Source organism: Dasypus novemcinctus, chromosome 13 (genome assembly GCF_030445035.2).
Source record: "Dasypus novemcinctus isolate mDasNov1 chromosome 13, mDasNov1.1.hap2, whole genome shotgun sequence".
NCBI lineage: Eukaryota > Metazoa > Chordata > Mammalia > Cingulata > Dasypodidae > Dasypus > Dasypus novemcinctus.
In genome coordinates this window covers 35,273,993-35,346,081 of record NC_080685.1, presented here as the reverse complement: position 1 = coordinate 35,346,081, position 72,089 = coordinate 35,273,993, and the positions used below count along the sequence as shown (strand labels likewise).

Here is a 72,089-nt window from a genome sequence, read left to right as displayed (position 1 = left end):
GCGTGGTATATTCATTGCAATTGATGAGTGCATTTTGGAGCAGTGCTACATAGTATGGATTATAGTTTACATTGAAGTTTACACTCTCTTCCAGTCCATTCAGTGGGTTACAGAAGGATATAAAATGTCCTGCATCTGTCTCTGTGATATCATTCAGGACAACTCCAAGTCCCAGAAATGCCCCCATACACACCTCCTTTACCCTCTCCCTGACTTCAGCAACTCCCATGGACACTGTCTCTACATCAATGATATAATTTCTTCCATTGCTAGAGTCATAATAATTCTATAGTAGAATACCAGTAAGTCCACTCTAATCCATATTTTATTCCTCCATCCTGAGGACCCTGGGATAGCGATGTCTACTCCACCTCTAAATTGAGAGGGGCTTCAATCCCACATTGCTGGTGGATGCGACTCTCAAGCCTGCAGCTGTAGACTCTCAGTTCTTTGGTGTGGTGATTGTCCATCCTTACTTCCCTGTTAGCTGACCTGGGTAAGTCCAGCAAGCTGGAGAGTAGAAGCTGCAACTCCACTAAGGCTCAGGGCCCAGCTGGCACATGGACAGCCCAGAGATTCAAGTCTCCTGGGCATGCACCTGAGACCTCCCATGTGGGAAACAGGCACTCAACCACTTGAGCCACATCCACTGCCTTTCATTACTTTAAAAAAAAAATTAAAGATTTATTTTACTTATTGCCCCCACCCCCTTGTTTTTTTGCAATTGCTTTCTGTGTCTGTTCATTGTATACTTGTCTTCTTTTTAGGAGGCACCAGGAACTGAACCTGGAACCTCCCATGTGGGAGGGAGGCACCTAATTGCTTGAGACACCTCCACTCCCTGCTTGTTGTTTCTCTCATTTTTTCCTTCTTGTGTCTCTTCATTGCATCATCTTATTGCATCAGGCTACCATGCCAGCCCATCATGTGAGATTGCAGTCCTGCTCGTCTTCTTTAGGATGCACTAGGAACCAAACCTGGGACCTCCCATGTAGTAGTCAGGTGCAATTGCTTGAGCCACATCTGCTTCCCCTATCATTACTTTTAATGCATTTGAATGTTAGCACTTGTAAGAAATAAGTGAAGTTATATATCCAAAGATATAATGCAACTAGTACTGGTATTGATAATTGCCCACATGGCTACTTTTATAGGTCTTCATTTCTTTATGCCACTTTGACTCACTATCTAGTGTCCTTTCCTTTCTGTCTGAAGAACTCCTTTTAGCATTGCTTGAAAGGTGGGTCTAGTGGTAATGAGCTCCCTGAGTTTTTATTTATTTGGAAATGTCAATATCTCCCTCTTTTTTTTTTTTTTAAGAAAGTTTCACTGGATATAAAATTCTTGGTAGACAATTGTTTACTCTCACTATTTTAATACTTCATCACATTTCCTTTTTGCCTCCATGGCTTCTGATGAGAAATTGGCACTTAATCTAACTGGGACTTCTTTGTACATAACATGTCGCTTTTCTTTTGCAGTTTTCAGAACTCTCCCCTTGTCTTTTACACTTGACAGTTTGACTACTATGTATCTGGGTCTCTTCAAGTTTACCCTTTTTTGGTATTGTTGGGTTTCCAGGATGTACAACTTGATGTCTTTTGCTAAGTATGGGAAGTTTTCTCCATTATTTCTTTCTGGGACTAGAGCCAGGGTTAAGGACTTCACTACTGCTTGTCATGAGGCAGGGGTATGGCAACAGTAGCTACTATATGGAGAGCAAAATTCACCAGTGTATACTGCAGTTTGCCAGATTCTTCCTACCACTCTTCCATGAATGCTGTACAGTGTCCTACTGGACTCTAGAGATTCAAAATAATCAATGCAGACAGTTCCTACTTGTTTAACAGTTGTACTGGTGGAGGAACTGATTTCTGGAGCCTCCTGTTCTGCATTCTTTCCACAGTCCTTTGACAACTGCTGACTAATTGGCCTACAGTTAGGAAAGTCTCCTCAGGTAGAGAACTGAGACAATTGTGGAGCTGATCTTATAAATTTGCCTTCTATCAGGGATTCTAGCATTGCTACCTATTGTTCAGTGCTTAGGAAATGTTACCTCATATATTTTTGTTTTAGTTATAATATTACTTATGCTGGGTAAGCTAGACTCATCCTAGTTATGCTGACATAGCTAGAAGCAGAAGTCAATATTTATTTTTAAATATTGATTTTAGATATTTAATTTCCTTAGGGGACATATACTATCATTTATTGGAGATTAAATGTATTATTCTTTATTTTTTGCCCTGTGCTTGCCACTACCTATGGCAATTTTGGATTGGAAGACATTTATTAAGAAGATAAAGAGAAAATATACTTGGAGAGCTACTAATGTTCTAGAGCATAAGAATGAGACTAGAACTTCCACATCAGCCAGGGGAGGCCAAAAATGAATCAGAAAGATGGGAGGAGGGTATACAGAGTAAGAATTTTTCTTAAGGCTATTGCTATTGTTTAGAATACAGGGATTGGTATTTTTAGGACCAGGTGAGAAGGTAATTTAAATGCAAATGTTTGCTTGTTTGCCTGGATAAAACGCTATTTGTATTTAAGTTATTTGCCTTCATATTTAGCTCTGTTTAGTGTTATCAAGAGTCCCATGTGGTAGAGTTCTGCATATTTGAGCATATGTTCCTTTGTGTATGGGGTGTGATGCTGTGTAGATACAGCCACATTAATATCCTTTCAACCAGAGTGTTTTACTCACTAAAGGACTTAGTAATATCTTTCCAGCATAAAATGCAGGAATTCCAAGAACCAGGGTCTTCTTCAACATTAGTGTAGGGCATGAGCACTGTTGATCCTCCTCTTTACTAAACTTACTTTTTCTTTTATTTTTTAGATTTATTTATTTATTTCTCTTCCCTCCCCCCACCGTGTTGTCTGCTCTCTGTGCCCATTCGCTGTGTGTTCTTCTGGGTCCTCTTGCATTATCTGGCGGCACTGGGAAACTGTGTCTCTTTTCTGTTGTATCATCTTGCTGTGTCAGCTGTGTGTGTGTGGTGCCACGGCTGGGTGGGCTGAGTTTTTTTCACGTGGGGTGGCTCTCCTTGTGGGGTGCACTCCTTGCACGTGGGGCTCCCCTAAGTGGGGATGCACCTGTGTGGCAGGGCACTCCTTACACACTGCAGCCCAGTGCATGGGTCAGCTTACCACTTGGGTCAGTAAACCTTGGGAATCGAACCCTGGACCCTCCATATGGTAGATGGATGCTCTATCAGTTGAGCCACATTTGCTTCCCTAAACTTACTTTTGATGCTTATTCAACATTGTTTCTGGTTTTGCTCTAACCTCTCAGTCAATTTTTCCCATTCTCAGTTGTATTATCCTCTACCTCAGAGCACATATTTTAGTCCCTGGATAATGTTCTTCTGCATTCTCAATCTCAGTGAGTTATTCTGTCACTTGTCCTGTTTCCTATCCTAGAAACATGGTAATCATCCTTGAATGTTTCCTATTAGGCACCACTAACACTGAATTAGTCACAAAGTCAAGTGGATCTTCCTCCAAATATTATTTTTTTCACCAGTACAAATCCCCTACTCCTTTCCCTATGATCTGAATTTCTGAATTCCATGGTGTGCTGCTGTGCTGGTAAACCAGTTCACCAATTTTTTAAAAGCCCAGATTTATAGTGTTTGCTCTTTTCCCAGTTGCAAATCCTCTATGGTTGATTCCAAGCTGCCAGGAGTTTAGCATCCGTTAATTCCCCTTTCTCTTTGGTAATGGATAGTGTTGATGTTGGCACAATATTGTGAATGTAGTTAACTCCACTGAATTGTATCATTCAAAGTGGATAAAATGGGAAATTTGAGGGGTATATGTGATGCCAGAATTAATAAAACAACAACACATAGACCTGTATAACACAAAGAAAACCCTAATGTAAACAATGGACTGTAGTTAATGTTATAATTTAAAATAAAAGCTTAACACACAGTTTTCAAAATTTCAGAATATTTAATCATCAGCTCTCTTTAGTTGGGAAATGACTAGGTGCCAGCAAACCACTGCTATTAATTACTCTCACTGCCTCCAAACATAGACTCTCTTTAATGCATTCCTCCAGATTATTAACAGAATATATGTATAACAAGGGATTAGATATTTCTCCACATAAACTCTTTCATTTTTATGTGTTTTCACATTGAAGTTTTCATTTTCTCCATTTACAGAAAAAAAGTCTCTTACTATCTACCCCCCCCTTTATATCTCTCTAGCCTCATTTTCCTGCATTTCTGTATCTACCCAGTTCTCAGCTGAATAAAACTCATAATGCTGTTCCACACACTTTTATGTATTTGAATGTGACATTTCTTCTGCTTAAAAGTTTTTCTAATTTCTTTACCTTGCTAAGAACAATACTACCCATTTCATATTGATTTCTTATGATATGCCTGCAGTGCAATAAATAATATAAATACATTATTTCATTTAACTTTCAAAATAAGACTATGAGATTTAACTATTCCCCTTTTAAGCTACTTCCTCAATACCATGCAACTGGTGATTGCTGGAGCCAGGGTTCAAACCTGATCTGCCCTTCCCCAATGCCCTTGCTCTTAACTACTTTGCAAAATTTGTTCCTTGCACTGCTGATTTTCACAAATGTTTTCTCAACCTACAGAAGTTTTATATCTTTTCATAACCTATATAACACCTTTTTAACATATTTTTAAAACATTTTTCTTAATACCTTTAACAAAATTCTCCACTTAAAATATGTATGTATACACTTAAAATATGTGTACAAGGACAATGTTTGGATTCTCCTGCATCTTGCATAAAACAAGCATTGACAACATAATTTACCTCCTTGGAAAACTAATGTGATTTATCTCTTACCTAGATGAAACTATGAATTTCAGATGTCAACTTCGACGTCTGGTCTGTTGATCTCAGTCAGAAGCAAAAGAATCAAAGTTTATCTCCTTCCTCACCTGTGATATAGTGCCATTTCCATTATCCACTACATTCACCCTTTATGTATTATACTGAATTTCATATATGCATTCTTGTTATTCACTGTTTTCTAAAACAGAAAATTAAAATGGAGTTTTTGAGACCATAGTAACTGCCACATATATGAGATAGAGTTTATGACAGAATAAATACAAGATGTAAGTACAGATACTGATATCCCTGTAGCTTGTACTAAGTCTTCTCAAAGTTCCTCCCTTTTATTATCCTGCTTTCTAGCCCTAGGTATTCCTCTGTCTGGAAATTCTAGAACAATGAATTATTGTCCTATTTTCTTCTGCTTTCAACTCCAGGGACGTTGAGCTTCCTAAAGCAGTTAGCTGTAGCAGTAACAGATATCCTGGGTGGGTTTCTTAGGCTCTTGTTCCTAAGCAGAAAATAATGGACAACTGCTAGAACTATTTATTTCATGGGTCATGAAAAACCCATATAACATGCAAACTTACAGTAATTCACTAATTCCTTTTTCTAACTTTTCCATTTACTGAGTCCTCTCCAATATTTGTCCCTCCTCCTGGGCTTAGGTCCTTCAGCTCAAACTGTAGCGTTAACTCATGAATTCTAGAGTTTTGTTATAAGCATCATCTCTTTTTAAAATAGTATACAGGGAAGCGGATTTGGCCCAACGGATAGGGTATCCACATGGGAGGTCCAAGGTTCAAACCTAGGGCCTCCTGACCCATGTGGTGAGCAGGCCCACACGCAGTGCTGATGCGCACAAGGAGTGCCATGCCACGCAGGGGTGTCCCCCACATAGGGGAGCCCCACACACAAGGAGTGCACCCCGTAAGGAGAGCTGCCAAGAGTGAAAAAAGTGCAGCCTGCTCAGGCTGCATACACGGAGAGCTGACGCAGCAAGACGACGCAACAAGAGACATAGATTCTGGGTGCTGCTGACAAGAATACAAGCAGACACAAGAACACACAGCAAATGGACACAGAGAGCAGACAACTAGAGGTGGGGAAGGGGAGAGAAATAAATTTTAAAAAAATCTTTAAAAAAAAAGAGTGTACAGAAAGTAATGAAGATAAAACTAAGGAGCTATCCTAGAAGGCAAATATAATGGAGTTATAAAGCTGTAGTCATGTAAGAAGTTATTTGAGTTGATAGCAGCATGTAGAGAGTTTTATGGAATTGAAATTCTTCCTCTAAATAATGAGACAGAGGAGGCAAAGGAGACTGCACTGAGTGCTTAAATCATATGCTTAACTGTTGAATGTATTTTCTCTCCTGGGAAGAGCAGCCGATCCATTTCTTATTCTGATGACATGTCACAACCAGAATCCAAGCTCAGTTGAGAGTGTGTTATTCTAATGAAAACAAAATGATTATTAGTAAATGGGGGTGGGGTGTAAAAGATTACACTACCATTATACACATGTGTATATTGCTCATTGACCTTTGTGGCTAAAAATAGATAATCATAATGGATTAAATGTCAAAGTTGCTTAATGAATCTTTTTCCACATAACTTCCAGGGAGATATGTTGGTAAGATACATGTTGATAGGACACCTAAATCCCATATTGTGTCTTGTGGGTATATTTCATTCAGTCATGACTAGTCAAGACAGGCCTGACTTCTGGTATTTGATAGCTAGTAAAATCTCAGTTTAACAAATCAAGACTTTTACTTGCATGTCGTTGGCAGAGAAAATTGAACAAAATAATTTTAAGTGCTTATTTTAGGTAACATAACAAATTCACAAATTGCTCCTGAAACTTGCTTGTGAAAAGTATTTATCTTAGGAATTTTGTTTCCTGTTTAGATAATACTGTTTGGTACCTGTTAGAGGTTTGCAATAATTAACAAGCTGTATCTCAGTTTCTCCTGATAAGCATTGGGAAAAAGGTACACGCCCCCCCACCCCCCCGTTGTCTGAGGGCACGGCTCTTTTCCACAGGCTAAACAAAGGAACCCCATAGAAACAGAAGTAAAGGGAGATAGAAATCTTCACCATGTGCATATCAGAGGGAGATGGAGATCTTTCCTACCTCTACCTGCATATCAGAGGGAAAGGGAAAACTTCATATTTATATATTGGAAGAAATGAAGAAACCCTTTTAAGCCATACAGGTGAAAAGAAACATTTGCTCCTGCAGCATTCCAAGAGAACATAAACCCCCTAATCATTATCAGGAAAATTTTCTCACCTCTAAACCTTCCTATTGGTCCTGCACCTTACTCGGATCCTCAACTCCATCCCACTAACTATCATTCCCCCACCTAAGAATGTACTGTATAAATTCAAATCCCCCCTTTCTAGGAGTGGGCTGAAATCTGCTCTTCAGAACCCCTCCTTTGGGAGACCTTCTCAATAAACTCTTTGCTTATGGTCACTCAGTCTCCATGTCCCAGCAAGCACCATATTTTTTCCCAAAGTACCCCTATCTTTTGATCAGGAGCAGCTTCAGGTGCACAAGAACCTTTGTTAATCTCCAGGAATCTTTTGGAGTCAAAATAATCTCATAGTGTAATGATTTGCTTGGGGTGGATATCTCTTTCAAGCTTCTGTTAAAACCTTTACATTCTAGAATTGACTTTCATTAGCCTCTATGGCATGAGACATTGTATTTTTCCCCTTTTCTGGGAATTCATGTTCAGGTGGCTGTTGCTTTCAGTGCCATCACTATTACTGGATTCTTTCAGAGAATAATTCTTTTCGCAGTTGCCTCACATTTTTAGAGCTAGGGATAAACTAGAGAGGGATTGTTAGACAAGGAAGAAGAGAGTATTATGAACAGGTATAATTTAATTAGAGGACACAAGGTAGGAGACAACAGGGTGGAAGTCATGTTTTAAGCAAGATAATCTCTCAGCAGGAGCTGATAATCCTGATAAGAGCAACATAAAGTCAGTGAATGATAAGAACTTTGTCATGAAGTACATTAAAAGAGAGGTTAGAATAAAATAATAAATTCAATATGCCCTTAACCGCTTAAAAACAAGTAAAAATTTAAAAAATAAGTGAAAAAAATGAATGACATTGAAAATAGAGAATAGTGTCCATTCAGATCACCAACATCAGGAGTTTTCAGTTTAAACTAGTATATACTAGGCTTTTTAGAATCAGCAAATCACAGTAACCCTTCCCAAGCAATAGTGCTCTGTTACAAGAAGTGAGACAGTTATGTTCTGGTAGAACCCTCCAAAACCCCTTAATGTAAATAGTTCAGGTCATTCTTGTTAAAGTCATGCCCTTGACCACACTTCTCACTGGCAGGACTCTGGAAACCAGCAGTTTTGGTTTATCTCCAATCTCCCTTCTCCACAGTGGCCTGGCTCATTTAAGTTGCAGCAGGCACTTTCACAGAGAGAAATTTACCTCATATGTAAAGTGTGGGAGGTAAGGACGGGCCATGGACTTCAGAGGAACCAGTTTGCCTGGTGGAGATTACACATGACATTCACCTGTAGGTGACTGGACATTACCTGGATATGACATCATCAATATGACCAATTCATCCTAACACAGGAAAGTATTTTTCCTCAATGAAAGTTAATCAATAACAGTAGACACATACATGAGTGTAACAATAGTAATAGTGACATATAACCTGATAAGAAATGTACAGAAATCAAATGAAAGAAATTGCACAACTACTCAGAAGGTCTTACTAGGACAACCAGGGACATAATTACAAATACATTCATTGCAGAGACAATTGTAATAGGGAATAGAGGAAACTCAATCTATAGGGAATTTAAAAAAAAACACTTTGGTACATTCATGTAATTGAACATTTGAAATCCATTAAATAATTATGTCCATCCCTATTTATGGACTTGAAAGCAAGGTCATAATGTATTAAATCATTAAAATAAGTTATGGAATATTAATTATTATATGACCCATTTTAAGAAAAAAAGTACATTTATATGGAGGAGAAAATTCAAGAAGGTATGCAGGAATATAAAGTATAATCTGGATTTTGGAATTTTAGGCAATTTAAAGTTAATTATTTTTTGTATGAATTGTTTTTTTGTCTGCATTAATAACTAAGCATTAATTGCACAGAAAGAAAGCAAGAAACATGTTATCTATGTTATTAATACTTGACTGCACCCCATGGATAGAAGTCAGTCTGCTGTGAAGTTGTTTTTTACCCCATTGACATGAAACATTCACTCAGTTATTAATAGGTGACAAACCTGGGTTTGACAGAGGCAAAGTTCATATGAATAAATAAATCTTTGCTATAACATATCAAAAAGTGTTCTGCACTACTTACCCTCTTGATTATCTAGGCTGCATTACCTTGCTGATTAAATTCATGATTAGTCTGGCCTTTTTGGATTATACACAGATAAATTAATGGTGCGCTCATATTACAACATTGCAAAGCATTACAACAACGAAGCCTTGTAAGAAGGGTTGGGGGACTGATAAAACAACCCTCTGTTATCATGTATTTTTTTGGTTAATGGATGCACTCCAGAGAACTGTAAGCCTCTGTAAGCACCAGCCAGCTGATGGCATGTGACAACCCTCCCACTGATCTGCAGGCAGGATTAGGCCATGGTTGAAAAAGTTTCCCGAAAGATGAGCTAAATTTTGTAGATGATCTGAGAGTGTCTAAAGAGAAAGTGGATTGTCTTCATCCAAACTGGGTCATGGAAGGGAGAGCTGAAGTATGGATTTGAAAACCATCTGAATAATTTCACCAAATAAGTGGGTAATAAGTGGGGAGAAAGCAAGGAGGATCTACTGTGACTTCTACAAACACTTGTTTGTGTTCATGGTTCTCTTACAGGCTTTAGATCACGTCTCAAGTTGATGCTTTGAGTTGGCCTTAAAGCACAGAGTAGGGAGTGACATTAGGAAAGGTCAGAGAAGGCCCCATTCAGAGGTCAGTGCATAAAGGATATATGGCAAGAAGAACCATGGCTCAGGTATTCTCCTGTCTCCTTTTTTTGTAACCAATTCATGTGAACTAATGTTGTAGAAGTTGAGAGTCAATTATTTGCACATAGAAAGGCCAGGACTCAGGAATAATTTTGGGGAAAGAAAAATGATTTATTTATGACTGGCCGGGCCTCAGAGCTTCTCATTTCAAAATCTGAGCCCCGAACAAGATTTTTGAGTTCCTTTTATACAAAGAGGAAGGGTCAAATGGTCCTTTTGTTTCAGTGCTCAATAGGCTTGATTTAGCATATATCTTCCACATCCTAGGTAAGCTTTTAGCATGGACTTCATACATTCTAGAAAAGCTTTTAGCACAATTGGTTTGCATTTTCTCTGAATATTTAAAGTTTATAGAGTTTGCATTGATAAACTGTTTCCTGGGAGTTAATTAAGCTACAAGAATTTTATTAGTAACAATCCTGTGAATTTCTGCCTTTACCTAGTAATGGAATGAGTTACACATTCAATTCACTAGCAAGAGTGTATTGGCATTTAAATATTCATTTTCAAACTACCTTTCTACCGTGAATTCTTAGGCACCAGCAACTGACAAAAGCCAAATAGATTTTTTTCCCTCTGTAGTTTTACAACACTCATGTTCCCAGTCAGACCATTAAAAAGGCTATCAAGTAATTAGAGGTCTACTGTCTCAAGCGATAACCTCCTTTCTTCAGACAAATTAACAGTTTTAAAACATTTCAAAGCATTTTTACATAGTCTCACAGAGAGAGAGAGATTCAGAAAAGCAGAAGAACCTGGGCAGAACGCAAATTTATTTTGGCTTTTGACACCCTAAGGAGGGAACTTTATTGCATTATTTTGATCCTGCTTTTCATCCCCTTCACCTCTGCCTTTCTAGGTGGCTGGGTGCACAGCGATCAAATAGGAATGCAGCTTATGAATAGAAGGTGTGGACTTACTGGAAAGGGGCAAACCACTCCCCCCTTTCCAGCTTTCTGCCAAAATGGGTGGAAAGACCTACTCAAATTCAGTGCCCCTCCTGGGAACCCAGGCTGACTGGGCCAGCCCCAACAAACTTGGGTGTGTGGCATGGACAAGGATGGCCCCTAAGCCCCAGCAAAGGGACGGACCAGAGATGAGACAGCAGAGCATGTGCAAACATCCAGGCTCCACAGTTTTGCCCCATAATCAATTCACCCCTTGCCAATGGCAAGGGAGGGTTCCAGCTCAATCAAATTCCACCACTTTACATAACCACACAACTCCAGCACTAGCAATGAGCTGACACAGACAGAAGCACAAAACTTATTAATCTGACCCACAAGTTCTATATTCTTCAGCACGGCTGCCCCCACAGCCATTACAATCTTTGGAAAGAGAGAACTCTTAACATTAACATCTGATATGAAGGGAATTCATTTGCAATTCAGCACCATGACAAAAGATTTCAGCTAGACCTTTTTCACTGTTTAACTCTACACCCAGACCAAGCTTCACTAGAAAAGCTGATTCATTTTCCCGTAACCAAGTTTTTCAAAATCCAGACCAATTTCCAGGATGTTAGGACTCGAACTTGTAAACATCCTTTCCCATCATAATCAATCCTCCACTCTTTCAGCAGGGATAAGATTAGTACTAGATTCTAACTTGCAGTTAGACAAACCCAAAACACCAGGCTTTTCCCCTTTTTTTCTCCTTTTTTCCAGACCTAAAGAGAACAGCTTCCCCCCAAATTTCTGTAGGTACTAGGGCCCTGTCTTGGGAGGTGATTGGCCTCCCTCCCCAGCAATTAAAGCTAGGGTTTTTCCCAACTATGCTCCCCTGGGGAGCCTTACCTTTCTCTGCATCCAGACTCTTTTTCATTCCCAGAATTTTTCTCTTCAGACCTTCCATTGCCCTTGATTTTCATTGGGAAGATTCTGGTGGAGCCCACATCTTTCCTGGATTAAATTTAATCCAGGGGCACCCAGATTGGGGTTCACCCAAGTCCTCCCAGCTTCCTCGGGGATCTGGAAAGAGTAGCAAAATGCTATCATCTCTGGCCTTCACTTGCAATCACAGACGAGCCCCCATTAATGTTGTAGAAGTCAAGAGGTTCAATTATTTGCATATAGAAAGGCCAGGACTCAGGAATAATTTTTGGGAAGGAAATATGATTTATTTATGACTGGCCAGGCTTGGAGCTTCTCATTTCAAAATCTGATAACTGAACAAGATTTTTGAGTTCCTTTTATACAGAGAGGAAGGGCCAAATGATCCTTTTGTTTCAGTGCTCAATAGGCTTGATTTAGCATATATCTTCCACATCCTAGGTAAGCTTTTAGCATGGACTTCATACATTCTAGAAAAGCTTTTAGCACAATTGGTTTGCATTTTCTCTGAATATTTAAAGTTTATAGAGTTTGCATTGATAAACTGTTTCCCAGGAGTGGAGTCATTGCCGTGCTCACCAAGGCTCGTGACCCTCACTGTTCCACACCAGCAAGTCAGGATAGAGATAGCTTAGGTTATCTATGAAGAGACAAACAGCCTCCCACCCATAGCCCACATCACTAATACCCGCTGCTTTGGGATTTCAGCATAGGGTACACAAATTACTGTCACCGATAAAGTCAACTTAGAACAGTGCTCAGCAATGCAAACTGCACAGATTGAAGTTTAATAAACCATGTAAAGAAATGCTAAAAGGGAGTGGATTGTGGGAACATGGCCAACAGGTTAGGCAGATAAAGCTTAGCTCTTACTAAAATAACTGAGAGGGAGCCTAGGGCTGCCTTGGCAACCTGCTTAGGGGTACAGCAGACCAGGACACTGCTTCAAAACTAACAGGAGAGTTGCTGAAATAGCAAACTATGAGTTATTGATCCTCCTGATAAGGGCTCCCCTCCCCCATCCCTGAGATATCAGGCAAGAGTAAAACTCCTGTCAAAAGGTATCTAAGAGGAGAATGGACTTCTCCCTCCCTGCCATCTCCGTTGTTAGATATATAGAGAGCAGGGAGGTGCTCTGGGTCATCTAGGAGGGTGCTAGAAAGAAACGGAAGCTGGTGAAAATCTTGAGTTTCTCCCACCTGTGGCTGGAAGTGGAGCTTATATCTCTCCCTTGGGACAAACAGCCTAGTGGAGCCGCAGGCTTCCTCCCCAAAAAGGAGTGTGGCGGCAACTTCCCTGGGAAAAGGAGGGGTCTGAGAGGGTGGGGAGTGGTCTCTGCCCTTATTTTAGCCAGCTGAGCTCGGCTTTGGTGTCAGAAGGGATGCATATACAACAGAGATAGGTAAGGGAGAATCTCCTCAGGCAGGCTGCAATGTTCAGTGGTAAATGTAAAGAGAAGAATTACATTAGAGAGGAGACTGGGATCCCCTAAGGCAGGCTGCCCCTCCTGGTGACCTAGCTTAAGAGAAAATTTACATCAGAAAGGAGGCAGAGATAACAAGGAGTGAACTAGGGCTGATAGGTTTCTGAAAAGCCCCACTGGCCTAGGAAGGCATGTTAATTCAGTGGAAGGGCTCCTGCTTAGCATATATTGAAGTCCCTGGTTCAATTCCTCATTCCTCTCTGGGAAATGATAAAGTTATCAAGCATCTATTGAAGCATTATTATGGGGAATATATTCTTTGTATTAGTTTTTATTGGATCTCTTAGTTAAAAAAACATTTTTTTAAGTTCTTTTTTTACTCTCCTTATTTTACTCACTAAAATCTGACTTAAAACCTGCAGGTGATTGATTGTTGAATAGCAACAGCCTGAGAAGACCGCTAAGGGTTAAATAGAAAAGTCTGTTTATCCATGTTTATCTTGACTTTTTGATCCTTTTCTGCTTTCTTCCTCTTCTTTAAAAACAAACAGCTGCTGTTTTGATTTCTTGTTGTATTCCCTGTTCATTTGTTTCTCTGTCAGTTTTTTCTCTCTTTTGTTTGACAATTTTTTCTACCTACACTATATCTTTTCCCTCTTTCATCCTTACATTTTGTTTTCTGTTGTTCTTTCATTCACCTCTTTGGGCTTAGTCTTCAATTTTTCTTGTACTCATTTCTCTCCATCTCTTACTTTCTCCATGTTTTATTTTCTCTTTTAAAATTTTTTTTCTCTCCTCTCTTCTACTTTTTCTTTCCCCTCTGCTCATCATTCTGGACTTTCAATTCATTCTATATTTTTCTCTTTTCTGTTTCATGTTTCATTATTTCTATTCTACTTTTCTAATCTTATTCTTCTGTACTTCTTACTTGGTTAATTATTCAATTGCCTATGTCTTGTACAGTCGCTCTCCTTTTACTATTATCACTACTATTAATTATTTTCTCTCCCCATCTCTTCTGATTTCTCCAGTACTAACATTTTTTCCCAAGGAAACAGACAAAGGCAAGGAAATAGATAAGAGAAATGAATTGTCAAAGTGAAACCTTACCACTCTCAAAAACAACAAAATAACATCATAAAGCAGAAAGAGAGGCCATTCAACTGAATAAACACACCAAGAAAACAGATGATTAGATACCAACAAAAAAATACAAGCTATACTAAGAAACAGGAAGACGGGGCCCAGTCCAATGAACAAAGAAAAAACAACAACAACAAGAGAAGATGCAGAACATGGAACAACTAATCAGAGCCATCCAAACAAATATCATGAATCAACTAAATGAAGTGAAGGAAGAGTTTAAGGATATTAGGAAGAGAGTGGGAGAACATACTGAAGAAATTGTAAACATACATAAAAAGGTAATGGAAAATACAATGGAAGCACACAACAGCAGATTTGAATAGGCAGAGGAAAGAATTAGTGATGTGGAAGACAAGACATTTGAAATCAACAAAAAAATAGAAGAGGTAGATAAAAAGATAGGAAAAAACCTGCAGGGATTCAGGGACTTGAACAGCAACACAAAATGCACAAATGTGTGCATTATAGGCATCCCAGAGGGAGAAGAGAAGAGAAAGGGGACAACAGGGGTGTTGGAATAAATAATAGCTGAAAAGTTTCCAGCCCTATTGAAGAAGATGAATGTACATATTCAAGAAACATAACACACCCCAAACAGTATAAACTCAACTGGCCTAATTCAAGACATGTCATATTGTACAATGCTGAAGACAAAGAGAGAATACTGAAAACAGCAAGAGAAAAGAGAACCATCACATTCAAGGGGAGCTCAATGAGATTAAGTGCTGATTTCTCATCTGAAACAATGGAGGCAGAAAGGCAGTTGTATGACATAGATAAGGTGCTAAAAGAAAAAAAGTTCCAGCTAAGAATTCTCTATCCAGCAAAACTGACATTCAAAAATGAGGGAGAATTCAAAATATTCACAGACAAACAGAATCTAAGAGAGTATGTCAATCAGAAACATGCCCTTCAAGAAATACTAAAGGGAGATCTGCAGGTTGAAAGGAAAAAACCGAAGAGAGTTGGAGGAAAGTGTAAGAGCAACTGAAAAGACAAAAAGAGTAATAAAAACAATATTTGTTTACACAAACCAAAAGAAACTATGGCTAATCTAAGTAATTTCATGACAATAATAACAATGAATGTAAATAGACTAAACTCACAGGTCAAGAGACACAGACTAACAGAATGGATAAGGAAATATGACCCACTTATATATCATCTACAAGAAACCCACTAGGTCCAGAGATTCAAGAAGGCTGAAAGTGAATGGTTGGAAAACAATTTTACAAGCAGATAATAACCAAAAAAAGGCAGGAGTAGCTATAATAATGTTGTACAAAATAGACTTTAAATGCAAAACTATTGTAAAAGACCAAGTTGGGCACTATATATTAATAAAAGGGATAATCTTCCAAAAATAAAGAACAAGCATAAACATTTATCCACCTAACCAGAGCGCCTCAACCTACATGAGGTGAACATTGGGAAAACTGAGTGGAAAAAATAGATGCCCCTGCAATTATAGTGGGGGACTTTAATACACCATTATCACCATTAGATAGAACATCTCATCAGAGAATCAATAAAGAAACAAAGACTTTGAATAATACACTAGGGGATCTGGACCTAATAGATGTATACAGAACCCAAATACAGAGGGATATACATTCTTCTCAAGTGCACATGGATCATTCTCCAAGATAGACCACATGCTAGGCCACAGAACAACTCTCAATCAATTCAGAAATATTGAAATTATACAACATAATTTCTCTGACTACAATAGAATGAAACTGGAAATAAAGTAAGGGCCAGAGAACTAGATTAGGCACAAAGATATAGAAGGTAAACAACACACTCTTAGACAAACAGTGGGTCAAGAAGGAAATTTCAAAAGAAATTCAGTAAGTACCTTGCAAATGACACCACAACATCAAAACCTATGGGATGTAGCAAAAGCTGTACTGAAAGAGAAATTCATAGTGATAAAAGCATATATCAAAAAAGAAGAAAAAGCTAAAATCAAAGACCTAACTGTACATTGGAGGAATTAGAAAAAGAACAACAAACTAACCCCAAAGCAAATAGAAAGAAGGAAATAATAAAGCTTAGAAAAGAACTAAGTGAAATAGAAAATAAGATAGCACTAGAAAAAATAAACAAAACCAAAAGCTGGTTCTTCAAGAAGATCAATAAAATAGATAAACTTTTAGCTACACTAACGAAGGAACAAAAGAAAGAAGATACAAATACATTTTTTTTAAGATTTATTTATTTATTTATTTAAATCCCCCCCCTCCCGTGGTTGTCTGTTCTCTGTGTCTATTCACTGCCTCTTGTTTCTTTGTCTGCTTCTGTTGTCGTCAGCGGCACGGGAAGTGTGGGCGGCGCCATTCTTGGGCAGGCTGCACTTTCTTTCGCGCTGGGCGGCTCTCCTCACGGGTGCACTCCTGGTGCGTGGGGCTCCCCTACGTGGGTGACACCCCTGCGTGGCACAGCACTCCTTGCGCGCATCAGCACTGTGCATGGGCCAGCTCTACACGGGTCAAGGAGGCCCGGGGTTTGAACCGCGGACTTCCCATGTGGTAGACGGACACCCTAACCACTGGGCCAAGTCTGTTTCCCCAAATACAATTTTTAAGAAATGAGGAAGGAGATATCACCACTGACCCCACAGAAATAGAGTATTATAATACTTTGAAAAATTATATGCCAATGAGAAGGATGATTTAGAGGAAATGGACAAATTCCTAGAAACACAGAAGCAGCCTATGTTGATGAAAGAAGAAATTGATGAACTCAACAGACCAGTCAGTAGTAGTGAGATAGAATCAGTCATCAAAACTCTTCCAACTAAGAAGACCTCAGGACCAGAAGACATCACAGGTGAATTCAAACAAACATCCAAGACAGAACTAACACCAATCTTGCTTAAACTCTTCCAAAAATAGAACTGGAAAGAACATTATCTAACTCATTCTATGATGCCAACATCAGCCTAGTCCCAAAGCCAAACAAAGATACCACAAGAATGGGAAAACTATAGACAAATCTCCCTAATGAACCTAAATACTAAAATCCTCAACAAAATACTTGCTAATCATATTCAACAACACATCAAATGAATTATATACCATGACCAAGTGGGCTTCATCCCTGGTATGCAAAGATGGTTCAATATAAGAAAATCAGTCAATGTTATACACCAAATAAACATATTGAAAAAAAAATCACATAATCATCTCTATAGATGCTAGATGCAGAAAAAACTTGCAGTGAAATACAACACTGTTTCCTGATAAAAACACTACAAAAGATAGGGATAGAAGAAAATGTCCTCAACAAGATAAAGGGTATATATGAAATAAACCATAACAAACATCATATACCATGGTGAAATCCTTAAAGCTTTCCCTCTAAGATCAGGAACTAGACAAGGATGCCCACTATCACTCTTCCTATTTAATATTGTGTTAGAAGAACTTGCCTGAGCACTTAGACAAGAAAAAGATATAAAAGGCATCCAAGTTGAAAAGGAAGAAGTAAAAACTTCACTATTTGCAGACAACATGATTCTATACATACAAAGCCCTGAAAAATCTACAATAAATGATTTCAGTAAAGTCACAGGTTATAAGATCAATGCTCAAAAATCAGTAGCATTTCTATACACCAATAATGAACTATTTGAGGAAGAAATCAGAAAAAAAATGCCATTTATAATAGCAACTAAAGGAACCAAATACCTAGGAATTAATTTAACTAAAAATGTAAATGACTAATATGTAGAAAACTATACAACAGTGTTAAAGAAAATCAAAGAAGACTTAAATAAATGGAAGAATATTCCCTGTTCATGGACAGGAAGACTAAGCATATATTAAGATGTCTAACCTACCCAAATGGATATACAGATTTAACAGAATCCCAATAAAAATCAACACAGCACTTTTTATTAAATTGGAAAAACTATGAAATTTATTTGGAAGGCCCTGAATAGCTAAAGACATATTGAAAAAGACAAATAAAATAGGAAGAATCATACCACCTGACTTTAAAACATACTATAAAGCTACAGTGGTCAAAACATGGTACTGGCACAAATGTAGACATACTTACCAATGGAACTGAATTGAGAGTTCTGATACAGACTTCACATATACAACCAACTGATATTTGACAAGGCCACAAAGCCCTCTCAACTGGGAGAGAATGGCCTCTTTAACAAATGGTGCTTGAAGAACTGGATATCCATATTCAAAAGATTGAGAGAGGAATACCATCTCACACCTTATACAAAAACTAACTCAAGATGGATCAAAGATCTAAATATAAAAGCCAAGACCGTAAAGACCTTGGAAGATAATGTAGAGAAATACTACAGGACCATATAATAGTAAATGATTTCATGAACTTCACACCCAAAGCATGAGTAGTGACAAAAAAATAGACAAATGGGACTTCCTCAAAATTAAAAACCTTTGCACCTCAAAGGAGTTTGCCAAGAAAGTGAAAAAGCAGCCTATTCAATAGGAGAAAATATTTGGTAACCATATATCTGGTAGGAGCCTATTATGTATCATATATAAATTCTACTCCTAGAAAATAAAAAGACAAACAACCCATTTAAAGAATGGACAAGCGACTAGAATAGACACTTTTCCAAAGAAGAAATACCAATGGCTAAAAAGCACATGAAAGGATGGTCAACATCATTAGCTATTAGGGAAATGAAAATCAAAACTACAATGAGATACCATCTTACATCCATTAGACTGGTGGCTATTGAAAAAATAAAGGACTACAAGTGTTGGACAGGATACAGAAGAATGGGAACACTCACCCACTGCTGGTGGAAATGTAGAATGGTGCAGACATTGTGAAGGACAGTTTGGTGGTTCCTCAAAAACTAACTATAGATCTGCCATATGATCCAGCAATTTCACTGCTGGGTATATACCCAGCAGAATTGAAAACAAGGAACATGAACAGATGTATGAACACCAATGTTCATAGCGGCATTATTCACTATTGCCAAAAGTTAGAATCTATCCAAATGCCCATTAACAGATAAATGGATAAACAAAATGTGGTACATACATACAATGGAATATTATTCAGCTGTCAGAAGGAGTACAGTACTAACACAGTGAATTAACAGGGATGAAACTTGAGGACTTTATGGTGAGTGAAGCAAGCCAGGTATTAAAGTACAAATATTACATGACCTCACTGATATAAATTAAGCAAACTGAGCAGATGCTCAAAGCTAGAGCCCGGAAGATAGGTTGATAGGAAATAGAAAGGTCAAAGAAGGTTGTAAGCCAACGTCCATAGAGGTGAAATCTATGACAATGTAGAAGTATGTAGTTGTGCAGTGAAGGGACATGGCAGGGGTACAGTGATAATATTAGCTTGGGTGGTGCAGGTTTGACAGGGGTATAGAGTGGGGAGGGTGGCTTGGATGATTCATGGAACTGGGGGAAGGGTTGGGGGAGGGAGCAGGTGAACACTGGGGATTGGCTTGTAGGTGGTTGAAATTACAATGTAGGGAATGCTCGTTTGGCAATATGACAAGGAAGAGTTACTGGTTTAGGGTGTTGCATGGGAGGCATTCAGGCCAGGGCACATCTGGGTCAGGCTTCTAGGGAGCGAGTGAGTGATCATTTTGGCATAGTGTGTTGGATTAGTGGCTAGAGACCTGTATAATGAATGGGAAGTGTTGGACTCCCATTCTAGGGAAGCCCACTATGTTCTCAAGCAGAGGGACGGGAGTCACTTGAGAGCATCAGTGGTGCCTAATAGGGGAGGACAGGCCAGTGTGTCAAGCCCTCAGTGAAGATGCAAATTACTATGAATCTTGTCCATCATGAAGTGAAGCCTGGTGGCCACTGTGGGCCCAAAGGGGAGGGAGAGGGAGGAATAAAATAAATGGAACAGGGGACATTTTGGGGGTGATGGAAGTGTTCTGCATGATTCGCAATGATGGATACAGGTTATGTTAAATTTTATCAGATTTTATAAAAGTATGTGGTCCAAAATGTAAACCATAATGTGAACCATTGATGATGGTTTGTAGCTATGTTTCAATATTTGTGCACCAATTGTAACAAATGTACTATCCATACATAAAATGTTCTTGATGAGGGAAAGGGCAAAGGGAGAGGATGTTGGGTATGTGGAAATCCCCTGTATTCTGTACATGACTCTGCTGTGACCTAAAACTTCTTTGAAGAAAAAATGGAAAACAAAAAAAAAAGTAAGACACTGGGGGAATAAATAGAAGAAAATATCACTGTACATACAGGACAACAGTCTTACAGTAATGAAAGGTAAAATGTTAAAAAAAAGTTTTTTTTCTTTAAATACATTTAAATTATTTTTTGATATCCTAATTTTTAAAAAAAATTATTTTATTTTAACTTTTTATTAATTTTTTTCTTTATTTTACTTCTTATGTATAAAACTGTCACTATTATTTCATTTTCTTATTAATTGTGACAATATTATTGGCTTCATTTTTTTTCCACATGGGTATTTATTATATGTACAGATATATAAAAATGATTCCTTCTAACACACTAAAATATACATTAACCCCAAAAAGTACTTAGTCTAACTGGAAAGAAAATAAGCATGACTGTTTTCAAAATAGCAGTAAACACAAGAAGCTAGCATATATAAATCATGACAAGTATATATCTCACTTTTAACAAAAATAAGTTCTATTTTTACATTGATGCTGTATTAGATCCTCTGACCTTATTTACATTTACTATGAAATTTCTATTAATTAGCCTATGAACTCAAAGGCACTCAATTCAGAGGTTATAAAGTCCTGAAGTTAAGTAGAAAATAAGATTCCCAACTAAAATTTGAACACGAATAATTAGAAAGATTAGAGAATATGAAAATGCTTAAAGTGTAATATCTGGTACATAAATAATTCACAACCTAATAACAAAGTTGTACAGAATGCCAAAAAAGATCAGGTAAGGCAAAAGAAGAGCCCCTTAAAATCAAACTGATTTTCCCCCATTCAAGTTCATTTGAAGTTCTGAAGCTGACTTTTTCTTGTTAAATCCTAGGAAAGCTAAAGAAAAGGCAAAATGAAATAGTATAAAAATGTTTAAATTAAAACAAAAGGTCCTCAGTTTATCCAAATTTACGGATGGATAACTGAGGTTCTAACGAATATAAGATATGGTCAGAGTTTAAGCTAAAAATTAATCTTGCATTTGGTTGCAGAGAAAAGTGGAATTTACATATAGCAATTTTCTATTGAAGTTAAATCAAAAGCATGAGTCGACATATTTATAATAAATGGCTTGATAGCAGCAGACTTGGCCCAGTGGTTAGGGAGTCCGTCTACCACATGGGAGGTCCACGGTTCAAACCCTGGACCTCCTTGGCCAGTGTGGAGCTGGCCCATGTGCAGTGCTGATGCATGCAAGGAGTGCTGTGCCACACAGGGGTGTCGCCTGCGTCAAGGAGCCCCATGCGCAAGGAGCGCGCCCCGTAGGGAGACCCGCCCAGCACCAAAGAAAGTTCAGCCTGCCCAGGAATGGCGCCGCACACACGGAGAGCTGGCACAACAAGATGCCGCAACCAAAAGAAACACAGATTCCCGGGCCGCTGACAACAACAGAAGCGGACAAAGAAAAACATGCAGCAAATAGACACAGAGAACAGACAAATGGGGCAGGGGGAGGGGGGAGGGGAGAGAAATAAATAAATCTTTTAAAAAAACAAAAAAAAACACATATGGCTTGACAGACGTTTTCTTGGCTTTCAAATTTTTTATCATATATGCATAGAAATATGAAGATCAGAATAATCTGCATTATCTGCTGTAGTTCATAAGACTTTTGTCATTGTTAGTCACCTTAGATGTGATTATCTAGGGCCATTTAATTAAAGCTGGCCCCAAAAGTATTCAAAGTGCTACTATTTCCAACTGATGAGATCCTTAGTTTTTTGGATTTTCTGGATGAAAATTATTTTCAGTTCTCTTCTCTGACCATATATTCAGAAAGTTGCAACAGATACATAAAGGGACGATCAGAAGCCTGCTGTCTGAGTTCATCACCACTTGTCCCATGTATGGTAGTCAGTTTTCAGTTGCTAAAGAGTTCCAAGAGTGGTTGGAGGAGCCTCTGAAAGAATGCTAATTCTTCTCAAGTGTAAGTATTTGATATGCAGTTGTTCTACTACATATTAGTTTCCCACTACTATCAAAAGACACCAAACGTAATCTAAAAGCCATGCTCCTTGGAGGTTGTAAACTGACAGATCTGCTACATGGCTGATTCAGTGTATTGTGTTTGAAAATGATGTATCGATTGATATAAGTTACAAGTAGGTCAAAACTGAAGTTAAAACCTCTCCACTGACAGCAGTGTTCACCATCTTTGGCAAGCTTTCCATCACACCTCGTTTTATGTCCTTCTAGTTCTTCTTTATTGATTTCTTTAGACCCCACCTCACTGTCTTGTTCTGCCTGGAGCATAGCAAGCCATTGCTGCTTATACACAGAAGATAGCCATTCTGAAAGTACTAGAGAATCTTCCTCAATAGCTGCAGATGCCAGATTGCTGGTAATATACTGTAACCTTAAATGTCTGAATACTGACACAAATGGTTTTCCTTGCTCAGTTTCAAGGAAGGTCATACCTTTAAAATGTTTTCTCCACTTAGAAAACCGCACATCTGTTTCAGTCAAAAGCTGTTTTAAAGATCCATTTCAAGAAGGCACAAGTTGAAGGAACATCACTTTTTAAAAGCTGTGTATACATCCATTTCCACTTGCATCACAAATAAGTTTGATGAAATGATGAGCTATTTCATGACATTTATACTGAGTTATTTAAAAAGTTCAACATTCTGGTGAGTCATTTAATTTTTTAGAAGCCATTCAAGGCACTGTTTCTTTACAGAATCTAATCCATAGGTCCCTGCAGATGTATAACAGTCACATACAGTTTTCCTTCATTGTCTCACCATACTGCTGTATTAAACCATCCAACTGCAGCATACAACCTGCTGCCAAAATGGCGATAACTTGACTGGGCTTTATTAAGATGTCATCTCTATACTGTGAACCAAATGCAACTGGCAATGCTTCTATATCAATATTCTGGTCAGGAATCTCCTGTTCAACAATATTCATGCTGGATTCTTTCCAAGAACCAATGAGCATACTAGAAAAGTAGCCAGGTTGACATAAATATATTTTGTGTAAGCTCCACTCTTCTAGAGCACAAATCTTATTGTTACTATTTTCACCATTCAAAAACAATGTTTGATAAATACATTTGGTTGTACTTTTTAATTTTGTTCTTTGAGGGGTATAGAGGAGCCTCTGCTGCTGGTCCCTGTCTCCTCATTCTTGTCACCTAGGAGTCAAGATGGCAGTAACAGAAGGCCCTGCTGTTCCCTTTGCACCTGCGGCTGCTGGACCAATAAGAGAATCTGTGACCAGCCGCATGGCCACCAGCCCGGGGCCTGAGATCGTACCAGGTTTGGGCTCCCTCACGGTGGTGCAGAGCTTGTTTGCTCAGCTCCATGGGCGATGGCTCCCCGGGACTTCAGGGAGTGCACCTCAGGGAGACCAGTGAAGAGAGACTCCCACCATGGCCCAGTCACCCTGGCCTCCACCCAGCGGGGGAACCTACAGAGCTATCTTCTCATGCACAGCCCTGGACATTGCAGCCTCCATCCTCCACCTACCTGCAGTATCTTGTCTCCGGCAGTCCTCTATTGGTTTCATTTTTGAAGAGGTTTTAGATCACAGAAGGGTTACAACTATGGCAGGGGAGGATCATTGGTGTGGGATGTCAGTGAGGGGGGATACATGGGAGGAATTTCACCTGGACATACATATAAGGCATATAAATGTGTTCAAATGTTCATGTGGCTTTGTCATGGTGGGTGGAGATTCCCACAAGAACCAAAAGAATATCAAATTCCACCTGGAGAGCTCTGCCACATTCTATAATGGAACGAGAAGAATGCCCCAAGTACAGGGATGATGACTTGTGAAGGAGAATGGTCCAATGAAGGACCTGTGATATTAATGACTTTGCTTATGAGCCTTTGCTCTTGAAATTGAAACTTAGCCTAGTGTTGTAGGGTGCCTAAGAGTTACCTAGTGGGAACCTCCTTGTTGTTCAAATGTGGCCTCTCTCTAAGGCGAACTCAGCATATAAAAGTTAAAACTTCCCCCCAGCATGGGACATGACTCCTGGGGATGAGTCTCCCTGGCACTGAGGGATTGCTACCAAGTACCAACAAGCAGTGCATCAGCAAAAAAGAAGAAAAAAAGACCTTGACCAAGAAGGGGAAAAGCTAAAGACAAATGAGTTTGTGTGGCTAAGAGACTTCAAAGTGAGTCAGGAGGCCATCCCAGAGGTAGTGCTTAAGCACATCCCAACAGGATCTCATTGATAGTCAAAGTGGATACTACCACAAACACCACAAATAGCGAAGCTCCTCAAGGATATGGAGACATCCAGACATCCAGACACAGGGCAGATAGCTCAGGAATCTGGCCCCTTGCCAGTGGGCTCTAATCTGGTATTTATGCTCCCCAGTGTGACAAAGTTAGGCTCACCAGTGCTATCCCTACATATGACACTTCTGTCCTTCTATTTCAATCTATAATTAGTACTAGAATTGGTAGATATGCATTCAAAGACTTATATCTTTGGGCTGTCCATGTGCCAGCTGAGCCCTGAATCTCAACAAAGTTGCAACACCTACTCTCCAGTTCAATGGACTTACCCAGGACAACTAGCAGGGAGGATTTGATCAACAAACAACACACTGAGGAACCAAGAGTAACTACAACTGCAAGCAAGAGGGTCCCATCAATCGGATGTATGGTATCAAAGGCCCCCCCCACCATTAATGGTGGAGTGGGCATCACCATCCCAGAATCCTCAGGATTGGGAACAAACTATGGCCTAAAATAAACTTACTAGCATTCTACCATAGATTTATTGTGATTCTAGCAATGGAAGAAATAACATTGTTGTGGAGGCAATGACCGAAGGATGTTCTGAGATTAGGAATAGGGAAAAAGAGGTGGAATAGGGGACATTTTCAGGACTTAGGAATCATCCTGAATGACATTACAATGACAGATATAGGCCATTATATATCTGGCCATAACTTAGAGTCAAAAGGGAGAGAGTGTAAACTACAATGTAAACCATAATCCATGCTTAGTGGCAATGCTCCGATATGTGTTTATTAATTGCAATGAATGTACCACACTGATGAAAGATGTTGCTAATGTGGGAAAATGTAGGTGGTGTAGGGGCGGGGCATATGGGAATTCCCTATATATTCTCTGTAACATTTATGTAATCGAAGTATTTTTTAAAAAATAAAAAAGTGAAAAAAACCCAACCCACGCCTCCCCCCAAAAAAGAAATGTGTGTACTTTTTGTGAAATCTTGTGGCCAAACAATGGCTATTTTGAGCCACCAACATGATAGAGAAATAAAAGAACTCCCAAGAGAGTCATTAAAAACCTTTCTGTGCTTTTTATTCCTAAGGGCCAGGAGAAATCTTTTAGTGCAGAAGCCTGAACTGGCCAAGCTGATTGATGTTTTTCACCTGGTCACCCCCCATCTGATTTTCTCAGGAAAATCAAGTTCATTATTCAACATAAAACCTAGAGAATGGATGAGAATAATATTGTCACAAAGTCACTTTAAGGAAAATTAGAGTAATATTATGAATTTAAGTATATCCTCTATCCATTTAAGTGATAAGGGAAAATAAAAAGAAAGAAAGAAAAAACTGCTAAAATTGCTGTGTATATGTTTAGGGAGATAAAGACTTAGAAAGACTTAGAAATGAACATAGTCCCTTCTAAGCCAGTGTGCGTGGGAAAAGCAGAGTTGTCTGAAATGTCCATATATGTCACTGAATAGAAGAGACTGCAGGCTTGAGGTGGCAATGACTGGACAAGGGCTCCATCTGTGGCCACTTGTGCCAAAATGGCAATCAGGTACAGGCTGCTATCTCTAATCCCCCAGTAAAACTGAAGACCCTTTAGAGAGAAGTATAGATTTTTAGGTGTAACCAAACAAGGAAAAATCATTCAGAAATCCCTAGCTATAGCAAAGTTTGTAGTAAACTGGTAGGGGTGGAGTGGGGGTGGGAAGTACAGCCTGAGGCAGAGGGCAGCTGGGACTTCATTTAGAAAATGGATTAAGGAAAAGTTATTTAAATTCTACTCTTGCTTATTCCTCATGTTGCCTTTGGACAATCTTTGCTTTCCATTTCCCACAGATATAGGCTTCAGAGGTCCAACTGCAGGTGCCCACAAGGGTTAAATCAGGGAAAAGCAAAAGACAGACTGGGACAAACAGCTGATAAAAGGAGCTGCAACTCACTCTTCCACCCCTGTCTTCTGTAGCCCTGATGCTGATGCATTAGCATCCTGGAAGGATTACTTCTGCTAGAGATAATTCTCTTAGAGGATTTGGACGGAACCACAGTTAATCTCTCCACACCAGACAAGCCAGAGGTCATAGTTTATGGTATATGGGCTCTCTGCCCTAGGGCTCCTTTTTTTTTAAAGGAGGATGCCCAGTCTAGATGAATCTGATTTGTGTAGGAGCCGCCTGCCGATAAATTACTGATCCCCCAACTACTATCCCCAGAATGTAATGGCCGAATTAATATGTAATCAACTACATTGTATCTGAAGCCTTACAACTAGTCAGGTGCTCCCCAACCCAATAGCATTGTAACCCTCAAATCCTACCTGATGTTTAACAAAACATTAATAATTCTAAAGATAATCTCTATTTTGTTGTATTTTTATTTTATTTATTTATTTTTAAAAATTTATTTCTAGCCCCACCCCACTGTCCATTGTCTACTCTCTGTGTCCATTCCCTGTGTGTTCTTCTGTGTCCGTTTATATTCTTATCAGCAGCACTGGGAATCTGTGTCTCTTTTTGCTGCATCATTTTGCTGTGTCAGCTCTCCATGTGTGCGGCACCATTCCTGGGCAGGCTGCACTTTTTTTTTTCCTTGTGGGGCGGCTCTCCTTATGGGGCACACTCCTTTGCTCGTGGGGCTCCCCTATGTGGCGGACACCCCTGCGTGGCAGGGCACTCCTTGCACGCATCAGCACTGTGCGTGGGCCAGCTAACCACATGGGCCAGGAGGCCCTGGGTTTGAACCTTGGTAGGCAGATGCTCTATCCATTGAGTCAAATCCGCTTCCCTTGTTGTATTTTTCAATAACTGCTTTAAATAAATCAATTTGTAATGTAAAAGAAAAAAAGAGGATTCTCATCTCACTGACCCCAGTTCAGATTTTGTTTTTATCCTCTCCCTCTAAAAGAGTTTATAAGGCAGAGTAATTTATACCTCCACAGGGATATGAGGTTACAATATATGCTAATTGATCTCCCATGAGTAAAAATATCTTTAAAAAACCCTCAAAAATAAAAATACCTTGAAAACTTGACAGCATACACTATTTGAACCAGACTGTTATAGTACATGGACCATAATTTTAAAATAAGCACACCAAATAGTCTTAATCAGCAAATGAAAAATAAGAAATCAAAAGCAACCCAGTGGAAATATTCAGTAATTAAAATATAGCAGTAAAAATAAAGAATCCAATATTTGGGATAAATTATGGAATGGACAAGACTCATATAGTTATTAGTTAGATTCATATAGTTATTAGTTAGACTCATATATTTATTATTTAAGATCAGCATGAATAACTCTTTCAGAATAAAGCTGAGAAGCAGAAGTAGCTGAAAGTGCAAAAGAAAGCTTGAAAGATAAGAAGTGTAGATGGCCACCATCCAGATTGTAGTAATACTGTTAGAAAAGAAAAATATAAAAGGCAGGGGAATATATTTGAATAAAAGATATAATTAAAATATATAGTTAAATTAAAGAAAGATAATTGGCTTCAGATCAAAATGCAATGAAGTGTGCCAAACTGCACTTAAATACACTATAATGGAATTAAGGAGATAACAACAAGCTTCCAGAGAGAAAGACCAGATCATGTAACAAGGAACCAGACCCAGACAAACAGAGAAATTCTGGGCAATGGGCTAATATTGTAAGGCAAGGTATGTAAATTACTACTCATAATGCCAAAACCCCAAAGTCTCTACAAACTTTTAAAAAAAAATGTTATCAATCAAAACTTATCTGGCAGAAAAGGGGTGCTGATGCAAAATACCAGAAACTCGTTGATTTTTATAAAGGGTATTTATTTGGAGTAGAAGCTTACAGACACCAGGTCATAAAGCGTAAGGTACTTCCCTCACCAAAGTCTATTTTCAAGTCTTGGAGAAAGATGGCTGCCAACATCTGTGAGTGTTCAGGCTTCCTGGGTTCATCTCTACCAGGGTCTTGCTTCTCTCTGGATTCAGGGTTACTCTCTTCCTGGGGTTTGCTTCTCTTTGCTCTGAGTGCTTACTTGCCAGGGCTCCAGCTTAAGACTTCACCATCAAACTCCAACATCAAAACTCCAACATTAAGAGTCCTAAACTCTGTCCTTTGCCATGTCTTTTATCTTGGTGGGTGGGGACTCAATGCCCTAATGACATGGCCCAATCAGAGCCCTAATCATAACTTAATCACACCAAGGTACAGACCAGATTACAAACATAATCCAAAATCTATTTTTGGAATTCATAACCATATCTAACTGCTACAGCTGCCAAACCCTAAATGAACTGATGTGAAGCTTTTTATAGTCATTATTCATATCATTTAGTGTGAAATTACTGTTACAGAAATATTGTGTTTAAATTGCCAGGTGTTGGCCCAGTTCTAACTGAGTATTTTACATAAATAATGTATAAGCACATACATGATTTTCTAAAATTAGAATAATTTTAAATTCCAGGATCTACTAGGTTCCCAGGATTTCAGTTAAGATATTGTATATAAAGTAAAATAATTGGAACCTAAAATTCTGTGTGAGGCTAAATTTTCATTTTTTGTAGGATATAATACATTTGTTTTAAAGCATTTGAGACTTCCGAAGGTTTGAATACAGGGGCTCATTTTTAGAGGAAGTACTCAAATAAGAAAAGAAACAAATCCAGGTGTTGCAAGCCAAGTGGGGGCTAAGCATGATCAAATAAGTTAGAAAAGTTAAAAATAATAAAATTAGGTCTAAAGAAAAGAGGAAGAATAACCATATAACGAAGAAGTAAAATTCTATTAATAGGTAATATCAGTATATTGGACAAAACACAGAGCAAGAGCAGGGAAGTGAAAACCCACTAAACTTCCTGACTTCTTAGGGGAAAACTATAAAGATCAGTTGTTAGAAAAACAATAAGGGAGTAAAGGGAAGCAAAATCTGTCCAAACTGAGATAAAAAACGAAATGTAAGAAAAATTCTTATTTATTTATTACCATAATATGTATAGAGGAACTAAGTTTACCAACAAAGAGACAGAAATTGAATTGGATTTTTTGGAAACAACGCTATGATCTTTTCAGTATTGTTCACAAGAGACCCACCTAACACATAAGAAAAGTTTTTTTAGAAAATAGGAAAAAAATCAGATAATTATGTCTGGTAAATAATGTAAAGAAAGCATCTAAAGCTATATTAATACCAGACAAAATGAACTTTAAGTCATAAAAAGATCACTTTTGGAGATAGAAACTTTGATCATCATGTGGTGACATTCCCTGTCAACTAAGGAGAAAGAATAGTTATAAAAATCTAGATACCTAATAAAAGAGTTTCAGCATGTAGAAAACAAAATTATATGTATCAGGAAAAACCTGACAAAACTATTGTCAGAAATTAGAGATTTCAGCACACCTGCTTCTTACATAAACGTAGCAGTCAAAAATTAGCAAATATTTAGACAATTAATTTATGGAATTCTGAATTCAACAATTGGCCTATCCACATTCTTCTCAAATACACATGGGATCTTTAGTAATATTAATTACATCCTAGGCAATAAAACCAATGTCCACAAAATTTTAAAGCATAAATGCCATCTGGATATAATTATTTCCCTCTGTTTTCTCCCATACCTGACATCCTAAGAATTGAGCCATGACCCTGGGAAAAGCAGTGGGCAAGCTAAAATACCTGAAATTAAATTTCTGTCATCTAGGCTAAAATGAGGCTTGCAATATAAATCAAATGATATATAAAATATACAGTACCAAAATTTGTACTAATTAGGCTTGTAAAAATTTTTGCTTCTTCCGACCTATCTATGAATCAAGAGTTTTTCTGTCAGGTATTGAATGTGTGTGTGTGTGTGTATAGGAAGGATTTGGCATAATCCTGCATAACATAGCTTAGGTCTTGATGTGTGTTCTTCTTCACATCACGTCATATACATTTTCCCTGACCTTGTTTTTCTTCCCAGACATGTCTCCCCAGCCCTCATGTTCTTTACTCCTTCTTTAGAGAGAAAAAACAAAGCACTTCTTTAAACATCAAATTATTCCAATATATACCTATCACCCAATATACACAGAACAATTAGAATTCCTAGACCCAATCTAAATTGGCCCCTGTACAGTTTATTTTTTGGACAATTCAATTTTTATCTTATTGATGTCTATATGCATTTCCTTTCTTTCAACGTTTGCTTATGGTGAAATACACATGAACTTATCTTTTTTTTTTAGATTTTCTGCTTTTGTTTTATTAATTTAATTATTTAATCATTTAGTTATTTTTATCATAGTAACATATATACACATATAACATAAAATTTGACTTTTATTATAACAACAGTGGACCTTTTTCTCATTTAGCTGGTAGATATTTCTTTTTTTTTTTTATTGATTTTGTAAAAATATTACATTAAAAAAAATATGAGGTCCCATTCAACTCCACCACCCCCACCCCACCATTCCCCGCCAGCAACACTCACTCCCATCATCATGACACATCCATTGCATTTGGTAAGTACATCTCTGGGCATCTCTGCACCTCATGGTCAATGGTCCACATCATGGCCCATACTCTCCCACATTCCATCCAGTGGGCCCTGGGAGGATTTACAATGTCTGGTGATTGCACCATCCAGGGCAACTCTAAGTCCCAAAGGCGCCTCCACATCTCATCTCTTCCTGCCATTCCCGATACCCATCAGCCACCATGTCCACTTTTCCCACTCCAATGCCACCTTTTCTCTGTGGACCTTGGATTGGTTGTGTCCGTTGCACCTCTATGTCAAGAGGAAGCTCAGATTCCACATGGATACTGGATGTAATCCTCCTGCTTTCAGTTGTAGGCACTCTAGGCTCCATGGTGTGGTGGTTGTCCTTCTTCAACTCCATCTTAGCTGAGTGAGTTGAGTCCAATAAATCAGATTGTAGGACTTTTCTTTTAAAACATGTAATGTCTTGAAATAGGCTGCTATCAGAGTGTTCACTTTATAGAATATAGTCCATACCAGTTCTTTTTCCACCATGAAACTATATGTCTACTTCTTGTTTTCTAACCTTCTGGGCATCAAGAGGCTTTTGAGATGTTTTCTAAGAAACTTTTCATAGTCATGTTACTGAAATCCTAAAACTCATTTCATTGAAGACTGGCCATTGAGATGTTTTTTTAAGTGCTGCAGGGACATCTGTTGGCTTGGTCATGTTTGGGTAGAAAAATGTACCAGAAATATCTTTTCTTAGACAAACAGCAGGGCCTGACAATCTCAAGCCAAACTGAGCCAAAAAAGGAAGTGCTGTAAAGAGTGACATTCAAACCCGTGACAAGTCTAAATTTAGACTCTTGGTGGGTGCTGTTTACCTCACACTGTACTAACCTCAAAGGAAAAGGAAATTTATAATTATTATAATATTTAGTATTTCTTCCCATCAAAGTTCTTACTTTCTGTTCCAATATTAAGTCAAGTATGAACACCTTCCTTCCTCTTGACTTAAAAATTGAGCCACATAGATAAATGAAATCAGAGTTCCTTCTTGCTCTTAAGTTATAAATGTCAGCAGCTTAGGGAGATGCTCATATCACAAAAGGGTTAGTAGATCTTTGTCAACATTGCAAGAGATTCAAATTACACTTATGGAAGACTGACAGGAAAAATCTTGGCAGATATGTGGGTCAGGTAGTAAATTCTCCCCATTAATAAGAGCCATCATGACAGGAGGAGATCTTGGTTGCTGCACATCTCTCTACTGGTTCTCTAACTGTACCTTTTGTAGGGAAGTTTATCTGTTGTAAATTTATTCTTATGCTATGAATTCCAGGGAAAAAAGCCTAGTTTTTAGTTGCATAGGCCAACGTCTTGTGGCTGCTTTTCTGTTCTTGCTGCCCTTGAGATAGTTCTGTTCATTCTTTTCTTTGAGGATTAAGTGCTACCACTTGTCCTCTGCTATTCTGGAATCTATTTTCCCGATGGATACAAGGAAACCCATTTATTAATTTTTGTGAAGGAAGTGTCCTGTGCATCCTCCTACTGAACATAGTCATTTTGGAAGGGCATAACTGCCAGCCCAAAGAGTTCAGTTTATTTGAGAATTCTAGATTCCCATCCATCCAGATCTCTTCATTTCAGGTCTCAAGGTCCTCATCTAATATAGAAGATTCTCTGGGCCACTGAATTCAGCCTCTTTTATAACTATATGCCGTCAGATTTTATGCCTAATTTTCAGACTATTCTGCCCATTCATTTTAGGGGATGAGAATTTCTTCCAGTAGTGAGTATGGAACACTTCTGGTTTTCACATTATATTTTGACTTGATAGTTGGCTCACCTAAGTTTCTCTTTTTCTTCCATTAAGTATTTCACATATAGTTAAAAACAGCCAGCCAATTCTACAATTCTTATAGGTACCAATTCCATCATATCTCTAAAGTGAGGTACGATTTTCCCCCCATACCAGTGCATTTTCTTTAGCCTATAATATATTCCATCCCTATTCACTACCAGGGAGAATATTAGTAATCATGATACTATGGCATGCCAGGAATTGCCACCACTCCACTTAAAACCTGCAATGGAGTTCTTGTTACCACTTGGCCAGAATGTGATCCAATTCCAATATCCCACTCAGAATTTGCTTCATAAGACTACTTCTAGTACCAAACACCTTAATTGGGGATCCCACACAGACCCTTAGACAAGAATTAGAGAGCAATGAGTATATCAGAGAGTTGATCCTATTAAACATTGGTAGGTGAGTGTAGAGGTGAAACAGAGAAGAGAAGGAAGCCAATAAAGGGTATCTCATTGAGATTACCAATGTGGGCAAGTGGGACTCAGTTCCACTGGGGATATCTAGGAGAGAATGTAAAACATACTTCAGAGTTATCCAACCTGGGTTATTTATGATTCAGTTATCATTAAGCAATTCCTGAGGACTGCTTTTGGGAACATTTGATCATTGACACTTTCAACATGCTCCATGTACAGGCCAGACAAGAGAAAGTTAACAGATACTGGGATGTCTGTGGCATGAACTAGAAGGCTGAGTACTATTCTTATCAAGAAAGTACATAAAGTCAAAATTTCCTGGGTATAAATAGTGGTCTTTTTTAAGATTAAAAAGGTGGTTACTCTGAATTCTTCAGCTGTACCAGCTATATTAAAGATTATACAAGAATGCCCCAAAGTCAAGGAGACTGATGTGTTGTTTTAAACCTACCTAAAAATATCTTCTTTTCAATCCCAATTTTGGAGTCTAGTTGGGCATAATTTGCATTCTTGCAAGATGGGAATTTGCAGTAATCTAATGATGTGGGATTGGCTTTAACAAACATTAAAAGCATGTTGATACAGTAGGCCATTAAGGCAGCTATTAAATTACTTATTATGTTAATGTGTAAAGGAAAACATTAACACAATGGAGGATATGAAAAAGATCTAACTATAACTCCTCGAGATAAAAATAACAATATCTGAAATAATACTACAGAACAAAATATGAATTAATCTGAAGACAAAGTGATAGAAACGATCCAAAGTGAAGCATAGAAAGAACAAATAAAGAATGAAAAGATGTACAGAGCTTCATGTCTTCTGGGACAATATCAAGCAGTTAAAAACAAGTACTTACAATTTAGGAAAGAAGTAGCCCAAAAATTATTTTTAAAAAAATTTATTTAACATTTCAATGAAATACAATTTTAATGAATTTTTTACAATTTTGATGAAACCTATAAACCCAAAGATGGAAAAAGCTCAACAAACCACAATCAGGACAAATAGGCCACACTGGGGGAGATCATTATCCAGTTGCTGAAAACCAGTAATAAGCAGCCATTCTTAAAAGTAGCCAGAAAAAAAGGCACAATCTGTAGTGGAACAGTTAGGGCTGACACACATTTCTTATTAAAAACCACGAGCCAGGACACAATGAAATAACATGTTTAAAATGCTGAAAGAAAATAATACATCAACTTAGATTTCTGTATATAGTGAAAAAAATTTCAAACGTGAAGGTAAAATAAAGACGTTTTCAGATAAACAAGAGCTGGCAGTATTTGTCAGCAGTAAATAGGTAATGTAAGAAATGTTAAAGGAAGGTCTTCAGGCAGAAGGAACTTGGCACCAGATATAAATATAGATAAACAAAAAAGAATGAAGGGCACTTTACATCGTTAATATGTAGATAAACAGGAGACACTTTTTTCTCTTTTTAAGAAACTTTTAAATGTAATCAACTATGTATCACAAAGCATAACACTCTATTGTGGTATTTATAAAATGAATAGACGTAAAATATATGACCAAAAGAGCACAAAGGACAAGAAGAATAGGGATAAGAGGCAAGGGAAATCAAATAATATAGTTGTAAGTGGCAATATATTATACGTGAAGTGGTATTAATGTAACATCATTTGAAGGTATATTGAGATAAGTTAAAATGCATATTACAAACCCTAGAGAAAAATATAAAAAAACAACAGAAGTATAGTGAATAACCTAATAAAACAGATAAAATGGAAGACTGAAAAATAGTAGTAGAAGGAAACTAAAGAACAGAAGAGATAAATAGAAAATAAGTAGTAGCAAGAGGGTAGCATTAAACCCAAACATATTGATAATTTCACTAGCTATAAAAGGCTTAACTATTCCAATTAAAAGGCAGATGTCATATTGAATAAAAAAGTGAGGCCCAACAATTTACTGACTCCAAGATACCTTAAATTTAAAGATACACCAGTTTAAATATAAAAGAATGAATAATATGAGCAAGTAAATTTTAATCATGAAAAACCTTAAGTTGCTGTATAACAGAAAAAGTAAACTTCAAAATGAGGAATGTATCATTTGACTCTAATGGCAATAAATGAGGATTTCTGTTGCATCACAGTCTACCTTTATAATTTTAGACATTCTTGTTTGTGGGAACTTAGATTTCATTATGATTTTCATCTGCATTTCTCTGATGACTAATGATGTTAAATATTTTTTCACATGCTTATTTACAGTATTTATATATTTTGTGGCATGTCTGTGCAAATAACTATGCTCATTTTGAATTGGGTTGTTCTAACTACTGAAATATAAACATTTTTTGTATATTCTGGGTATAAGTCTTTTGTCAGATATATTAATATATGTTGAGACTAGCTTTTCCCAGTGTGGAGCTTGCTGCTTCATTTCCTTAACAGTGTCTTTTTAAAAATTGGGATGAAATTTACATAACAAAATTAACCAGTTTAAAGTGCAACCACCACTTTCATATAGTCCAAAAATCTTTGTCATCCCAAAAGGAAATCTTTAGGCCTTAAGCAATTGCTTCCCCCAGCCCCTCACAACCACCAATCTGCCTACTGTCTCTGTGGACTTATCTATTTGGAATAGTTCATGTAAATGAAATTGTATAATATGTAACATTTTATGTCTGGCTTCTTTCATTTACCATAATGCTTTCAAGAATCATCTACATTTAACATGTATCAACATGTCATTTCTTTTCATGGCCAAATTAACCATATCTTTTGAAGTGCTCTTTCCCCTCCCCTTTCCTCCCCTTCTCCTTCCCCCCCGTTGTGTTTTCTTTGCTGTCTGTGCCCATTCACTGTGTGATCTTCTGTATCTATTTCCTTTTTGTCTTCTCTTCTCATTTTTCTCCTCTAGGATTCACTGGGATTTGATCCTGGGTACCTCTGATGTGGAGAGAGGCTCCCTGTTGCTTACACCACCTCAGTTCCTGGTTTCTGTTGCACCTTGCCTTGACTCTCCCCTTGGTGTCTCTTTCTGTTGCATCATCATCTTTCTGCATGACTCACTTGTACTGGCACTAGCTCTCAGTGGGCATGCTTTATTTTGTTTTGTTTTTTCTTTACCAGAAGGCCCAGGGATCTAACCTATATGGTAGGTGGAAGCTCAATCACTTGGGCCACGTCTGCTTCCCCATTCTTTTCTTTTGTGTTTAATGTAATTTGCTTGCTGAGTAAGAAACCTTTGCCTATCCCAGTTTTACAGAATTGCTCCTCTCTTTTATTCTACAAGATTTATGGTTCTGGATTTTATGTATAAGACTGTGATATTTCTTGAATTATTATTTTTTGTATAGAGTGAGATAGAAGTCAATATTCATCATTAACACATTTTCAGTACTTTTTTTTAAAAAAACTATTGTTTCCCCCATCGAATTACATTGACTACTTTGTTAAAAACCAATTCATCATGCATGTATATTTCTGGGATTTTATTTCATTAACCTATATAATTTATTTATGCCAATGCAACAGTGCCTTTATTTTTCTAGTTTTATAGTAAGTCTTGAAATCAAGGAGTATAAGTCCTCCAACTTTGCAATTATTTTTCAAACTCACTTTGGCTATTTAGTTTTATTTATTTACTTTTAAAGATTTATTTATTTCTCCCAACCCCTTTTTTGTTTGCATTTGCTTTGTCCATTTATTGTGTGCTGGTCTTCTCTTTCTAGGAGGCACTGGGAACCAAACCCAGGACCTCCCATGTGGGAAGGAGGTGTCTAATCACCTGAGCCACCTCCGCTCCCTGCTTTGTTGTGTCTTTCATTGTGTTTCGTTTTTTTTTTAAGATTTATTTTTTTATTTATTTCTCTCCCCTTCCCCCCCCCCCAACCCCCCATTGTCTTCTCTCTGTGTCCATTTGCTGTGTGTTCTTCTTTGTCCGTTTCTGTTATTGTCAGTGGCACGGGAATCTGTGTTTCTTTTTTTGTTGCATCATCTTGTGTGTCAGCTCTCTGTGTGTGCAGCACCATTCTTGGGCAGGCTGCACTTTGTTTCATGCTAGGCAGCTCTCCTTACAGGGCACACTCCTTATGGGGTGCACTCCTTGTGCGTGGGGCTCCCCTACGCTGGGACACCTCTGTGTGGCAGGGCACTCCTTGTGCACATCAGCACTGTGCATGGGCCAACTCCATACCGGTCAAGGAGGCCTGGGCTTTGAACCATGAACCTCCCATATGGTAGATGGACACCCTATCCACTGGGCCAAGTCCGCTTCCCTCATTGTGTTTCCTTCCTATGTCTCTTGGTGGTGTCATCTCATTGCGTCATCTTGTTGCATCAGTTTGCTCGCACCAGCCCATCATGCCAGGTCACTGTCTTGATCGTCTTCTGGAGGAAGTACCAGGAACTGAACTCACACCTCCCATGTGGTAGGCAAGAGCTCAGTCACCTGACCCACATCCACTTCCCACTTTGGCTATTTTAGTTCCTTGCATTTTCATTTATACTTGATAATAAATTTCTACCCAAAAGTCTTTTGGGCTTGAATTTATAGCCCATTTTTGGGAGAATGGATGTCTAAATACTTTTGAATCTTTTATTCCATGAACATATCTTTGTTACATTTATTACTAAGTATTTTGTTTTTATTGTTGTAAGTTGTACTTTCAAAATTTAATTTTCAATTATTGCTAATGCATGAAAAAATTGGTTTATATATTGACCTTGCATTCTGTTTGTTTGCTGAGTTCACTTACTTAAGTAGATTTCTTTTTTCATTCCTTAGAATTCCTTAGAATTTTCTATATAGATAACCATGCCATCTGTGAATAGAATTTATATATGAATTAGTCCTTATTTCTAAAATATATTCTCTTTCTTTCTCTTTTTTTGCTTTATTATATGAGATAAGACCTCAAATACAGTGTAGAATAGAAGTGATGAGATCATTCATACTTGCCTTGTTTCTGATCCTAGAGAAAAACCATTTAGTCTTTCACCATTATTAATGAGTTTAGCTGTAGTTGAGTTGTTTTAATGACTTTTATCAGGTTGTTGAAGTTTCCTTCTATTCTATTACTGAAAGTTTTTCTATTAATGGGTATTGATCTTTGGCATGTAGTTTTTTCTTTACCTAATGAGATAATTAGACAGTTTTTCTCAGTTAATTTTGTAATGTGGTATCTTGGGTTTTGAATGTTGAGCCAATCATATTCCTGGGACAAATATGGTCACTTATATAAGTTTTTCAATGAAACTTGCAGAGGGTTTACTTGTTTTCTTAATCGTTTATAGGAACCTTCCTTTAACTTTGTTAATTTTCTTTATTTCTGCCTTTTTTGTATTTCATTTTTTTTAATCTTAATTTTTTTTAGCCCTCTACTTATCATTTACTTTGCTATGTTTCATTACGTAGTATTTTAAGGTGGAAATTTAGGGGACTGATTTGACTCCTTATTTTTTTTCAAATAGAAGAATTTCAAGAAATAATTTTTCCCTCTTATTTGTACTGTTTTTCATTGTATCCCATAAATTTCTATTGATGTGTTTATTCTTCAGTTTGATATATTTTCTAGTATCCCTTAGGATTTTTTATTTATCTCATTGATTATTTTTTTAAATGTTATATATTTTCCAAATATTTAAAAATTTTCTAGACATATTTTATTTATATATTTTAATTATATATTGTAATTGACTTCTTACTTAGTTCTGTTTGGTCATAGAACTTACTCTGCTAGTTTCGCCATGTGAATTTTACTGAGACATATTTTTCCTACCTTTAGCCACTCTAAAGATTTTCTCCATATCTTATATAAAAATTATTTTAATTTTAATTTATTTAAAATTTTATGGTAGTGACATATATATATATAACTGAAATTTTCCCATTTTAATCACCCTCAAGTGTATGATTCAGTGATGTTAATTACATTCAAAACATAGTGCTATCATCACCACCATTCATTACCCCAACTTTTTCATCACATTAAAGAGAAACTCTATACCCATTAGGCAATAACGTTCCCTTCGCCTCCCACACCCAGTTACTGGTAACCTGTAATCTACTGTCTGTATATATGAACTTTGCTTATTCTAGATAGCCCATATAAGCAGGATTATACCATATTTACCTTTTTGTTTCTCGCTTACTTCACTCAACATGATATCTTCAAGGTTCATCCATGATGTACCATGAACCAGAACTTGATTTCATTCCTTTCTATTGCTGTGTAACATTCCGCTGTTTGTATATGCCACATTTTGTTCATCTGGTCATCTGTTGGTGGACACTTGTGAATAATGTCGCTGTGAATATCACTGTTTTAGTGTGTGTTCGAGTCTCTACTTTCAATTCTTTTGGGTATATATAAAGAAGCAAGGTTGCCTCGTCCTGTGGTGATTCTTTGTTCAATTTTCTGAGGGACAATCAAACCAATAACCACAGTGGCTACATCATTTCCAAACCTACTATCAGTGTATCACAATTCCAATTTCTCTGCATTTTCGTCAACACATATTACTATCTTTTTTTTTTTTTAGCAATTGCCATCCTAGAGGACATGGAGTAGCATCTTATTGTTGTTTGCTATGCATTTTCCTGATGACCAGTACTATTTAGCCTCTTTTCATGTGTTTATTGGCCATTTGTATATCTTCTTTGGAGAAATATCAAGGTTCTTTGGCCCATTTTAAATTGAGTTATTTGTCTTCTTATTGTTCAGTTATACCAGTTCTTTTTATATTCTGGATAAACCCTTATCAATTATATGGTTAACAATTATTTTCTCTCATTCTGTAGGTTGTCTTTTCTTAATATTGTACTTTGATGAAAAAAAGTTGTTAATTTTATGATGTTCTTTTTTTCTATTTTTTTCTTTTGCTGCTTTTGGTGTCATAATGTCTCTGTGTCTGGGCTGCTATGATAAATACCACACAGTGGATTGGCTTAAACAACAGGAAATTGTTGTCTTATGGTTACAGAAGCCAGAAGTCCAAACCAAAGTTTTTACTTGCTTTGTTTCTCCTGGGGACAGTTGCATTCTGGCTCTTCCCTAAGGCTTTTACTCTATATGGCCTCAAGTAAAAAAATTAATACCCATTCTGACGCAGTTAGCCATACTTTAAAAATAACACTTTTAAAAAGTACTGTTTATAATGGGTTCATTAACTCCCACAGGAACGTGGACGAAGTACATCTCTAAACTGGACACACAATTCACTATACCATACATATCTAAGAAATCACTACCAAATCCGAGGCCGTAAAGGTTGCCCCTATGTTTACTTCAAAAGAGATTTTTGGATAAATCTGTTATGTTTAAGTCCTTGATCTATTTAGAATTAACTTTTGTATATGGTGTAAGGTAAGGTCCAATTTTATTCTTTTGCAAGTGGATAGTGCATTTCCTCGGCACCATTTGTTCCCTAATTAATTACTTGACACCTATATTAGTCAACCAAAGAGGTGCTGATGCAAAATACCAGAAATCTGTAGGCTTTTATAAAGGGTATTTATTTGGGGTAGAAGTTACAGTTACCAGGCCATAAAGCATAAGTTACTTCTCTCACCAAAGTTTTTGTCACATGTTGGAGCAGGATGGCTGCCAACATCTGCCAGGGTTCAGGCTTCCAGAGTTCCTCTCTTCCCAGAGTTTGACTCTTTTCAGGCTTAGTTACTTTGTTATCGCCACAGGGTTAGCTGTACACTATGAAGCTCTCTAGGCTTTGCCTCTCCACAAGGCCAGTTGTAGACTTTTAGGCAAATGACTGTCTTTCTCTCTGGGGCTTCTGCTGTGTCTAAGGAGCCATCTCTATTCCTCTGTGTTTTTCTCCTGTGCGTTCACTTCCTGGGCTCCAGTATCAAAACTCCAACAGCAAAAACTCCAACATTAAAAGCTTCAGCTCTGTTCTTTGCCATGCCTTTTGTCTGTGACTTCCCACCCATCAAGGGGTAGGCACTCAACGTTCTACTGACATGGCCCAGTCAAAGCCCTAATCTTATATTAATTATGCCCAGGTGCAGACCAGTTTACAAACATAATCCAATATCTCTTTTTGGAATTCATAACTATATCAAATGCCTACAGCACCTTTGTCAAAAAATCAGAGCCATAGATTTATAGGTTTATTTCTGAACTCTTGATTGTATTCCATTGGTCTGTACATCTATCTTTATGCCAGTACCACCCTGTTTTTATTTCAGTGGCTTTGTGGTAAGTTTGAAATCAGGAAATGTGAGTCCTACAAATTTGTTCTACCTTTGCATTTTGATTTGCCTATTTATGGCCCCTCGCAATTGAGTATCAGCTTTTCCATTTCTCCAGAAAAGACTGGAGATTTTGAAAGGTATTGCATTGAATGTGTAAATCAATTTGGGTAGAATCAACATCTTAAAGACATTTAGTCTTCCAATTCATGAACACAGAATGTCCTTCTCTTTATTTTGGTCTTTTAAAATTTATTTTAGCAATGTTTTGTAGTTTTCTGTGTATAAGTCTTTTATATCTTGGGTTAACCTTATTTCTGGGTATTTGATTCTTTTATTTGCTATCGTCAATGGATTTTTTTTCCCTTTGATTTCCTATTACTGATTTTTGCATGCTGATCTCTTACCCCACCAATTTGCTGAATTTGTGTATTAGATCTAGTAGCTTTGTTGTAAAAATTTCAGACTTACTATGTATAGGATCATGTCATCTGTAAACAGTGAAAGGTTTTATACTTCCTTTCTAATTTAGATGACTTTATTTCTTTTTCTTGACTAATTGCTCTGGCTAGAACTTCCAGTACAATGTTGAATAACAGTGGTGACAGTGGCCTTCCTTGTTTTATTACTGATCTTAGAGGGAAAGCTTTCAGTTTTTCACCATTGAGAATGATGTTAGCAGTGGATTTTTCATATATGCCCTTTATTGTGTTGAGGAAGTTCCCTTATATTTCTATTTTTCCAATCATTTTTATCAAAAAAAGGATGTTAGATTTTGTCAATTGCCTTTTGCAATCAAGATGATCATGTGAGTTTCTCCCTTTGTTTTGTTAATGTGGTATATTGCATTAATTGATTTTCTTATATCGAACCATCCTTGCATACCTGTGATAAATCCCAATTGATTGTGGATTCTTTTAATAGGCTATTGGATTCAACTTGCCATTATTTTGTTGAGGATTTTTGCATCCATATTCATAAGAGAATTTGTTCTGTAATTTTCATTTCTTGTACTGTCTTTATATGGTTTTGTTATTAGAGTGATGTGGGCCACAAAGATTGAGTTAGGTAGTGTTCCTTCCTGTTATATTTTCTGGAAGAGTTTGAGCTGAATTGGTATTATTTCTTCTTGGAATGTTTGGTAAAATTCACCTGTGAAGCCATCTAGTCCTGGGCTTTTCTTGGGAAATTTTTGATGATTGGTTCTACCTCTTTACTTGTAATTGTTCTGTTGAGATCTTTAATTTCTTCTATAGTCAGTATGTAGGTTGTTTGTGTGTTTCCAGGAGTTTGTCCATTTCATCTAGGTTGTCTAGTTTGTTGGTATACCGTTGTTCATAGTATCATTTATGGTCCTATTTATTTCTGTGTGGAAGATATTAATATCCTCATTTCTGATTTTATTTCATTATACTTATTTTCATTCTCTGTTTTTCTTTCTTTGTCAGTCTAGATAAAGGTTTACCAATTTTATTGAGCTTTTCAAAGAACCAAGTTTTGGTTTTGTTAATTCTCTCTATGGTTTTTTAAGTTTCTATTTCATTTATTTTCACTCTAATCTTTGTTGTTTCTTTCTTTCCACTTGCTTTGGATTTAGTTTGCTGTTTTCTAGTTCCTCCCAGTGGACAGGCCTTTGATTTTAGTTCTTTCCTCTTTTTTTAATGTAAGCATTTAGGGCTATAAATTTCCCTATCAGCCCTGCCTTTGTTGCATCCCATAAGCTCTGATATGTTTTGATCTCATTTCATTCATCTCAAAATATTTACTGGTCTCTCTTGAAATTTCTTGGCCCCACTGATTGCTTAACTGTTTGTTGTTTAACTTCCATCTATTTGTTGATTTTACATTTCTCTGCCTGTTATTGATTTCCTATTTCATTATGTTATGGTATGAGAAGATGCTTTGTAAAATTTCAATATTTTTAAATTAATTGAGACTTGATTTGTGATCCAACAGGTGGTCTACCCTGTAGAACACTGGAGAGGTATATATATCCTGCTGTTTAGAAATGCAATGTACTATATGTGTCTGTTAAGTCTAGTTCATTTATCATATTATTCAAGCTCTCTGTTTGCTTATTGGTCTTCTGTCTAGATGTTCTCTGTTAATGGAAATGGTGCTTTGAAGTCTCCAACTAGTATTGTATAGGTGTCTATTTCTCCCTTCAGTTTTCCCAATGTTTGTGTCATATATTTTGAGGCATAAATATTTATGATTGTTATTTCTTCTTGGTGGATTGGCCCTTTTATTAATATAGAGTGTTCTTCTATATCTCTTTTAACAGCATTTGACTTAAAGTATATTTGGTCCAGTATTAGTATATCTACCCCAGCTCTTTTTTGGTTACTATTTGCATGGATTATCTTTTTTTATCCCTTCACCTTCAACTTATTTGTGTCTTTGGGTCTAAGGTGACTTTTCTTAACAATATATATTGGGATAGTGATTTTTTTAATCCCTTCTGCCAATCTATGACTTTTAATTGAGTAGTTTAATCCACCAACGTTTCTGTAAAGGCAGTACTTACTTCAGCCATTTTATTCTCTCGTTTTCATATGTCAAATATTTTTTGTCTCTCTTTCCTTTATTGCATCCTCCTTTTCCATATAATTTTGGGCTGGCAGATTTTTCCTTTTGTAATATATATGTCTGATCTCTTTCTCATTCTATTCCTGTATATATTTTAAATACTTCCTTTTAGTTACCCTGTGGCTTGTATTATACAACCAACACCTATAACCTACTAATTTGAAAAGATAACAACTTAGCTTCAATAGCATACACATTCTCTGCTCCCATATCCCTCCATGTCCCCCCTTTATGTTGTTTTTTTGCATATTATTGCTTTATATTTTGCATGTCTATTATCAGGAAATATTACTTTTTCTTCTTCAACTGAATTCTGACTCTTATAGCATATAAAGAGAAGAGTATATATTGATGATGCAGTATTTGGTTTTGTATTCACCCTTTTAGTTACTTTTACTGAAGATCACTTATTCACACACTATTCTAAGACATTCTCTCCTTTTCCTTACAACCTGAAAAATTCTCTTTAGTAATTCTTGTAGGGCAAGTCTTTTACTGATGAGCCCTCTCAGTTTCTTTTTTTTTTTTAAAGATTTATTTTATTTCTTTCTTTCCCCTTCCCCCCTGTTGTCTGCTCTCTGTGTCCATTCACTGTGTGTTCTTCTGCTTCTGCTTGTATTATTAGGTGACACTGGGAAACTGCATCTCTTTTTTCGTTGCATCATCTTGCTGTGTCAGCTCTTTGTGTGTGCAGCGCCACTCCTGGGTGGCCTGTACTTTTTTAGCATGGGGCAGCTCTCCTTGCGGGGCACACTCCTTGTGTGTGGGGCTCCCCTACACAGGGGCACCCCTGCATGGCATGGCACTCCTCACACATGGCAGCACTGTACATGGGCCAGCTCACCACACAGGTCCGGAGGCCCTGGGATTGAACCCCAGACCCTCCATATGGTAGGTGGATGCTCTATCAGTTGAGCCAATTTCTATTTATCTGTGAATATTTTAAACTTTCTCTCACTTTTGAAGAACAGTTTTGCTGGATAAAGAACTTGGGACTGGCAGTTTTTTTCTTTCAGTGCCTTAAATATATTATACCACTGCCTTCTCATGGTTTTGTTTTCTGATGAGAAATCAACACTTAATCTTGCTGTGAATCCCTTGTATATGATGAATTATTTTTCTCTTGCTGCTTTCAGAATTTTTTTTTTATCTTTGGCATCTGACATGATTAGTATGTGTGCTAGAGTAGGTCCAGTAGGCATTACTCTGTTTGGCATATGTTCCATTTCTTGGACCTGTATATTTATGTTTTTCATAACAGTTGGCTAATTTTGGTCAGTATTTCTTCAACTATTCTTTCTGCCCCTTTTTTCTTCTCTTCTTCTGAGACAACCATGATGTGTATATTTGCATGTTTCATGCTGTCACTCAAGTCCCTGAGACACTGCTCTTTTTTCTACCTGTTCTCTTGACTGAATGATTTCTATTGTCTTGTATTCCAGCTCACTGACTTTTTCTTTTACCTGTTCAGATCAGATGTTTTATGCCTCTACTGTATTTTAATCTCCATTATTGTACCTTTCATCCTCATAATTTCTTCTAAAAACTTATGAATCCTTCTTTATGCTCATATATTATCTTTTTAATAATATTTATTTCTATATCTACTATTAATTTACTTATGTCCATGTTTCCCTTCAACTCACTGAATAATTTATTTAGGAGATTTGTTTGAACTTTTAAATTACTTATTCCAAATTCCGTGTCCCCTCTGAAGTTTTAATTCATTCATTTAACCTAGTTATAGCTTCCTGTTTCTTAATATAACTTGTAATTTTTTTCTATATGTGGGCATCTGATTTTTTTTTTTTTTTTTGGTAGTTGTTGTTTTTGTTTTTCTCTATTCCAATTGCTTGGGATTGGTTGAGGTTCTTGATTTGTAGGAAAATTGTTTTCAACACATTTGCACAATTTTCAGCAATTATTTCTTAAAAATTTTTTCTGCTTTATTTGTATTCTTATCTCCTTTGGAGCTTCCTTCTACTCACTTATTAGTCTGTTTTATTGCTGTTGTTACATGGTCCCCTTAGGTTTAGTTTATTTTCTTTAACATTTTTCCATCTGCACTTCAGAATAATTTCTATTGGTCAATCTACAAGTTCACTTACTCCTTGTTTTGACTTCTTCAATTTGCTATTAAGCTAATCCAGTGAATGTTTCATTTAAGTTCTTGAAATTTTCTTTTCTAGAGTTCCCATTTTGTTCTTTTTATAATTCCTGTTTCTCTGCTGAGTCTTCATACTGTTCACTTCTCCAGAACATATTTGGCTTTAATTACTTGTACATGTTTTATTTTAGATTTTTGCACATATTTATAATTGCTGTTTTAAAGCCTTTATTAAATCATTTGGCCTATCCCAGCATCAATTTATATTTTTCCTTTGATAATTGATCATGATTTCCTTTCTCTTATAGCCTAATAATTTTAGATTGTATTCTTTATATTGTTAATGATATTTTGCATAGAATTTGTATTGTTTTAAAATACTTTGAAGAGTTTTGTTGTTTTTGTTGTTGCTGTTATTCTCTTATGCATTTCAATTGTTGGCTGATCACTCAAAGTTTTTGACTTGGTTTTATGCATTTTTGTGATGAATTTATTTAAATCCTGTGATGCTTCATGAGCCCCTCTGTTTTTGCAGGGGCGAAACTATTTTTCTGTCTTTTCTTTGAATCATGTTGAGGCTTGGTGTTTTGCTTTGTTAGGATGGGTCTAGAGTAGTCCTTCAGCTACTGCATGATCTATTCCTAAAGTGCAACATTTCTCTTTTCTTATCTGAATGTCCAGGTTGCTAAGGATGTGTACAATCTAGCAAACAGAAATGCCCCCAGCACTGTTTGTTATCTGGTCCTGTGTTTTCTATCCTATAGCAGCTACACTTTCATTAAGCTTCAAGTTGTCTCAGTCCCTTATGTATAACCAAGGACTCAGACAATGACTAGGGGTCTTCTCTGTGTAGCTTCATTCTCTTCAGATTCTAGCCTTTTTACTGTCATGAAGACTCCTCTGTATCTTCAGTCCAGTGTGACTGTCATGCTCTGTTTTGATAACTAATACTAGTCTACAAACAAGGAATCCTTTCAGGCAGAGATCTGAGGCAATTGTGAAGTTTATTTTATAAATTTGCCTCTTCTCAGGGATCTCGTTCTTGTTGTACCTATTGTTCAAAGCCTAACAATTGCTGCCCCTTGTATTTTATTTAGTTGGATTGTTGCTTATGTTGGGCAGAAAGAGAAATCAGTATTTATTTTTTAAATATTGATTTTAGATATTTAATTTCTTTGTGAGATATTTTTTATCATTCAGAGTAGATTTCATTCATTATTCATTTTTTTTCTCTCTATGTATGTCTTTATCTTGGATAATTTTGTTCTGAACTTAGCACAGTTAGAAAGTGAGAATGGGAAAATACAGTTAGAGAACTGTTAAGAAACTATATCTATTAGACCAAATGAGGGCTGGCCAAGCATTCCATACCAGCAGGGACTAGGGAAGTTTCTTGCACATATTGGTACCTGTGTACAAATCACCAATTGTGACCTCTCCAAAGGCAATAATTACTCAAAATTACTCAAATGTTCCTCTTCTGGAAGATAATTTGCAACAAGGAATGTTTTTCTCTGGATCAATTCACCCTTTCCCCAGACCACAGGATTTTGTGATTGCAGCATGGCCTGAAGGGCCATGCCCAACATAAGATGAAGTCCTAGTTAGGGCCTTATCCTTTACAAATCACAATAGGAATGTAGACCTCAATGTTGATGAGGAAATCTGTGTCCAGTCCTCTGTGCTTCAAAGTACATGAATCAACCAGCTTCAAGCAGCAGTCAATTTGATTAAAGAGACAAATCCAGCACTCTTAGAGAAAAATGTCCTTTAAAAAAGTAAATTTTATTTCTTTACATTATGCATGCTATAGATATAAAATGTAATATTCTTGGAAAATGCAGAAGCATAAATTAATTCACAACTCAGATATAAAAACTCTTAATATGCTGGAATATTTTGACTGAATTTATTGTTTAAAATGGAATCTCAACTTGAACAAAATCATTATAATTGACATTGGTGAAATTTGAATCAACTAATTCTTTCTTGATTTTCTTGGCCTTGATGACCTTGAAGGAGAGATAAAGAAAAATGAAATGAGAGTCCAGCAAATAAGATACAGCTCATCTTACATTTCTCCCTTCACCTACACTGTCTCTCGTGGCATCATTCCTCATCTTTCTCTGACAGGCTGTTCTTTCTCTCTCACCCACCTCTTTTAATGCATCACCCTTCTTTGAGTCTTTCCACTTTGGGCTGGAGCCTAAGAAGAGATTTTTACTCTTATCTATCACAGGAACATTTGAACAGGGCAAGATTTCTACCAAGACAGTAAGGGGAAATCATAGGAGAGATGAAATGCTATGCCTTGAGGGAAAGTCTTAACTGGAGCAGAAAAGTGAAAGGAGTGGAGACAGTAAGGATTTTGCTCAACGCAATTGGTATTGCTGAGAGTAGAATACAAGTATTGTTGAATAAAGGTATCTGATAAGAGGAAAAATTTATGTACATGTGCATGTTCATGTGCCTGAATATGCCTATACTTCTTTTTGAATTATTTGCATTTTAATTTAGCTTTAATTAGTATTATAAGAAACCCATGGTAGAAGACTATTTGTATGTGTGTGTGTTCCTTTCCTTTATGTATGAGACAGAGAATGTGGTGTCATGTAGAGTAAACCATATCTCTGTCCTGTGTGCCAGACGCTCACTTAATAAAAGATGGTACTTTTTGCTTTAAGACACAGTTATTTTAACACTGGGACTTTCTTGGTTGTCTGTGTCTGTAATGAGTTCTCTTGATCTTTCTCCTCATGAAACTTCTTCTTCATGATCCTTATTATACATATTTTCCAGTTTTTTTTTTACCTCTTTGCTCATTTTCATTCTTCTTTGTATTATCCTTTACTGCAAGTTACCCCCAAATATCAGTCTTTTCCTTAGTTTCATATTCATCCTATGATCTTTTCAACTTGCCCAAGAATCTGGACTCTGGAGCCAGAAAGCCTGGGCTGGAATCCCAGTCATACCACTTGCCAGCTGTGTCAATTAGGGCAATTTACTTACTGAGTATCACCATTTATATCTATGAAGTGAGAATAGTTATATCTTCATCATTGTTTCTTGCAAGAATTAATTGAGTTAGTATGTATATACCGTGCTTAAAATAGTTCCTAGCACTTGGTGATTGCTCAGTAAGTATAAATGTACATGTTTTTATATTATTATTTCTTTAAGGCAATACCACACAAAACTGTAACTTTAACAATTATCTCTAAACTGACAAACACATAAATCTCCATTGAAAAAGTACTTTTTCTCTTCCAGATTTGTATATCCAGATCTGCCTATCTCCTTAATAATGACTATATATTTCTTGGATATACTATAAGCATCTTAAATTCAACTTGTCCAAAACAGAACACATTTTCATCAACTAAGCCGTGTCTTCTCCTGCCTTCTAAATCTTAGTGAATAGTTGCACCATCATCCAGTTATCTGGATATTAGCCTTAAACTAAACCTGAATGATCTCCTTCTCAACGCCATTATATAACTAGTCACAAAGTTGTAAAGATCTACCTTCAAAAATATTTTTTCCTCATTAATCTGAGCCTTTTTGGCCTTTCCCCTCCTTGTCTAGATTTCTGAAATGGCCTCTTTTTTTTTTTGACTCTCTTGTAAATGAGCTCTCCAATTTAAAAATCAATCCTGGTTTGTAGTTTTTGCTGATTTCGGGGGGTAAATATTTCCATCACGGCTGATTTCAAGCTTACAAAATTTGACAACCACCTCACAATTCCTGAATATTTAACAACCAACTCTCTCTAATTGGGAAATGATCACACCAGTGCTTCTAATAGATATTTCTTCTTCCAAATCTAGTTTCTTTCTAATGCATCCTTCAGATAATTGTTAGAATATATTTTGCTGAAATGCAAAAGTTATCAAGAGCTCTTCTGAACAAAATCTTTCAATCTTTTCCTTATTTTTCACAACGAAGTTTCCTTTTTAAAAAAATTTCTGACAGGAGACTACAGTCTGTGCCCAACTCGCGCCCGCCTCCCCCACCCCCCCCCGTTAAAAATAATTACAGTCATGCCTCATCTTCTCATGGTTTTCCATATCAACCAAACTTTCAGTTAAAGAATTCATTCACTTGCATTTGTGAGTGTTTGGATCCATCATTTCTTCTGCTTAGAACTCCTTCCAATGTCTTTACCTAGCTAAAAACAATAGTACCTACTGCATATAGATATCTTATGATGTGCCACACACTAAGAAAAGTAATTCATTATTTTATTTATCTTTTATAACAACCCTATGAAGCAGACTTCCACCTTTCAAACCGACCCTATGAGGCAGAGACTTCCATCACGTAAGCTATTTCTCCAATATGCAACTAGTGAGTGCTGGAAACGGTAATCAAATCAGGTCTACCTTACTCTAAAGCCCTTGCTTTTGACCATTATGTGAAAATAGTTCCCTATCCTGCTACAAATCTTTTCTTATCTAACACAAATATCATGTCCTTTCTAAGCCTATATGATGGTCATTTCCTTAATCTTTTTAATTATCTTCCACGTAAAGATGAGTACAAGTGCATTTGCTTAGGCTCTCCTGCCATCTGCTGGACTTTATGTGTAACAGCAGATATCTGTGTTGCTTAAACCTAAGCAAAAATAATTGACCTCTGTAGCAAACTAATGTTCCTCTATCCAGTTCCCACCTTCATAAAACTGTGAATTCCACATGTCAGTTTCAGCGTCTTGTCAATTGTTCTCAGTTGAAAGCAGAAAAGTCGAAGTTTATCTCCTTCCTCACAAACGATATTGTGCCATTTTCCATTCCCCATTATATCCATCTTTCCTGTATTATCCTGTATTTCATAGATTGTGTTCTTCCTATTCACTGTTTTCTGCAACATAAAATTCACATCCATTTTCTGAGAACATAGTAAAAAACAGTCATCTATGAAAAAGACTCTTGTGACAGAATTAAAAAAAGATGCAGGACAGCAATTACAGGTACAGAAATACATGTAGCTTGTGCAGATTTTCTCAGAGAGCCCTCCTGTTTTTTAGCCTTTCTTGTTATATGTTTTTATGACTGAAAATTCTAGAACAATGAGTCATCTTCCTATTTTCTCCTGTTTTCAACTGGAGGGCAGTTTAGATTACTTGAAATATTTGGAATTTGGATACAGAGGAATCAAAAATCCTTGTTGGATTTTTTTCTTTTTTCTTTTTTTTGTGGCACTTATTCCTAGGCAGAAAAGACTGGACATCTGCTCAACTATTCATTCAGTAGATTATTAGGACTATGTATAAAAGTAAACCAGTAATTCACTAGTTCCTTTTCAACCTTCTCATTCATTCATTCTTTCCCAATGTCTTGTCCATATTAGACCTAGGTCCTCCATATCACACTCTGTACTGTCTCACTCATGTAAGTGTGGCTTATAAGTATGGCTTCTTAAAGTGAGTATACAGAAAGTAATGCAGGTAAAACTAAAAGGTTATCCTGGAAGACAAATATAATTAGAGTTATGAAGCAGTCAGTCAAATAAGATGTTATACTCATAGTAGATTGTATGTGTTTTGGGGGGATTGAATGCATCACCTAAACTAGTACCATGAATTTGAACATGAACATATCAAAACACTCTGCTTTTTTAAATTGTAAATGAGGGGATTAGATTACCTTATCTTCCAAGTATCTTGCAATTCAATATTTCTCTGTTGCTCAATAATATCTTCATGAATAAGTAAATAAATGAAGAAGATGGAGGAGAGAGCACTAAATGGTTAGATGACATGCCAAACTGTTGAATGTACTTGCATTTTTGGGAATACCAACCAATTTACTTATTACTCAACCAGAATTCAAGCTTGGTGGGGAAATCCATTATTCAAAATACATTTATCAAAATTCAAAATAAAATGATGATTTACACAGATGGGGTAGAGTTAACAGAGATAAATTAATTAGTATGGGCATATGGATATAGACCCTGCGCTGTCCTTAACTCATTGTGGCTGAGAATAGTTAGTCACAACTGGTAAAATGCCAAGGTGCTTAATGAATCTTTTTCAAAGAACTAGCAGGACAATATCCTGGAGGAAGACTGTTCATAGGTCTCCTAGTCTTATTTCTTTTTGATCATCTACCTCTAGTCAAGAAAGAGTCCAAGGTTCCAATGTTCAGCCAGTAGAAAAAGTTCCATGTGGTAATTCAAGATTTTTTTTTATTAGATTTCTTTTGCGGTACCAGGGGCTGGGGATTGAACCTGTGACCTCGTATGTGGAAAGCCAATGTTCAGCCAGTGAGTCACATTGGCTTCTCCTGAATTGGTTTTTCCATTGTTTTGCTTGTTGTTTGTTTTTTATTTTTCTAGGAGGCACTGGGAACTAAGCCCAGGACCTCCCATATGGGAAGCAGGTGCTCAACTGCTTGAGACAATCTGCTCCCTGCAATTCAAGACTTTAAATGTCAAGTGTTGGGGGTGAGAGGAGTGAACAAGACAACTCTGAGAACTTACCTTATGTAACAAAAACAACCCATATACTAATGTTCCTGATGCTTGCTTGAGAAGATTATCAATCTTGGGAGTTTCATTTGCTCTTTTGATAATGCTTTTTGGGACCACAATCTTTAGATCAGGACCAGCTTCGGATACAGAGGATGCTTCATCCACTTCCAGAAGTCCTTTGCATTCAAAATAATTTGATAAAATAATGACCTTCTTTGGGGTGAATTTCTCCTTCAGATTGGTGTTGAAAATCTTCATATAGAAGAATTTATTCTCAGTAGCCACTGTAGCATGAAACATTGTGCTTTTCCCCTTTTCTGGAGACTCATACTTAAATGGCTCTGTTGCTTTCAGTACCATCACTATCATTGGGCCCTTTTGGAGAACATTTCTTCTGGCAGCTCTCTGACGTTGGGCTTGTGGTTCCTGGTTCTGTGTTGGACAGATAAGGAAAAATAAACGTAACAGGTTGAGAATAGAATACAAAGTCACTTTCCAAAGAAAGAACACCTCAGTCACAGCAATGACACAGATATATGGAGCTGGGGCCAGGGTAGATAGGGATTGCTTGACATGAAGGAAAGGATAATGAGCTGCTCTAATTCAGCTAGAGGAAGTAAGGTAGAAGACAACAGGCATAGAAGGTACAAAATTCTCCTTTAAACAGAACAGTGTTTCTGAAGTAAAGCATAAGCCTCAGCAAGAGCAACACAGAACAGTGAATGACGAGAGCATCATCATGAAGTGACCTCAGGAAAAATTACAATCAAATCATCAAATCAAATATACCCTCTAACCATGTAAATGACCAAGGAGTATAAAAAAATATTGTAGATCAACTTGGATAGCTTTGATGGTGGTAAATGGTGCCAACCACAAACCACAAATGTTAAACAGTTCAATTACCACTTGTGTACTGGAACATTTTGCATGTACAACTTATAGCGACTCTTCCCAAGAAACAGTGTCCTGTTACAGGAGGTGAGAAAGGCATGTGCTAGCTCAAAATCCCTACTCTGTAGGCTCAGGCGGAAGAATTTTGGTTAGAGCCATGTCTGTTGTCAACTGTGTAACTACAGCACATCAGAGGATAGGTTGTTTTTTTACTAATCCCCTTTCTTCTCAGTGGCCTGGGTTCATCTGAGTTTCAGCAGAACACTTTCATGGGAGAAATTTGCTAAATCTGTAGGAGAATGTGTGGGAAGCAAGGGTGGGCCATAGGACAAGTACATGGCACCATGCTACCCACTTCCACCAGGAGTACTTAGTGCTCTAACCTGAGGGACTACACATGGCAATTATCTGTGGGTGATTGGACTTTACATGGATCTGACTTCTTATCAATGTGGCCAATTTATCTTAATCCAAGGGAGAAATTTCCTCACAGCTAGGTAGTCAATAACAACAGACATATATGAGTAATAATAATAGCAGGATTAAAATTGACAAGAAGTTACAGACTCCACATAAAAGAAACTCTACTATTACTCTGAAGGACATAAAAGAAAACTTGAGGCACACAAGTATAAGTGTGTTCATGCAGAGACAATTGTGATAAAGAATATTGGAAGGTCATTCTATAAAGCATTACATTTAAAAATAGATTTTGGGACATTCATACAATTGAACTTTAAGATTAAATTTAAATTAAAAATATTATTAAATAATGATTAATATTTTTATGTCTGATTTGGAAAGATGGTCCTGATATAGTAAATGAATAAAAAAGATGATAGAATATTAATCATTGTACAGTACCATTTTAGAATGACTTGTGCATATAGTCACAAAGGAAAATACCTGAAAGAATATAGAGAAAAATTTGGTAATATATGGATGGATAGTTTTAGTAATTAAAATTGGTTGGTTATAAGCATTTCCTCAGTTTTCTAAATAATTATGCTTTACTTGTATAAAAAGAATGAAAGGGAAAGAGAGAAAGAAACTGAGAGAGAAAGAGAAAGCGATTGTTGATGTTGTAGTTTTGTTACTTTGGCCCATTAACTTGTCTCCTTCAGTGTGTATTCCAGAAAAAAACGATCCCCTTTTGATGAAATAAATCATTGGAGTGTTAATGCTTTATTAAACTGACTCTGATGTGGGACAGAGTAAAAGACTGACAAGTCTAAGTTTGAGAACCTTACAACCTAATAAGAATGAAAAGAAATGTGCAATTTTAAAATGAAATCCATTTCCATTCATTTCCAGATCTTGATGTATGGTCTTCTTTCTGTATGGATTTCCCCAGGGTAGAGGAAATGTGTGTGAAGAACTTGAAAAAAAAGGAGCATGGTGTGTAGAAGAAATTTTAAGAGATTAGTGAGCAAAGGGAAGAAGCGTGAAAGACTCTAGCCGGAGACAATGAGTACACGCTGTGTTCACCTGTACAGTTATGGGCGCTGCACTTCTCTCTCCCTCCCCTAGAACAACACAAGGCAGAAAGCCTCCTGAGGTCATGAGTAATGTCAGCTTCCTCAAGTATCCTTTGTGGAAGCAAAAGATTAAAAGTAGTGAAGTCTCAATATATATTTTAATTAATTATTGGAAATAGTTTTAAGTAGAAGATGAGATCAGAATATCAAGATTTGAGTCTATATTTTGGGTTGAAGAAGATGGAGAGAAAATGAAAATACCTCGTTTAAGGAGGTGGAGGATGGAGTTGACGGGATCTGGGGAGGTGGAGCTTGGCCTGTGGTTGTGGACATGCTGGCCTCTGAAGGGCTGGGAGGCTGACCCTGCTCCTGAGACACCCTCTCCCTTTTGGCTCCAGTCTTCTCTTTGGTTGTGCTTTTTCTTTTCTGAAAGATTATTTTTCCTCATTAGTTGTTTCTGTATCAAAGGAAGCTGAGTGCATATGCATCAATGTGTAATAGGTTTTATTTATTTCAGAAGTGATGTTATTTGGGAATTCCAGGGAGTTCCAGCACATCACCTGAAGTGAGGGTACACAGATAGAGTTGCCTGCTTTAAACAAAAGGATGGATAATTTAAACAGATATATTCATCTTTTAATTGCCTCTCTGGTGGAATGGGAAAACACTGGACTTGGAATTCGAAAATACAGGTTTGTATAAGCATGAACAAAACATTTTTCCAATCTGATTTTAAAAAATATATTTTTAATGTCTTTTTTAAAAAAGATACATAGATCATACAAAATGTTACATTAAAACATATAAGAGGTCCAATCTGATTTTTAACCTATCTTTATAATGGAGGTGATTATATAATACTTATGTCATAGATGTTTCCATTACATTTGCTATGGTGCCTAACTCATTGCCTGGCACAAAGGAGATGGTCAATGATTATTCATATGAGTAAATCTGAACTGTCTTGGAATATTAAGAGTCATATGTCTGAAATGAAGGAGTGAGTGGAAGACCAAACAAGATGTTCCTTCTGTAGACTTCAAGTCTGCTCCACTTCCTCAAGCTTACCTGACCTACAGCAGTCTCCTCCACCTTTTCTGATTCCAGAGCTCTACTTGTCATGGGTGCAGGTGTAGCAGGACCTGCATCTTCATGCTTGTTTTTTTTCACTGGAGTTTTTCCTGTTGTTTTGATTTTCCTTGTAACTGTTGCAGAAAATAGGAGGACACAGTAAACCTAGAGGAGCTGGTCTAGGGCAGCTGAAGCATTTTCAATATTGTTTTCTCTCAGCTCCTACTGGTGGATCTAGTATGTGCTTATCTACCTCCATTACATTAGCCCAGCCTGGCCAAGAAGATACCAATAGTACATACAACACAAGCACAGGCTCTGTCTCGTGCTTTCTCAATGGTTTCCTTACACACTTCCTGAGCAGTGAGCACGTCCATCCCATCCTCTGGATTCCCATGTACCTCAGTAAAAACCTTTCCCCACCCTCTTATTTTATTTTTTCCTTTGAAAAGATCTAAGGGTTTCAAGATGTCAATTGGTGGGTCACCTTCTTCAGAGACCTGTCTAAATTACAGAAACCAGTGAAAGGAAATATGATCTGATATATGAGAAGTGGTGAAATTGGCCTTTGACTTTTTAAAATAGTCTGCTTATGCCCAGTGATTACACAAGTATGGGAAGGTCACACCTCTGAGAATACTGCTTCATTTTTATTACTTCATCTTTGATACCAGGGATGGAGTAAAAAATCTAAATAAGCATATGCAGTAATTGATCAAATGTAAATAAGTTTCAGATGAGCCACAATTTTTGTAATTTTGTTTTGCCATTTTCCAATTTTTCTAATATACTGAAAGCCTCAGTCTCTCTCATCCCCTGGCCTTTTGCTCTCTACCCCACCCCAAATACACCCTCCAAAACATATTAGTATCCTTATAGGAAAATGAATGCCCTCAATTGTCAATCAGTTGGCATCTGTGGTACCAGCATTATCACTGCTACTGAGTCATAAACTGGTAAAGGGATAAATTATCTCTGATCAAGGCAGGGTTTTATTTAACTTTGGGGAGAGTGGGGTAAAGTGGAAGTAAGGCAGTTTTCCTTATTACCTTTTGACTTCTGTTTTCTAAGAGTTTCCACGATGTCTTTAAGTGATGGTATATCTTTTAATAATTCTATTAGTTTGTCCACACAGGTAGGACCCGGGAATTTTTTTTCCATCAAGTCAGCTATCTTAATTCTATCATAGTCATCTTGCATTTTTTTAGTGAGTTTTAAATCAGAAGCCAGTAACGATTTAATTGTGTTAAAATGATAATCACTGATGGCCTCAAATCCCTTCAGTAGAACAATTTTTTTGTATTCATTCACCATCTCTCAAGGTATGACTGAGCCTAGAAGAGAAAAATGACATCTGTGTTATACCTTATACAGTTTAAAAGACTGGATATGCCCATATGAGTGGCCCATGTAAAGTATTGCCCGTCTGTTGTGTGGCATTAAGAGACTATAATCACAAGTTGTGCTTTGTGGAAAATGGATTGAGAACTGCTGTGTTAAGAGGGTCTAAGAAAGTCTTCCCTAATAATGAGGGTAGTCGAGATGGGTCAGGTGTGTGTGACGCCAGACTGTCTGGAAAGAGCCTATTGTTCTGGTTTTAGAGGAGGGCTGTGCAATGTCCAAGTCTCTGGTTCCTGTAGTGTTTCTTCCCCTCCTTTATTGGGCCTGGATCTTGACTCTGGATGTCTGCCTGTTGGTTGCTGACTCTTACCACACTTAGTCTGAATGAAGTGGTTCATGTACTAAATGGGCTGCAGCTTTTCACTTTGTATAAACATGCTTCTGTCACATTACTGCAGTTCTATGCTGGGATACTGACCTTAGTCCACTTACTTCTTCCCAAACCAACTTTTAGTATCCTCTCTCTGGGGTTTGGAAGATGTTCTTTATGTCATATGTACCCAGATTACTGTCACTTTGCTGGACTTTTACCTGCTACCTAGAGTAGCATTTATTTTAGGCCTTAATTATTTTAAGTATCTTACTTTGCCCTTTCTAGGCTTAATTTTTTTGAACAGTTTTTTTTTCCAGGCAACAGGATATCTTTCTATAAATGTATGGGCTTTTTCTGTCTTGAAATACATCAGTAATTTTACATTTTCTTTAGGAAAAATTCCTTGCTCTTTAGCATTGCTTGGAAGGTCTTTGAATAATATTTCTTTTACTTTTAGAAGCTTTACAAATATAAAGCACACCTTGCCTTCCCAGATCTCATGACCTTGCTAAGTCCTTTCACACTGCTTGGATAGCCATGGCCACCTTTCTTCCTCTAACACCTGTACAGCTATCAAGACACTACTGAGGCTCTGTCTTCCTGGACACTTCATGGGCTTCCTTATTGGACTAGGGGTCATTCAGCAGGAACCCATTTGCATCAAGTGTACTTACTTCCTTGATGGCACTCAGCACATGCTGTGGATAATAATTTTCTGTTTAAATTCATGAATTACTTTAGTTTAGCAACTATGTCTTTGTGCAGGCTTGTATCATAATTGGGTGTTCAAATTCCTGGTACTATGAATTGATTTCTTCTTTAGAGAATGTGGATGTCCTCATTTTGAAGATGCTCATAGAGTGAAGGAAAAAAAACCCACCCCAAGGTACATTTTAGTGAAACTGAAGAGAAAGGGTTGGGGGGAGGGAGGGAAGGTAGAAGGGAGGAAGAAAGAAAATCTGAAAGATTCCAGAGATGAAAAAAAAAAAATGCCTGTGAAGATTTAGAATCAGACCTAAACCAATTATCAACAACAAAACTATTTCCAGTAGGACAATGGAGTTATTCCTCCTGCTCTTTCAAAACTCAAACACTTTTAGAATGAAAATTTTAATTCATTTAAAAATAATTTTATTTATTCATTTAAAAATTTTTCAATGAATACTTTTTAATGAATAAAGATTTTTGGGGGCTGGTCAATATGTTATGAAATTTGCAAAATAAAACTTGATTACAAAATATAACCTGTTGTGAAGTGATGCATGGCTATTTATAATCTCTATTTATCCAACTTAAATGTGAATATTCACATATCTTAATGTAGAGATACTAATGCATTTGAGTTTGGGGTGATTTCATTAGGAAATCTGTGCAATACTGTGAATTTAAATAGCTTTTCTAAGGCCCCAAAATAATGAATTCCAAAACATATCCTGTTCCAAGGTTTCAGATAAAGTGCTCTGAACCAGTATTCAAGGAAAACTAATTTTGAAACTATAATTTTATGTCTGGTCAAAATGGTATCTAAATGTTACAGCTTAAAAAATATATTCTCTGATGTTCGAAACTTCAGAAATTTTACACCACAAAGACCCATGCCAACAACACTGGAAAGAATTATTCATAATAAAATTAATAAATCTAAGAAATGCTGGAGGCCAAAAGGGAAGTAAGAGTAAATACTTTAATTAGATTTGCCAATGTTTTAAAAATAAATAAAGTCAGAAACAAAAAGACAAAAGCAGGAAGTATATCAACAACATAGAAGTGGAGAGAGAAAGCGACCATAGAATTTGAAAATTCTCTAAGGCACTTGTCTTTAAGAGGAAGATACAATCTAAACAAAGCAAAACAAAAACTTGATGAGAGGAGAAAAAAGACGTATAGAATAAGTATTATAAAATGAAATAAGTAAAATGGTGGAAGCAAGTTAAACAAGTTAAAGTATATACATTATCAGAATATACTTAAGTAGACTAAACTCATCAGTTAAGAGATGTTTTTCAATTTGGTTTTTAAAAAAATCCAGCTATATGTTGTTGACATAATACATGTAAGCATAATGTCACTTAGAGTTGGAAAAAATTGGAAATGATTATAAAATGTCTACCTTAACTAAAAGAAAGTCAGTTTAGGCATAATAATGTAGCATCAAATAGACATTTAGAAAAAAATATCAGAGGAGATAGAGTTTCACTATATAATGATAAAATATTCAACCCCCAAGGAGATAAAACAATTTTAATCATGCAATGGCATAATAAAATAAATGTATATCATTACTTTGTGTTACTTTAACATTACCTTATAAGGCAACATATAGTGAATTTCTCTTTCTCTCTGTGTCTTGTGTATGTATGAATACATATACATATATATACATGCAAATACATATACATGTATATACATAAATAAATTTAAAATAACTATATATGGTAGAAATCAAGAGAACTACAATGAGAAATTGAAGAACTCACCATTAGAGTTGGACTATTCCTGAAAGAACAAGCTTAAAAAACAATTATCTAAGACTTATATTTAAAAGATTTAACCAACACAATTAACAGGCTTAATTAAGAAGTTTTTTCTGATATATAAAATCACATATATGTATTTGTAAAATGCTCATCGTATATCAAGCTGTAAAAAAGTCAAAGTTTGACCTAAGATGTAGGTAACATATTTAAGTGACTCTCCTTGCCTGTTTCTTATAACTTGCCACCAGAAAGAGTTATCTATGTTTGAATAATCTATGGGCCACCTGGAAAGGATTGAAATAAATCCTATGACTCCTGTTGTAGAATGGGTATAAATAAAAAATTAAAAGGACTTATGAAAAAATAAAAAGCCATATTTTTGTGTAACTGTGTTTATGGAGCTGAGAAATTATCTACCATGTATAAATGCACATGTCTTCTAAAACTGGGATAATATCATATAGTAAAATTTTATATCCTGATTTATTTCTCACTTAATATTATGTCATAATAATTTTTACATGCTATTGTCTTACCTTTTCCCCTGGTCCTATCCCAGCCACCAGAAGTTTTTCTTCCTTCAGTGAAGAAAAAAAAGGCTTCCTCCATTTATCAACTCATGCCAATCAACACACCCAGAGAATTAATTTTAAAACCTGCTACAGTTCCCCTTTGTTCAGGCCACAGTTGTGGTGGAATATCAGATGTCTGTTTTCTTGCTAGATAAGTAAATGATTAAAAATCAAGCTACTGCAGTTTTCCCTTCTTCTCCCAAACAAGATCTGTGGTTACCGACCAGGTACCAGATTTCTCTACAGAAATCCCTAAAGGACTCACCTCACTGGAAACTTGTTCCACAGTAGTCCAGATCTTGAGAGCTTTGGAAATGCAGTAATCTCTACTTGTCTTATAAAACTAGGAAATAGATTAGTAAATCTTTCAGAGTCTGAACTGCAGGATGTTATATGATCATCTGAAGGACAGAGAAAAATGAAGTATTTTGAAAGATGTCAAGGAAAAATCACAATGGTTAGTCACTTAAAAACTTGGTTATTAATATCGGCCTCACAATATGCTAACTCCTAAGGAGAAAGAAATTTAGCTACTTATGAAACTATTTGGGGCTCCACCTACCAAGTTTCATTAGTTTCTATTTCCTTCTTTAGTGAAACTGAACAGTTTCCTGTCTGTAAACAAGTAATCTTAGCCTGGAGGAGAAATGATAGCAAAGGGCTCCTTCTTTGCTTTTTTTGTCAGTGGTTGAAAAGAATTCCAACCATAGAACCTTCTTATCCAGATGACTCACATGTGAATCTGTAGAAACCTGTAGCCACTAAGTGAGGCTCAAATACAAAGTAGATCCAGGGTACATAAAAATGTTTGGATATTTTCATAGTGGTTACAATTAAAAACAACAACTGAGGGAGTGCTGAGTTCCTAGCCAGGGGAGCTCTATCACAGTCCCTAAAGGAACAGCAACAATCCCCAGGTGCAATGGCAAAGACAAAAAAAGAAGGAAGGTCCAACAATTAGCCCTTGATACTAACGACTATGCTTGTAAGCCTGTGCATTTGAAATAAGAAGAAGGCCTAGAGCTGCAGGGTGCCTTAGAGTTATCTCCTGAGAGCCTCCATGTTGCTCAAATGTGGCCAGTCTTGAAGCCAAACTCAGCATGTAAATGTGTTGCCTTCCCCCCAGTGTGGGACATGACTCCCGGGGATGAGCCTCCCTGGCACCAAGGGATTACTACCAAGTATCAGCTGTTGATGTAACTAGAAAATGACCTTGAATAAAAGGGTCAACTCGGACCAGCAGATTATCTCAGTCTACATATAATACCAGGAGTTAAAAATGCTTTTTGACCTGAATCAAAGGGGGAAATGGAAAGGACAAATGAGTTTATATGGCTATGAGTCTCCAAAAAGAGCTGGGAGGTTATCAGAGGGGTTACCCTTATGCATGCCTGAACAGAGTCCCAGAGACAGATAAAGTAGATGCAACCCCAGGTATTGGTTCTTCTGAGGGCTACAGAGACCCACAGGTTCGGAGCTGGACTCAGATGTGATCTTTGTCCACAAGGCTCTCCTGTTACTTTTACCAGAACTGTACTTGGTGCTGGGGTTTAATGTATACCTAGGGAATTGAATCTCTGGATTGACCATGTGATAGCCAGGCCCTGAGCCTCAACAGACTTGCAACTCCTACACTCTGGTTTATTGGACTTACTCCACTCAGCTAACATGGAGGTGAAGAAGGTCAACCACCACACCAGGGAGCCAAGAGTGCCTGCAACTGAAAGCAGGAGAATTGCATCCAGCATCCATGTGGAATCTAAGCCCCCTCTTGATATAGATGTGGAGTAGACACAACCATTCCAAGGTCCAAAGGATGGAGGAATAGAGTATGGATTAGAGTGAACTTACTGATATTCTATTCATGAACTATTGTGATTAGTAATCAAAGAAAATGTGGCATTGATGTGGAGAAAGTGGCCATGGTGGCTGCTGGGGGTAGGGAGTGGGAGGAAGAGATGTGATGTGGGGGCATTTTTGGGACTTGGAGTTGTCCTGGGTGGTGCTGCAGGGACAGTTACTGGACATTGTATGTCCTCCCATGGCCCACTGGGTGGACTGTGGGAGAGTATGGGCTATTGTGTGGACCATTGACCATGAGGTCCAGCAGTGCTCAGAGATATATTCGTCAAGTGCAATGAATGTCTCATGATGATGAAGGAGGTTGTTGTTATGGGGGGAGGAGTGGAGTGAGGGGGGTTGAGGGGTATATGGGGACCTCATATTTTTTTAATGTAACATTAAAAAAATAAACAAAGACAAAAAAATAAATAACAAATGAAAAAAAAATACAAACTAGAAGGCAGTAGAATGAAGAGATCTTAGACGTCATCTGTCACTACCAGAACTTGACTGCACTTCCTGGAGAGAGGTGTGTCTGCTATGAAATTGCTTTTCATTTAAATATTATGTGACTCCTTACCCCAGTTATTTATCACTGTCAATCCTGGGGCATGATAGAGACATAAAATAATGACAAATATGTAAATCCTTCCTCAAATATAGCAAAAGGAGTTTTGTACTAATTATCCTCTTGACTGTGAATAAGCTGCATTAGCTTGATGATAAAATATTCACAATTACTCAGTCCTTTCTGCATTATTCCTGGGTAAGTACAAGTGGTTAGTGGGCTCATATTGTTACAGCATGGAAGCACTGCAAATTCTGCAAGAGCAATGAGGCTCTAGAAGGGTTGAGGGGACTGACAGTCTTTTTGTTTTTCTTCCAGCATATTTTTGTTAATGGTAATGTACTTTAGAGTATTGTTAACTCTGAGATACCAACTTAAGGGCACCAGCCAGGGGATAGTACTGTGGTAACCCTCCAGCTTACGCAGACAGGAGAGGCCATGCCTAGAAAAAGAGTCTCAAAAGACAGGTAATGTTGGCAGATGATCTGAGGTCATCTGAAGGGAAGAAGAAAGCTGATTGTCTTAATTCAAACTGGGGTTATAGAGAAGACTTGAAATCTAGATTTGGAAACGATCTGAGCAATACCACCAAAATTGGAGTAAGTCAGGGGAAAGCAACAGGGAGCTGGAGTGACCACCACAGACACTTCTGCATTTGATGATTCTCTTATAGATTTTAGGTTAATGCATTAGGCTGATCTTAAGTAAAATGGTAGAGAAGAACACCAGGAACTGTCCTAGAGGGCCCCCATGCAAAGATCAGAGAATAGAGAGTGGAGGACATTTTCCCATGCTGTTTTTTTTTTTTTCTAACTCACATGAAGTGATCGATATTTGTGTAAAAACTCCAGCACAAATTAGTGGCCCAAATAAAAGGAAGTCAGAACAATGTTCCCACATCCAAACCGTGCAGTTGGAATTTTTTCTTACAGCCATTTTTAATTTATAGTTCGTGTTCAAAGTGAATCAATTTGATGACATGAGAAGTTACTATGAATCAAGGCATAAATACACAAACATGATATACAATCCAAAACAGATACATAGCATTCAGATAGGAAGCAAAAGAGAGTGTTCATTCACAGAGTAGCTTGAGATATGTTAGATCTGGTTGTCTCTGTGTAGATTTCCACAGATGGAAAAAAAAAATGACTGGCTGGCCATACTACTGCGGCCACGTTAGATACTGAAACATCTAAGGATCAGAGTGCCGCCTGGAGAACAGAAAACTTCATGAAGTGTCTATTTTTAAAAAAGGTTTCTGTGCATTGAGACACTGTAAAAGAATGAAGCCGACTTTAAGCTTAGGACCAGGTTCTGACTATCCAAAAATATTAACTGGTACAAAAAGTATTCCAAATGTGACTATTCTGATTCATGAAGTTTAAAAAAAAAAACAGTATTTAAAGAAAGAGTTTAAAGGTTTTTGTGAATTTAATGCCGGGTAAGTTCTAGTCTTCACTTCCCAAATACTGATCTACATTATTTTTGGCTCCTTCACATTTGCCTTTTACAACCTGTCAATTTTACTTTCAAAAGAGATCACTTACTAAGTCATAAAGATATGCAATAACAAAAAATAGCATTTTGAAATTGGTTATGGTCGATGCATTTCTAGTCTTTGGAATCAGTTTAGCTAAAAGAATGTGGTACTATTGTTAGATGGGAATGTGATAGGAAATGCCTACCATTTGATTTTCTTAAAAACAAGATAAAAATTTCCTTTATTTTTACATTTTGAGATTTTTAGTTACCTGTGCACCCCTCCTACTGACAACACAATCTCTGACCAGTAAACTTTAGAAAGCATTTCCATGACAGCAAATCTAGAATTCTGTCACTTGCTCTTGCAAATAACAAAGAAGTAATTTACTAGGAGAGTTTTGATAGAAAAACTCTTTAATCAAAAAAAGTTTACAGGTTGACACTATGACTTAACTAGAATAAAATCTGTTTAAATCCAAACAAATAATGACTGGTTTATTTAATAGAGCAGAGTTTCCTCAAAACAATGGCTCCTAGAGTTAAATTGTAAGGCTTCTCAAAAGCAAAAATCCAACGATTGGAGTTAAAAATGCAAACTTATCATACACAAAAAAAAATATCCACGTGGCAGTGCATATCACACACACGATTTTTATTAGCAACTTATAAACTACTGACCTCAATTATAACTCTATCTTGTATTAAGTTATTTTCCCACATTCATACAGTTTCAAAACATGGGTAGTCTCCTTTAGCTATTGAAAACCACTCACTGACCTAATGCTCAAAATGTCTTAGAACGTACCCTTAAATTTTCTGTTAACATTGATTTGCTCTGATTTAAGCCCATATATGTGAATATAAAGAATATCATAGTACAATTGACTCTTATTTTGTCTACTGCCTCGAAGCAACTTGTTTCTACTCTTTGCACTTGTCACATATATGACATAAAAATGAAAATTTCCTTCTAATATAGCCATGTTTTCAAAATAGGTTAGTTTTCTTTTATAGCTTTTACTTATATTTACTGCATAAACATCATGGATTGCTTTTTCTAAAAAATACTTAGAAACTTGAGACATTTCTCAAAAATAAACTTTTATCATGTAGTTCTTGATAAACTTTTATCATTTAGTTCTTGATATTTAGTTACTAGTAATTATAATAAAAAGGATATTTGATAGTTGAATTCAAGACAGTTAATAATGCTAAAGTCAGATTAATCCCTATTTATAATCTATTTTGGTCTCTGCAGGAATGTCATGTGATTTCACTGGATTCCCTATCATGAAATGGAATTATCTTAAAAAAATAACATGAATTTTGGGGAAGTGGACTTGGCTCAATGGATAGAGCGTCTGCCTGCCACATGGGAGGTCTGTGGTCCAAACCCAGGAACTCCTTCACCCGTGTGGCGCTGGCCCAGGCACAGAGCTGATGCACGCAAGGAGTAGTGTGCCACACAGGGGTGTCCCCCACATAGGGGAGCCCCACGTGCAAGGTATGCGCCCTGTAAGGAGAGCCGCCCAGCCCAAAAGAAAGTCCAGCCTGCCCAGGAGTGGCGCCGAACACACGGAGAGCTGATACAGCAAGATGATGCAACAAAAAGAGACACAGATTCCTGGGTGGCTGACAAGAATAGAAGCAGACACAGAAGAACACACAGCAAATGGACACAGAGAGTAGACAACTGGGGTGGGAGGAAGGGAAGATAAATAAAAAATAAAATCTTAAAAAAAAATTAATACGAATTTTGTACCTCACAGAATTGCCAGTTCAACTTTAATTGGATATCTAATGGTTATACAAAAAGGCATACAGATCACACACTGTTACAAAGAAGAATAATGTTGCACAATGTAGACTATGAGATTAAAATTAACTTTTGCTAAAAGGAAGGAGTACTTGTATAGAAGTAACATTTTATCTACTGTAAAAATGTTCAAATTCTATAAAACCCACAGTGAAAAGATAGTTGAGATAAATCCAAGATTTGTAAAAATCATGCACCCCCCCTCCCCCCGCACAGATTTCGGGAAAAGAGGAAAGGTTTTTATAAGTAGTAATTTTTAAAATGTAACCTTTTTCTACTATACATTAGCATACACATACTAGTTAAAAATAAGTTACAACCATCATGTCTAGAAAAGCTGTTTAACATTTTCTAAATGGATTTTTCCCACATTTACTGTATAATGTAGCTGCTAATACCACTCAAGTACAATTAGGAATAATATTTAATTACTTTTAAACAAAGATAATGGGATTTTGTCCCTCAAAACAAGTTTTAAACATCAAAACCTGGCGGCGTGCTTGGCCCAGTGGTTAGGGCGTCCATCTACCACATGGGAGGTACATGGTTCAAACCCCGGGCCTCCTTGACCCGTGTGGAGCTGGCCCATGCGCAGTGCTGATGCGCGCAAGGAGTGGCCTGCCACACAGGGGTGTCCCCCATGTAGGGGAGCCCCACGTGCAAGGAGTGCACCCTGTAAGGAGAGTGGCCCAGCGCGAAAGAAAGTGCAGCCTGCCCAGGAATGACGACGCACACACAGAGAGCTGATGCAGCAAGATGACGCAACAAAAAGAAACACAGATTCCCATGCCACGACAACAGAAGTGGACAAAGAAGACGCAGCAAATAGATACAGAGAACAGAAAATTGGCGGGGGGGGGGGGGGGGAGAAATAAATAAATAAATCTTTTTAAAAAAAATCAAAACCTATGCTTATAAAAATTTAAAACTTTCAGCAGTCTAAATATTTCAAATGAAAACCATTACAAACTTCACAATGTTCTTTATGTTCTATGTATGCCCAACTAGCTATCTACTATAGAATCCCTCAGAGATTGTTCAGTCTCTCTTGTCACTGGAGGCTTTTTCTTAGTGCTGGCCTCGTGGTCATCTTTGCTTTATTCCTTGCTCTCTCCATTTTGTTGTGGCTGATTACTGTCTAGAGCATCAGATCCTCCATTTAAAGTCTTTGAACCTGTTTGAACCTTTTTGTTTAGCCCTTTCTTCCCTTGATCTTTGGTTTCATTTGCTTTCTCATGCTGTCTTTGTTCAGCAAGAGATTTATTTAGAACTTGTGGGATCACAGAATCTCCTTCACCAACCAAAAACACGTTCTAAAACTTGTTCCACAAAAAAGCAGATTTTTCCAGGATAACCTAACTTTGAATCGCCATATTTTTCTCAAGGGTTGTAATCATCTCTGTGTGTTTTTGAGCTTCCTGCCTTGTGACCTGAAGTGAAGCAAGTTCAACTGATGCCTCAATATATCTGTTCACATCAAGATTATCAATTTTAAGTGAATTTTTAATTTCAGCATGTATCCTTCAAAGCCAAGAATCTATTGATATTCCTTGCTTCTCGACTTTCTTAACTTCTGGCTTCTTCCCTTCTTTTTTATTCTGTTGTTAAATTTCCAGTTGTTCCTCTTGTTTGTGCTTTCTAGCAGCTGCTTCTTTCTCATGTTGGCCTTTCATTGTATTCCTTCTAGGAGCAGCCTGAAAGTTCCTTCACTTTTTCTCTTTACTTTTCACCTTCTTGGTCATCTCCTCCTTCTTCAGAATCAGAGGTTTATGTAACCCCTGCTTTAGCTAAATTTTTCTTTTTTGATACAACTTCTTTCTTCCCCTCTTTTTTGTCTGATTCTTTTCTTGGCTTATCTTTTTCCTTCTGGCCCATTTCATCCTTTTTAAGCTGTTTTTTTAGGTTGTTTTTCCTCTTGCCCCTTTTTCCTACTTTTGTCTTCTTCATCTACCATGCCACTCACTGGAGGACAAGGCTGTTTTAGCATTCTGGGTCTGCCTCTTGGTTTTGGACTCTTGACTTCTGCAGCAGCAGGCCATCTTCTTTTGGGCCTCACTTTTAGATTAAAAGACACTATTGCTGTTGTCATTACTGCCTCCTCTGTTTCTACTTGTTTGTCCACCTTTCTCTTTCTCTCTATTCTGGCAGATTTAGTCATATCCTCCTTGCTGGCTTTTTCTTCATGAACAGTATTTTCCTTTGAAAACACTGGTTTCTTTTCCTTCAACTTCAACATCAAATGATACATTTCATTGTTTAGTTGAGGCCTGTTGATTTGAAATTTTAACTTTCAGATTGTTATCTATATCCCATAAACCTTCATTAAAATATTTTCGTTTATTTGGCTTGAAGTACAGTTCCCTATTTTCAGAGTAAGGAAATATATCCGTTGGTCCTAAAAGAGCAGTTTCATGAGTTCCAAAAAAGAAAACGGTTTGATAGTGGGTGGCTTTACAGCTCCATCAGCTATTTTATCTACTCCAGCAGGCCAAAGTGGATAACCTCTCATCTTGGTGAAGATGAGGTCTCCAGGTTTGAAATCACGAGTCGAGGGTGATGCCCAGGTCCACAGGCCAGGAAGGAGCTGCAGTGTTGCGGGCAGCGATGGGGATGCGGGAGGGCAGCTGTGAGCCCGGGCGGCAGCCCGGCTGTGCGGCCAGGGATGGCGGGAGGAGGAGGAGGAGGATACCTCCGGGTGGCCAGCCACTCCTGCCGGGGTCCCGGGCACTGAGGCTGCGCTTACTGGCAGGCCTCCTCGGCCCGCGTCCGCGCGAGCCACCTGCCACCAGCTGCCACAGAGGCTTCTCAACAGCCCAGAATCACAACCAACACCACGGCTGCGCTCCTACCATTTGATTTTATAAGTCGAGCATTCATTATGCTTGCATTGAGGGGTAGATTCCGATATATCACTGCATGTCGATTACTTCATAAAAAGTCAAATACAATGTCAAATCCAAGCCTCAGAGAAAAGAGCCCAGTTCCCAAGAGAGCAGTGATAGCTTAACAATGTAAAACTTTTATCTAGCATTTATCAGCATTAAATTTGTATTGGTGAAACAATACATGGAGAATTTACATAACACCTGAGCTTCCTTCTAATGCACCTATAAATAGAACCATGGAAGCTTTTATATGATATAATCATTTTATGGTCCTAAATATTTTACATATCAAATGGAAACTGAGTCTCCATTCCACATCTCATTCTTTCTCTCTAGGTAAGGTAAAATCTATTCATTCTTCAAGGTAGAGTTTAAGTGTCCATATTTCTTAAGCCAAATTTGCAGAAACAATCTCTTCATTTTGGACATTGTCTCTCTTCATCTTCTACATGAAACTCCAGGAGATTTAATACTGACATTTGTCCTCTAGCCAGATCCTTCCCATGTTCTTCAAACACGTCAAATTTGGGATTCTCAACATTTTCTGCATCAATAAGGTGTGGAACTGGTAGATTCTATGAGACTGTTTTGTCATTACCACCCTGGACTTTAGGTGTCATTTGGACTGCGTTCAGAAGATGGGGAAGTACAGATATTTTTTGGCCTGGGTCTCTTAACAGTAGAGACATAAAGGGAGAGCCAGAACACCAAGGGCTGGCTGTAGACTGCAGGGCACTGCCACCTCCCAGGGTGGTGGCATTAGCTGGACTTGGGGCACCCACGCATTCTGGGGGGAGTTACTGGAAAGTGTTATGACAGTTGTTTGATTTGAATAAATCTGCGTGGGTAGGAGCAGTGTTGGAAGCAGCAGCTCCAGCCCCAGCCTGGCCACCATCCCCCTGCCCATGTCTGCTGTGTGCCTCACTGGATGTTGTATGCGTGAAGAACCACTGGTTAGGGGCAGGCACAGGCAAGGAGTGTGTGGTGGACTTTTAAGAGATGGGCTAAAGTAATGCTTACATACGTGCAGTTTTACTGACTTATAGGCAGTGGCTAAATAATAGGTGACAGGCCTTCATACATAAAGCTCAGAAACAGAAAATATGAAACTATTAATATGAAGGGGAAAATGCCTGGATAAACTTTTGTGGCTTCCTGTCATCTCAAGTTCTACTCCACAGGTCATTCAAAATCCTCAGGAAAGAGCCTCCACCAGGTTGATGGCCTAATTCATCAGCCTAGAACATTTCAGAAGCCTCCTAAAGAGCAAAGCTACAGCAAACAGAGGCCCTCAAGCCCATTAAAGTTCATATTATACTCAGGATAAAGATATAGGGCAAAGTCTACGGTCTCAGAGAAGAAAATGGAAGGGGAGTGTGTGTTGGGTAACAACCCTCCTCCAGTTCCTTATTTCAAAGGACCAGAAAATCATCTCTCAGTGCTGCACCCCAAGTTTGCCAACTTGATTCGGGCCTTCAGCTGGTCATCAGCATCTGAACAATATGCTACCCGAGTTTTCCCTTCACAAGAAAATCAAGCTTATTGCTCAACCATAGCAGTTGCCTAGGGGAATGACCAGGAACATGATTCATTCAAGTTTTGTTTTTAGTCTTCACTAAATCTCATAGTATTCCTAAAGGCTTCTTTTTAATTTCATTTCTGATCAGGTCACTCATTTCTATAAATACTTTTGAAAATTCTAATTTTCTAAGATAAAATTTCTGTATTAGTTTCCTAGTGCTGCTGTAGTAAATTACCACAAATTTGATGGCTTGAAACAAGAGACATTTATTCTTTTACAGTTCCAGGAATGTGAAATCAGTATCACTGATCAATGTGTTGGCTATGTTTGCTCTGGAGAATAAGAGAAGAATCCATCCATTGCCCCTTCCAGCTTACGGTCACTGCTGGCATTCCTTGGCTTGTGGCCATGTCACGCCAATCTTCAAGGCCAATATCTTCAAATCTTTCTCTGCTCTGTCTTCATTGTCTTTGATTGTGTGCCAAATCTCATTCTGTTTTCCTCCCATAAAGACACTTGTGATGATATCCAGGATAATTTCTCCATCAAAAGGTTCTTAACTGACCGTGGCTTTCAGTATCATTTAAATATTGATATCAAATTTATATCTGCAGCCCTGAACTCTCTCCTAAGATTAAGAACCATACATCTAACTCTCCCTGAACTCTATACTTTGATATCTACTAAGCATTTCAAACTCAACATGCCCTAAAGAAACCTTTTGATGCCCTCCAAAACCCCATATAAATCGTATCAACATTCACGTAATTTGCATTAATCATTGTTTCCTCTTTTTCTTACACCCCACAGTCAATCCATCAGCAGGTCTTGTCAGCTTTACCCTCAAAATAGATCATGATCCATTTATTCTCACCACTGTATTGCTACAACTCAATCCAAGCCACCATCATCTGAGAACTGGACCATGGTGTCTGTTGTAGGTAGATATCTGAAAAATTTTCTTTGCTAGCATAAA

The 72,089-nt window shown here is 37.3% G+C and overlaps 1 protein-coding gene and 2 pseudogenes across 2 annotated transcripts; all 3 read right to left on the bottom strand.

Moving 5' to 3' along the window:
* Window positions 1-22,203: 22,203 nt before the first annotated feature.
* On the bottom strand, window positions 22,204-23,800 carry LOC101439686 (germ cell-less protein-like 1 pseudogene; annotated as a pseudogene).
* Window positions 23,801-48,079: 24,279 nt separating this feature from the next.
* Window positions 48,080-61,533, bottom strand: MNDA (myeloid cell nuclear differentiation antigen). Of its 2 annotated transcripts, none has more exons than XM_004474246.5 (7): window positions 61,261-61,533; window positions 57,282-57,566; window positions 56,230-56,366; window positions 55,423-55,587; window positions 52,799-53,221; window positions 50,987-51,175; window positions 48,080-48,327 (listed from the first exon to the last, which is right to left on the bottom strand). In XM_004474246.5, the coding sequence occupies exons 2-7, from the start codon at window positions 57,544-57,546 to the stop codon at window positions 48,232-48,234; spliced, it is 1,275 nt and encodes a 424-aa protein (XP_004474303.1). In that variant the 5' UTR covers window positions 57,547-57,566; window positions 61,261-61,533; the 3' UTR covers window positions 48,080-48,231. The 2 variants fall into 2 exon arrangements, with proteins under 2 accessions (XP_004474303.1, XP_058165916.1); XM_058309933.1 differs by lacking the exon at window positions 61,261-61,533 and adding an exon at window positions 60,960-61,142.
* Window positions 61,534-68,168: 6,635 nt separating this feature from the next.
* LOC101439254 (PC4 and SFRS1-interacting protein pseudogene) lies at window positions 68,169-71,523 on the bottom strand (annotated as a pseudogene).
* Window positions 71,524-72,089: the final 566 nt, after the last annotated feature.

Excerpts from the sequence above, each read along its gene's own strand:
- MNDA (XM_004474246.5), bottom strand. The coding sequence starts at position 57,546 with ATGGTGAATGAATACAAAAAAATTGTTCTACTGAAGGGATTTGAGGCC. Across the intron at positions 53,222-55,422 it reads CCTCCACCTCCTTAAACGAG|AACCAGGAACCACAAGCCCA; the intron begins GTATTTTCATTT and ends TGTCCAACACAG. Across the intron at positions 48,328-50,986 it reads GAATTCACAGTTTTATGAAG|GTCATCAAGGCCAAGAAAAT; the intron begins GTGGGAACTGGA and ends CTCTCCTTCAAG.